Source organism: Humulus lupulus, chromosome 6 (assembly GCF_963169125.1).
Source record: "Humulus lupulus chromosome 6, drHumLupu1.1, whole genome shotgun sequence".
Taxonomy (NCBI): domain Eukaryota; kingdom Viridiplantae; phylum Streptophyta; class Magnoliopsida; order Rosales; family Cannabaceae; genus Humulus; species Humulus lupulus.
The window spans coordinates 118075527-118147615 of record NC_084798.1 but is presented as its reverse complement, the minus strand read 5'-3'; the positions used below and the strand labels follow the sequence as shown (position 1 = coordinate 118147615).

Sequence of the window (72089 nt, the reverse complement as noted above, 5' to 3'; positions counted from 1 at the left end):
CATGGAAGCCGAGTATATAGCGGCTTGTGAAGTAGCTAAGGAGGTTGTGTGGCTCAAAAAGTTCTATTCCGATCTGGAAGTTGTACCAGATGTGGATAAGCCACTGGTCCTATACTGTGACAACAGTGGGGCAGTAGCTAACTCAAAGGAACTGCGGAGTCACAAGAGGGGAAAGCACATCGAGAGGAAGTATCACTTGCTAAGAGAGATAGTTCATGGAGGAGATGTTGCAGTTATGAAGATAACTTCAGAGCATAATCTTGCAGATCCTTTCACAAAGACTTTATCCATAAAATCTTTTAAGGAGCATGTAAGAAACATGGGAATGAGAGAGATGCATCATTTGCTTTAGGGCAAGTGGGAGATTGTTGGAAATGTGCCCTGAAAGCATATGTAGTAGACATTGTTTTATGAAATAAATAAATAAATTGAATTTGTTATGTGTTGACGGTCAGAACTCGTCAACTAAGTTAGTCAAAAAAATTGCAAAGTAAAGATTACCAAAAGAAAAGCTTAAGGAATCTAAGTATCAACTCCAAGAACAATTACAGAAGAACAATGGTGAAATTCATTTTTATTTACTATGGTGCCCTTGCTACCGTAAATTTTCTAACCCTCTTCAAAGAAGAAGAGGGGTTCCCTTTATAGGGAGCTCTAATGGCCCCTGATACATTGTGGTCCATGGGACCAATCTATGCACAAGTACACTATCAGGAAAGTGGTATCAGATGTAGTGGTGTCGGCTCTGGTACACCGTCAGAGTTCATGGGAGCACCTAAGCTTTTGTACCCAGTCATGACTCCACTACTCGCCTTGTACGGGTGTCAGAGACGTGGTGGTGGTGTAGCCACTCCTCGTACTATTCCCAACCGCCACTATTTTTCGGGTACAGGTGTCAGGCCTGTCCCATGATCCTTGCAAGCATGTACATACCCCTTTAGAGGTACCTGGTTTGTATTCTTTTTGTCTATTGTGGGCCACCTCGAACACTGGCATCATGCACGCGAGGCCTTTGGACGAGACCCATTGGGGCGAGGTCACCATATATGTGTAGCCCTTTGGACGAGGCCCTCACGAGATGCCTCTCGCGAGGCGAGGCATCTAGGTGGCACGCCACACGCGAGGCGCTCTTGGTGAGGCGCGGCTTGAAGGGTGCGAGGCCCTCACGAGATGCCTCTTGTGAGGCGAGGCGTCTAGGTGGCACGCCACACGCGAGGCGCTCTTGATGAGGCGCGGCTTGAAGGGTGCGAGGCCCTCACGAGATGCCTCTTGTGAGGTGAGGCATCTAGGTGGCACGCCACATGCGAGGCGCTCTTGGTGAGGCGCAGCTTGAAGCGCGAGGCCCTCGCGAGACGCCCCCCGCGAGGCGGCCGGGCGCGTCAAGACGTTGCACGTGAGACGGTTGTGGGGCGTGCACGCGAGGCGCTGGGGGCTGCTGCTGCGCGAGACAGTCGCGAGGCACTGGGGCTGCTGCTGCGTGAGGCGGTCTATGCGGGGCGTTGGGCGCGCCGAGAGGTGGTGCGCAGCTGGGGCCTCGCGAGACGCCATGCGCCATGAGGTGATGCGAGGCCGTTGCAAGAGGACGGTGGCCCGAGCGTCCCGCGGCTCAAACATGCATTTAGGCCTTTATGGGACCTTAGCGCGCGTCTTGGATCTTTTACGAGCGTGGAATATTGAGCATCCACATTATGCATATATTTTATGGACTATATTATTCTGTGATAATATTATGTAAATATCAGGAAAATTCCTAAGTTCATATATGTGATCTCAAACACGTATTGGTACGGGAGGATTGTGTTTGGGATAAATGAACTTGAATAGTTCGCAATAAAATAAAGTTATGGAATCTTTAGATTAATTACTGCAAGTACGGTCCACTAGTATTATGAATACATGTGATCTAGATCCGGATCACTAGTGTAGTAGGACACTTTAGTGGAGGTGCTTTATATATAGAGAATATATAGAATTGGACCAGATATATTTATTAATACTTAGTTAAATACCGTTTCGAAGTATTAATTAAATATATCAACTGATGTTTAGATGCTTGTACATTTAGTGTTTCTACTTAGGCTCGAGTTCATAAGAGTTCATTTGATGCGGTGTCAAGTGAGGGCACTCGACTATCCTACGCCTTCGAGTTTCAATGACTCGGGCTTTATGGATGTCTTGTACTATAGGGTTCTACCTTAGTGCTCGATGCTTAAGACATTTAGTGTTGCCTTCCAGGCTCAATGTCCTTGAAAGTAACTTTAACTTCATCCCGTGTCCTGGAATCCTAATGACTCAAGACTTTAGGGGGTCATTCGCACTAAGTTATCTGCCCTCCGGGAACATGGTCATCGGTGGGCCAGCTCGGGATTCTAGGTTTGCCCCCTGAGTAAACAGCTCGGGACTTAATCATGTGGAAGTCATGAACTCATTATACCAGGCCCAAGAGGTTGAGTTCCCCACCCTTTGACTAGGTATTTCGTGACACTCGAGTTTTTGCACTCAAGGTCTGGCTCCGAGCTCCAATGACTCGGCCCTCCATTCGCATCTCAAGATCATAGTACTAAGTCACTGCTCCTCGGGCATGGTGTCCTCGGGAGGTAACATCAGACCCTACTCATACTACTTGGGCTTTATTTACTCTTAGGGTTGATTCCTAACTCCGAGTACATGTAACTCAGGTCCCAACTCGCATCCCAAGATCGAGGGACTTGGTTCTTATTTCCAAGGAATGGAATCCACGAAAGGTAACCCTAAGTCCATTCTCATGCTACTTTGGGGAAACTAGTGTCAAGGTCCCACAGAGTATTTTTCTTAAGTCTTAGGCGACTTAGGCTCGTGCCAGAGTACTGACGACTCAGGCTTCCATTCATATCTCAAGGATTGGAATTTTTTTATTACTCCCCGGGTGCGTGCCATCCTTGGGAGAATGCGCTAAATCCAATCTCATGATACTTGGGTCTTTTCGACACTATTTTTTATCAGGCCACTTAGCTATGCAATCTCAAGAAATTAGATGCACTTCACTCGTCAACTAGCTAAGCTCCCCATGTCATGGACTACCTGATACTACTTTTGCTCGAGGCATGTGGGGAACTTGATCAAAGCTCCTCGGGCACAATGTCCATGGGAGGTGTCCCAAGTCTTTGCCCCGGGACCAAGTACAGAGTACTCGGTCTTTTGTTCGCATCTCGAGATTAAGGGACTTTGTCAAAGCTCCTTAGGCGCAATGTCCATGGGAGGTAACGCAAGTCAGTTCTTGCACTGCTAAGATTCTTAGTTTAGTCTCTATATGTCAAGCCTACTCTGCTTGGAACAAGCTTAGTTTCTTAGGTCACTGACTTAAGACTAGTTTCCTAGGTTTTTCTATTCTCGAGGTAGTGACACTAGGCTTACTCCGCTTTTGACAAGTTTAATTTCCTAGGTCAGTTCTCGCGAGGCATGATGCTGTGTGAGGCTGCCCTAACTCCATACCCCTCAAGTGGTCAGAGACTAGTCTATGTTCACTTGTTCAAGCCAACGAGCGGGTGCTCTACGCATAGTACATATAGAACAAAGGACACTAAAAAATATAAGTGGAAACATAAACAAATTTCTTCTTTACCGTGTTTTATCTACACTGTTTCCATTAAATGTGCGCGGAAGCTACAAGGGAGAATACAAAATTTAATAAGGTTTACGACTTATATCACTGGTAATACCAATGAAGATGGTCGGCATTTCAGGCATGGGGTATCAATTCCCCCTTTCAGCCGGGCTAATTTGTATGTCCCCAGACATACAACGCTCTCAACTTGGTATGGGCCCTCCTAGTTAGGTTTCAGCACTCCCGCACCAAGGGCTCGGGTGGCTAAGAAGACTCTTCACAACACTAGATCTCTGACCCTAAACTTTCTATCCTTCACTTTAGAGTTGAAATACTTGGCCACTTTCTGCTAGTAGGACACTACTCGAAGCTGAAAAACTTCATGGAGCTCCTCCACGAGGTCAAGGGACTCTCAGAGTAAGGTGTGGTTTGTGGTCGGGTCATACATTTCCCGCTGATGTGTGGAGATCGCTGCCTCAACTGGGAGCATGGCCTCATTCCCATAGGCCATTGAGAATGGAGAATGGCTAGTGGAGGTCCTAGAAGTGATGCGATAGCTCCATAATGCCCTAGGTAGCTCCTCGGGCCAAGTGTCTTTCGCCTGTTCAAGCCTTTTCTTCAAGGTGGCTTTGAGCGACTTGTTGACTGCTTCCACCTGTCTGTTTTCCTATTGGTGGGCGATGGAGCAAAAGCTTTTCATAACCTCGTGTCACTGGCAGAAGTCCATGAACACCTCGTTGTCAAACTGCAGACCGTTGTTGGAGACTATCTTTCTATGGAGCCCGTAACGGCAAACGATGTTCTTGATGATGAACTCTAGAGCCTTCTTGGACGTGATAGTAGCCAGTGGCTCAGCCTCGACCCACTTCGTGAAGTAGTCAACCGCCACTATTGCATACTTCACTCCTCTTTTTCCCATGGGGCAGTGACCTGATAAGGTCAATGCCCCAGACTACAAAGGGCCAAGGACTTGTCATCTAAGTGAGCTCGTTCGGAGGAGCTCAAGGTATGTTGGAAAAACGTTGGCACTTTCCACACTTCTTGACATAGTCAATTGCATCTCCGTTCATGGTGGGCCAAAAGTACTTGTCTCAAGATCTTCTTGGCGAGGCTCTGCCCCCCAACATGGTCCCCGCAAAAACCCTCATGTACTTCTCAGAGTATCATACTGGCTTCTTGCTTGGACACGCACTGAAATAGGGGCAACAAGTATCCCTACCAGTACAACTTGTTGTCCATGATATTATACCAAGGCTCCTGGTAAAGTAGCTTCCAAGCTACTTTCTTGTCCTATGGTAACTCCCCTGAGGTGAGATATTTCACTATGGGCTCCATCCAACCGTCCTCGGGTTTGATTGCTTCCACCTCCTCAGGATCTAAGATGCTTGGGGAAGATAAGTATTCGATGGGGACTACATTGATCAGTTCATTGTCCTTGGTGGTTGCAAGCTTGGCCAAGGTGTCAGCGTTCGAGTTCTCTGGTGCTCTTGTCGAATTGTGAATTTTTTGAAGCCATGTAGCATCTCTTGGGTCTTTTCTAAGTAAGTGGCCATCTTCGTTCCCCGAACTTGGTACTCCCTAAGTAACTGATTTACTACTAGCTGGGAGTCACTGAAAATCTTGAGGCCCTCAACCTTGAGCTCGAGCGCAACTCAAAGTTTGACAATAAGCGCCTCGCACTCAACTTCATTGTTGGAGGTGTCGAACCCAAATCTTATGGCGTTGTGTGTTGGCTTTTATAGAACAAATCAGAGATTATACGCAGCAGAACAACAATCAAAATTGTTAATTTAAACCCACAAGATTTCTAGATCTACTTCTTCACATACATATATATATTGAATCAAAAATATGAATAGAAAATTACCACAAGTCTTTCCTTGCTGCTATCTTTTTGTACGGCAAAAATCCTTGAGATTCCACACCAGGATCTTCCAAAATGTTCTCAACACTCAAAGAACGAGTGTGGGATCGCTATACAAAAATTAGGAAAAATCTATTTATCAGATGTTCTCAACACATGAGATCTGATAAAGTTTGGACCTAAGTTTGTGAAGAACAGTGACCTATGCTTGTATCATTATTTTATTTCTCTCAGGGAGATTTCATGATAAATTTTCTATCACTGAAAAAAAAAAGGTATCGTTCTGAAAAACTGATCTCCTATATTTAATATATCCAATATATTAAAAATAAAATAATAGTTATTTTAAACAATTTGAGAATAACTAATCAGTTATCAAATTTTGTTTAAATAATAATATTTTAATCATATTACAATATCTCATTATTTATTTAATATTTAAATAACTAAAATTGTGGAACAAAGAAACTTCTAGAAGCTTCTTGTGTGTGTAGCACAGTGAATGTGTATTGTGCTACACGTGTACCACATGCCAAGGAAGGCATGTGATTTTTCCCAATTTTTCTTATTATTTAAATATCGAAAATCCCAAAAATAAATTAATTATATTTTTTAAATCAGATAATTAATTAATTCTCAATTAATTAATTACACATAATTATACAATAATTATGTTTAGTGCATAGAAAAATATTTTACTTATCAAATAAGTCTTTTTGCCCATTTTTGTATTTATCTTTGTCAATGTCTGTTTAAGCCATTTCGGGGACCATGGACCTATAACATTAAGCTCCAATAAATTGAAACTAAATAATTAACCTCTTTAATTATAATATTTAATTTATTAATTCTGATATTTCTCCACTATAAATTCAGAATTGCACTCTTTATGTTATAGATATACTTTTACAGAAATCTTATTTTAAGTCGTCCATTGATATAACCATCTTACAATAGTTCAACCCTCTAATTAATTAGTTCATAAATTAGAATGGAATAATTACCATTTTACCTTTCTAATTTACTTCTTATTCCTTAAGTACCATTAATTCACTAGTGAATAATTAATCTATAATCTAATTATAGATTTGAGCTCAAAATCATTCAGTTCCATAATTAACCCGTAAGGGAACTAATATACAATCCGTTAAGAAAGATTAGATTCTGTATTGTTGATACATGTTCCCAGCCATCCATGATATTAAATCTCCAAAACAAAAGTCATTAGCCTCATTCTATGAAGAGACCTTAACAAATGAATCAAAAGATTTAATAAACATGAACAGGAGTTCATGAACACTTAGGATTTAGGTTGATCTATAAATGATCATCAGTTATGATATGAATTACAAGTCTTTATTATTAAATGGTTTTTGGATAAAGACTTTTATTCATATCGGTCCATGTCATATATAATCATATTATATAAAGCACCTTTACCGAGATGTCTTACCACATTAATAATCCGAATCTAGATTATTCGTATCAACATGATACTCAGCAAACCATACTTACAACCCCAATTAAAGAATTCCATAACTTCAATTTGTTATTGTTGACTAATTTTTATTCATTCATGTGATCTTAATTCTCTCGTATTTCTCTCGTACTAATACAAGATCACATCCTCAATAATGAATATGGAATTTTTCTGATATTTACAAAATTATCCAAACAATAATTTAATAATCTAAATATAACAATAATAAACAATTGTATTTATTTATTCATCGAAATAATAAATGTCTTTTACATGCTTTTAGGACATACTCCTAACAATCTCCCACTTGTACTTAAAGCAAGTAGGGCATTTCTCTCAATCCCATATTACGTACATGACCCCCGAATTTCTTGGCAGGAAGCGTCTTCGTAAACGGGTCTGCCAGGTTGTGTTCTGATGCGATTTTTAGAATCGACACATCTCCTCTATGTACGATTTCTCTGACTAAGTGGTATTTGCGCCCTATATGCTTTCCCCTCTTGTGGCTTCTTGGTTCTTTAGAATTAGCCACTGCTCCACTGTTGTCACAGTAAAGAACAAGTGGTTTCTCCACTTCTGGTACAACTTCCAGATCGGAGTAGAACTTTTGAGCCACTCAGCCTCCTTAGCTGCTTCACAAGCCTCTATATACTCAGCTTCCATGGTGGAGCCTGCAATGCTGGTTTGCTTAATGCTTCTCCAGACAACTGCTCCACCACCAAGAGTGAATACTGACCCAGAAGTAGACTTTCTACTATCTTTGTCTGATTGAAAATCTGAGTCAGTGTAACCAGTGGGGTTCAGGTCTCCACTTGAATATACAAGCATATAATCTCTAGTATTTCTAAGATACTTGAGAATATTCTTCACTGCAATCCAATGACTCATTCCAGGATTGTATAGATAACGGCTGACTATCCCTACTGCATAGCAAATGTCAGGTCTTGTACACAACATGGCGTATATCAGAGTGCCTACTGCTGAGGCACAGGGATACGGTCTCATGTCATCCTCTTCTTGGAGGTGTTTTTGGACACTACTCCTTGGAAAGGAATATTCCAGAACGGGTTGGCATATCACCCTTTTTGAAGTTTTGCATATTAAAGCGTTTTAGCAACTTATTAATATAAGTTGCTTGAGACAGTGCCAAAGTTTTTGTTCTGTCTATCTCTAAGAATCTTAATGCCCAGAACATACTTGGCTTCTCCCAAATCTTACATTTGGAATTGTTCAGCTAACAGTTCTTTACCCTTGATAATGATGTTACATCATTTCCAATCAGTAATATATCATCAACGTAAAGAACGAGGAATACTACTATACCATCTTTGATTTGTTTATAGACACAAGGTTCGTCAACATTTTGTTCAAAAACAAATGTTTTGCTTGTGTCATCAAATCTAAGATTCCAAGATCTAGAAGCTTGTTTGAGTCCATTAATGGACTTAAGAAGCTTGCAAACCTTTTGCTTTTGACATTTTTAATTTGAACCCTTCTGCTTGAGACATGTAAATGGTTTCATCAAGGTAGCCATTCAGAAAAGCTGTTTTGACATCCATTTGCCCGATCTCGTAATCCATGCACGCATCTATGGTCAAGAGTATACAAATGGATTTTAGCATGGCTACAGGAGAAAAGGTTTCTTCATAGTCAACCCCTTCTTTCTGTGTGTAACCTTTTGGCTACAGGCCTTGCTTTGAAAGTCTCTACCTTCCCATCCACTCCTCTTTTCTTCTTGAATATCCACTTGCAACCAATGGGTTTGATATTCTCAGGTGGATCTTCAAGAACCCAGAAAAAATTGGAATACATCGATTCCATTTCTTGGTTCGTGGCTTCTTGCCATTTTTCCTTGCTAGAATCATTCATTGCATCTTTAAATGTCAATGGATCATCTTTGTTTGTGTCAGACACAAGCATTTGAACTTCGTATTCATAGCGTGTGGGTTGCTTACTAACCCTCCCACTACGACGAGGTTCTCTACTATTCTAACTAGTACTAGCAGTTTCCTCTTACTGTTTTTCATTTGTTATTGCTGGTGACTTTGCAACTTCATTCGAGACCATCTCCTCCAGTACAACCTTACTGCGAGGTTTGTGCTTATTAACATAGCCATATTCAAGAAAAGTTGCATTTTTCAATACAAATGTTTTATCTTCTTTTGGACTATAGAAAAATCCACCTCTAGTCTCTTTGGAATATCCCACAAACATGCACACTTCAGAGCGTGATTCCAACTTCCCAGTCTACCTTTTAAGCACGTGTGCAGGACACCCCCAAATTCGAAAATGGTGTAAACTAGGTTTATGTAGAGTCCAAGAACTTTACTTAGCTAGTTAGATAGTAGTATAACAGTAATAGTAGTAGTATTTTTATGACTGTGGACTTTGGTTCAGACCGGGATTTATTTGGACACTCATAGTAACACTTGTAGATTTTCTAAGTTTAACCTATAGTTTAAGAATATTAGTTTTAACCTAAGTTTTGATTAATATGACTGATATTGATGGTGATATTTATTATATTATAAGGTTTAGATAGACCCAATAAGAAAGTAACACTTGTCATGTGTATGTTTAATGATAATTAAGTATTTTTGAGGAATAAGTTTATTAAGAGTAATATTTGAATATCCTAGGGTCTGTCAGCAGCTTTGAAAACGTTAGAGGACTTAGTCAAGGTTGTTTACTCAATTAAAATTAAGCTAAAATTGTGTAATTTCGTGTTTAAATATTCAGCGTATGCCGATATATCGCAGCTATAGGGGCGATATATCGCAGTACGGGGATACGAAAAACACGTAACTTCGCACGAGCACCTTGACGAGCCTCGGGCATGCTGGCCCAGGCGATATATCACCTACAAGGGGCGATATATCTTCTCCTTCAGTGTATTTTGAATTTTTTTGAAAACATTCTCATTTTAAATCTTTAACCTCTTGATAAGTCTAGCATCTTTCTAAACGAGTCTTCAGCCTCTGCTGAACGATAATTCAAATATTTTTCACTTAAAAAGCCATTATTTTTATTCAAGTTAAATGAAGATCTTTTCATTCTTGAACTCTATAAATAGGACCTAGTACCCAGCCATTTATTCATTCATCAAGCTAAGTTCAGAGGCTGCAAGTTGCTAGGTTATTTTGAGAGTATAAACACTTGGGTTGGGAATTATAAGCTTAATCATTATAAGCTTACCAAACACTTGGGAAATAAGGTTTATAGCACATTTTGGTTCAAGGTTTAGACTGGTCATAAAAGCATTCAAGGTATTCCAAACTCTAGTTCATTTTGGTATTGTTTTCTTTAAGTTCTTATAGTTTTCTACTCAGCACCCTAACTTTATTCTATATTCTTGGATAGGAAATCTAAGATCTTGAACATAAGGTTTTTGGTAAGTATATTCTTGATGGTATAGTTCGTCCATTCTTTTCATCTCATTCTCTTTAGTATACTCACCCTTTCATTCATGGTTTTTAGGAGTGTTCCAAAGTCCCAAATTTGTTATCATATCCCAGTATTTTTGGTAAGGAAAATAGGATAGGATTCTATATGTTATGTTATGTGTTATCTTATAATATATGTGTTATGATTAACCTATGATTTATGTGATGTTATGTATGTTTGTAGACTTGGGCATATGACCTGTATAACTAACAAGCCCCAATAAATTTATGGGCATATGACTTGCTTAGCTAGCAAGCCCCACAAATCTAATGGGCATATGACTTGTTTGTTTATGGGACCCCAAGTAATAATGGCCATTATAGTATGTATGTGACATATGTTTATGATATGTTTTATGTTGCATTATGAATTTTATGTATATGGTTTACGTGTTAGGTTTTCCTTGCTGGGCATTAGGCTCACTCCTTTATGTTTATATGTGTAGGAAAATAGCTTTGGTGGCGGGAAAGGTTCTTGGAAGCTTGAGAATGTGTATGGAGGCGGAATGGATTCAAAGGACCGAGAGTTCGATTCGAGGATGAAGTTTCTTTAATTATGGTTTATATGTATTTTTCCGCATTATACTATGTAATAAATTTTATTTACAATTATGTTATGTTTTTCTTTTAAAACAATGGGATCCCATACCCTACTTTAAGTTTTATGTAGTTTAACATTTGTTTTTACAAGTATTTAATGAAGTAATGATTATTTCACTTGTAAGTTTTATTAAGGATTAGTGTCTATGTATAGTTATCGTTAATGGTCCAAAGTCTAGAGTAGTTGGGTCATTACAGTTTACAACTATTCCATTATTCTATGGGTGTCATTTGGATAGACTTAGATGGAACAACATTCAATATGTCTAGAACACATTGAATCGCATGGCCCCACAATGACAGTGGTAATGATGAGAAACTCATCATTGATCTAACCATATCTAATAACGTTCTATTCCGTCTTTCTGAAACGCCATTTTGCTGTGGCATTTCAGGTGCTGTGAGTTGGGATTGAATTTCATGCTCACGTAGATGGTCCTTGAATTCAAATTCCAAGTACTCTCCTCCTCAATCAGATCGAATTGTTTTTAGTGATTTACCTAATTGCTTTTCAGCACCTGCTTGAAATTCTTTGAACTTTCCAAAAGTTTCAGATTTTCTTTGCATCAAGGTAAGCATATCTTGAATAATCGTCAATGAAAGTGACGAAATATTCATAATCTCATCTTGCTTGTACATTAAGTGGACCATAAGCATCCATATGTACTAGCTAAAGTGGTTCTGTGGCTCTTGAACCTTTAGCAGAGAAAGGTCTCTTGGTCATTTTGCCTTCTAGACATGATTCACAAACATGGAGAGATCCAATAAATAGTTCTCTTAAAGAAGCATCCTTTACAAGCCTATTTATTCTGTCTATACCAATATGGCCCAATCTCAAGTGCTACAGATATGTTTCACTATCAGAATCGGTTTAATAGATCTAGGATTAGCTGTTTTAAATAATTCAGAATAATAAAAAATTTGTCATTCATTGTAAGTATGCAAATTTTGTTTATCCCAAAGCATTTGCATAACAAGTAAATAGATAATTTCTTTAAATAATAACTACTTAATTAATAAAGAAATAAATGTTATGCAAAAATAGAAATAAGTTTCTAAACATTAATAATCAAAATATCTAATGATAAACTAAACTTCTAGACTGTAGTTTTCTTTGTTTAAAGAAATCTAAAATTTCTAAAACAAAATAAAGAAATTTAAATTGTTCAACTAACAATAAAATTTCTAAATAAAACTACTCTCCAACTCGTCCAGCTCTTTACTCGCTATCAAAATCCTCATCAGTCTCTTCCTCCTTTTCAGGGTTCTGATTCTGTGAAAGGAAAAACAAAAGAAAAATATATTAGTGTCATATATTTTTTAATCTACTATCCAAAAATTTGAATTTGATATTCATCGTATTTGAATCTATTATTCAAAGTTAAAAAATATATGCAAATCTTATTTACTTTTTTCGTTTGATATAAACGATGACACTCAGCAAAGACTTCCTTTGTCATTGCTCGCCACATCTCATGTGCTGAGTCATAGTGTATATATTTTTCCTTTGTTTCGTCAGGCATGGTTGAAAGCATGCAATAACGTGCCAACCAATCGGATTTCATCCAATTTGCATATTTTTCTTCTGCTTCATAGCTAGTAGCCAGAGGTGGTTCTGTTGGAGGTTTTTCACAAACTGTTGACATCATCTTTTTATAAGAAAAAATGGTCAACATGCCTCGAAACCAGTGTTGCATATTTTCAGGTTCAAAAACCAAGGATTTGAGAAAAACATCGGTCTGTAATTCACCAATAGACATTTTTGCTAGGAATAAATAAATAAATACAAATATTATTATTATATTTAGAAAAATAAATATCAAAGTTTCAGAAATTAAACGTGATGCATGAGGACAATTAAAACACATAAAATATAGCTTAATTTCCACGATAAAACTTTCTAACAATTAAAGTGCCGCCTTAGGGTCGGTCAAATTAATCTTAAAGAATTTATAAGATATTCTTATCTTTATTGTTTAAAACTTAAAATAACTCATTATTTTTTCTTTTAAACATTAAAGTACTGCTTAGTTTGGTCAAGTTATGATTATCCACTGCAAAAGCTTAATCATAACTTTGTGAGTGTAACCCATTATTTCAGAGTTAATGACTTAACTTAGGACATGTCGCCTTAGGGTCGGTCAAACCTAAAATACATCATTAGTTCCTATCTTTGTATGAAATATAACCTTGCTATTGACATGTCTAGATACCCTCCTTAGGGGGACGAAAACAAAGCCGTCGCGAGGCGCTATTCATATCTTACGGTGTTGTATTAATAATGGAGACCATGGGTTATGTTGAGTTATCAACCCTCTCCCACTCACTATTTTGAAATAAGTGTTTTTAACCTAATTAATTCCAAATTAATTATAGATTCTTTAAACATTATGAACATAATTAAAATTGGAAAGAAAGTGAGTTTCTAGGTCCATATCCAATTTTAAATTACCAATTATGTTCATCTAAACTTTACTAAAAAACAATTTTAAAATAAAGTCTGTTTAAAGAAATTAATTCATAAAGACTTAAAACCGGTGTGATATTTTACCAAGTTTTCAAAGAATAAAACTAAGTAATTTATATGCAATTGGTTTCGCAAAACAACTCATATAAACATATAGGACAATCATAATAATCATGTTTCTACCAATGAGATGCATGATAATGACTGTGCGGGTTTTTCTTATGTATGGCACAAAATTCATGAACAATTATCACTCACATGAAAACAATTATTTAAATAAATAAACAATAAATTTTGAACCGGGTGCTTTTGGGTATTTCTAATTTTACAACTTCTTTATAAAATTAAAATAAAATTACCTTGATCTCCATCGGGCTTCTTTACTTTACTTTCGGTAGGATATGTGTCGTTGGTCCAGAATAATAATAAGAAAACAAATTTCTAATTGTGGATGCCAAAAATTAAACACTGGTAAAGAACCCACATCTCGTGTCTAAGGTCCCTGGAACGTCCAAAGAAACCATGTTTGAAGTCCCTTTGATCCCTCAAAGTAGTGCCCAAATCAACCTTGCTCCAAATGACCACTTCGCCTCGGACACCCGCTAGCGTCTCACGCGCCCCTGGTGCCCCGAGCGCCGCTGGCGCCCCGCGCGCCCCTGGTGCACCGCATGCCCCGCACGCCTCGCGACACCACCAGGAGACAAGCGTCTCATGGCCTCCAAGATGCCACACCGTGGTCCTCGTGGTGGCCTCGTCTCACACACCAGCCTCATCCTTAGGGGGTATCGCGAGACATGGCCTCCACTAAGTGCCCCTCGTCCTTAGGGGCCTCACAAGAGGTAAAATCAAGGACCTCTTTAGCACACGATTAAGCTCAGAAAGGGCTCACCATGATTCTACATGAAGCCAGAAGAGATACAGAACGAGCCTACAGACCAAGAAAAGTTAGAGTATGGATGATACGGTGTCCACGCTAGACAGGTAGTGGCAGTACAAGAATGGTACATGGTCAGGACTCCCTCAGCACGCTTATGAGATTTGTACCCAACAAGTAATGGAGGCATAATATGGTACCAAGATAGGAGTACTTTTGCAGACCCATGACACATACTATTGCAAACCACCACTCTTCCAACACCACTACCCCTGAGATCACTCTCCTGACAGTGTACTTGCGTACCATCTAGTCCCCTGGACCACAATTTATCAGGGACCATTAGATCCCACTATAAAAGGAACCACATTTCCACATGGAAGGGGGTTGGAGAAAACAATGTAGCATCATACCATAAGAAATACAAGTTCTTTTCACCATTTTCTTTCTGCAACTATTCTCTAAGTTTCTCTTTAGATTTTTGAAGTTTTTCATCGATAAGCTCTATACTTTAATTTTTCCAACTTAACTTCGTTGATGAGTTCTCACCGTCAACATCTTGGCGCCGTCTGTGGGAATAATAGGTATCAAGTCTCTGTTCTTCCGTCAATTCCGATAAGAAAAAGATGCCACGACGTTCGAAACGATTGAGAGAGGCGTGAGAGGTGGAGGTCCATCTTGATGGAGATCAGCTAAAGGCATCTATGAAGGATCCTCCTCCACCTGCAAACGTGGAGGCCCTAAAGGAGCCTGAGGTACACGGAGATGAAAGGGAGGCCTCATCCCCGGCAGTCCCACCTGAGGAGGATCATCCAAGGCCAGCGGCTGCCCCAGCGAAGGGTGCCAGTGAGTTCCTGCCTCCAAGGCCGCCGCAGGTGCCAAACTCTGGTCGGCAGGATCCAGGCCCATCGACGCGCAAGCCTGAGAAGCACCCTTGGGTCCACTCCATGAGCTCGAGTTCTAAGTCTTGATTCTACGAAGACGAGATACGGGAACTTCACCGCAAGAATCAGAGGCTAGAAACCACCCTATAAAACATGCAAGAGGTGCTAAATGGCCTTTTGCAAGGGAGATCAAACGTAACACTCCCTAAGCGGAAAGAGAGAGGCCAGGAGGGGGTAAAAACCACCATCCCAATAGACGATGGAAGGACCTGACTCTCCACTAGTAACACACCCCAGACAAAGCAGCACGAATGTCCCAGACCACCGAAGCAGCCCCAAGGGCCAGAGCCGAAGACCAACGCTGCCCTTCGTAACAATGTCGAGGTCACCTCAAGGAGAACACCCTCAGATTTACGAAAAGAACTCAACAAAAAGAGGGCAGGTAAAAGGACCACGCCTCCTATGGTGCCCCGGGAAGGCAAAGGAAAGGGGGATCCTAACCCATCCACGCTGAGACACTCCTTGAACAAGAGGAGACAAGACCTGGACACAGAAATGAGGAGCATACGAAGCAAAATCATCACCGCCTCTGGAGGACAAGCCTTTGAGGATGAGTTCGACCATGAATCGCCCTTCATCAAGGAGATCCAAGCCATCCGGTTTCCGTCCAAGTTCAAGGAGCCCCATATGACCCCATATGAAGGAAGCACAGATCCTAAAATATCATATGGATGCATTTAACGACCTAATGAAGCTAAGGGGGATTAGTAGCGGGGCCAGATGTCATTGCTTCGCTGTCACATTGAAAGGACCTGCGTACAAATGGTTCAAAAGACTTAGACCAGGGTCCATTAGATCTTGGCAACATTTTTCTGATGAATTTCTCTAGCAACACCACGCCCTGCAGGACTACACGATGTCGGACACCAGCCTCACCAACGTGAAGCAAGGAGAAAACGAGAGTCTAAAGAGCTATATTCATAGGTTCAATATGGAGGCGGCCAAAGTAGGGAGCTTGACCCATAGAGAGATGAAAATGGCCATCACATTCAGAGTACGCCCGAGAAGCAAGTTATGGGATAACATGCTCAAGAGGGAGGTCACAGACTTGGATGACTTCTACAAGCGGGCGCAGAAATATATTCGCGTGGAAGATGGTCACGAAAGCCTCAAGGCCGGAAAAGGCCAGTCGCCACCAAAACCCTCAATCCGAGAAAGCCAAAGTGCTGCAAAGAAGAAGAGGGTCTATGAGGGAACGAGAGATGATCGACCCCGGAAGCATCAACGCTCTGATGAGCGCAGACAGGGCCTCTACACCTTTTATACTGACCTCACCCATGCGAGAGAGCATATTTTTGTTACGAATAAAAACCAGGTCCCTTTCAGAAGGCCCCCGCCAATGAAAAAAGACCGGTCCAAAAGAGACCCCAACAAATATTGCTAGTATCACAAAGATATCGGCCACACCACCGCGGAATGCAACCATTTGAAGGTGGAAATTGAGGAGCTCATCCACAGGGGACATTTGGGCAGATATGTCCGCAAGGAGAACCAAAGGCTGGAAGAAGGAGCATCCTCACTGCGGGCGCGAGAGGTGGCCCCAGAAGTACAAGGAGAGGTCAGGACCATCTTTGGAGGACCAGGATTCGGGGGTGAATCAAGGAAGGGACGAGATAGATATGCCAGGGAGGCCAGACGAAGTCCACCATCGTGCATCTTAAGTCTAGAGCAATGCCCCCCAAAGAGTTTTAAGGGTGAAAATGACTCAATAACCTTCACTGAGGAAGACGCTCGGGGTGTACATTTCCCCCATAATGACCCCTTAATGTTGACTGTCCAGCTTGCTAACATGAGGGTGCATCAGGTCCTAGTGGATAACGGAAGCTCTGTGGACATCTTATATCACCCAGCACTAGAGAATACGGGACTAAACATCCGGCACCTAAAGCCTTGCAGTACCTCTTTGTATGGATTTACGGGAGATTCAATACAGCCCCTAGGGGCGATCGAGTTATCCCTCACTATGGGAGAACAACCCAGACAAACCACCATAATGGAAAACTTTTTTGTGGTAGATTGCACCTCAGCCTTCAATGCGGTATTAGGGAGACCTTCCCTAAGAGAATTGAAGGTGATAACTTTTGTATACCATTTAGCTATGAAATTCCCAACTCCCGGGGGAATAGCATGCATGAAATGAGAGCAAAAGGAAGCGAGGGAACGCTATAACACATCCCTCTACATGGCCACAAAGCCATCAATGCCTATGGCAATGGTTGTGCATGAAGGCGCGAACCCACACGAGTTAGACCCACGAGTCGTAGGAGAACCCAGAGCTGAACCAGTAGAGGAGTTGGAGGAAGTCATGGTCATGAATGAGCTGTTAAGAAAGTTTAAGGTAGGAAAAAACCTTATGGGTGACGTGAAGGAGAAGCTAGTAGAATTCTTGAAAGCTAACCTTGACGTATTCGCCTGGAGTCATGAGGATATGGTAGGAATAGACCCAGCGGTCATGTGTCACCACCTGAACATCGACCTAAAAGCAAGGCCTGTCAGGTAGAAAAGGAGAGCGCTGGACCCAGAAAGATACGCTGCCCTAAAAGAGGAGGTTGACAAGTTGAAGGCAAATGAGTTCATCTGAGAGGCATTTTACCCACTATGGGTATCGAACCCAGTGCTAGTCCCGAAGCCCAACAAAAAATGGAGGACTTGTGTGGATTTTACTAGCCTCAATAAGGCCTACCCTAAGGACAGCTTCCTGCTTCCTAGGATAGACCAATTAGTAGACGCCACAGCAGGGTACGAACTACTTAGCTTCATGGATGAATATTCTGGGTACAACCAAATACCCATGAACCCGGCCGATGAAGAGCACACTTCATTCATAGCGGACAAGGGGTTGTATTGTTACAAGGTGATGCCCTTTGGTTTAAAGAACGTAGGTGCTACTTATCAAAGGCTGGTGAACAAAATGTTTGCAAATCAAATAGGAAGGAATATGGAAGTGTACACGAACGATATGCTGGTGAAGACAAAGAAGGCGGGAGAGCTCACCAATGATCTCATGGAAATGTTCGACACCCTTCGAAAGTTTAAAATGAAGCTAAACCCACTCAAATGCACCTTCAGAGTTTTGTCAGGAAAGTTCCTAGGTTTTATGATGAATTCCCGAGGTATCGAGGCTAACCCTGAAAATATCCAGGCCTTGCTGGAAATGAGCCCACCACAGAGCAAGAAGGAGGTGCAGTGCTTAACAGAGAGAGTAGCCGCCCTCAGTAGGTTCATCTCCAGGTCTACTAACAAATGCCTCCCTTTCTTCAACATCCTAAAAGGGAACAAAAAGTTCGCTTGGGACGATGAGTGCCAGGATGCCTTCACCAAACTAAAGGAACACCTTGGAAAACCACCCCTTGTGGCCAAGCCAGAAAAAGGGGAGAAGTTGTATTTGTATCTAGCTGTGCAGAGCATGCTATAAGCGCCGCCTTGGTCAAAGGGGAAAAGAAGCACCAGCAACCCGTGTACTATGTGAGCAAACGATTAATAGACGCAGAAGCTCGGTACACAGAAATAGAGAAATTAGCATATGCCTTGATAGTGGCTTCTCGAAAGTTGAGACCCTATTTTCATGCACATGCTGTAGAAGTGCTCACAAACACCCCCTGCGTCAAGTCTTGCACAAGTCGGAGACTTTGAGAAGGTTGTTAAAATGGTCGATTGAATTGAGTCAATTCAACATCACTTACACCCCAAGGACCTCAATCAACAGGTAGGTATTTGCAGATTTTATAGTCGAGTTTGCATACCAACCCCATGAGGAGGGAGAAATAGGAGAGAATGAACCAGTGCATGAGGAGGAAAAACACCTTAAAGAATGGAGCCTCCATGTAGATGGGGCGTCTAACAAAGGGGGAGCCGGTGCTGGCATAGTGATGACAGGACCTGAAGGGCACAAGATGTATTGTGCCTTGAGATTCGGATTCGAAGCTTCCAATAATGAGGCAGAATATGAGGCGATGTTGGCCAACCTGCGGCCAGCTAAGGAGTTAAAGGTAACCCACTTACATGTCTTTAGTGACTCACAGCTGGTAGTGTTTTAGGTGAAAGGTGAATACCAAGCTAGAGGTCCAAAAATGGTCGCATATCTCACCAAAGTGAAGGAGTCGTTTGAGTCCTTACCGGTCGAATACCTCCCCAGGCCAAGCATAGCAGAGGAAAGAATCAATATGGTCAATAGCACTGAGGAATCATGGTTTGCACTCATCGTGAGGTACTTAAATGATGGGACCTTGAATTTGGACAAAAAATATGCCTGTAAATTGACTTATAAGGCTGCTCAATACACCTTAGTAGATGGAACCTTATATAAGAGAGGATTCTCTACCCCGCTCTTGCGGTGTGTAGACAAGGAAGAGGCTTTAACAATTTTGCAAGAGATACACGAAGGGGGATGTGGAAATCATGCTGGGGGGCAGTCCATAGCAAAAAAGGCCATCTGCCAGGGGTATTATTGGCCAACCATGGAGAAGGACGCGAGCGACTTCGCGAGAAGATGTGACAAGTGCCAGCGACATGTGAATTACTCCTGATAGTCACCAAATGAGCTGGTGAGCATGACCAATCCGTGGCCCTTCGTTGTGTGGGGAATTGACCTGATTGGAGCACTGCCAGCAGGAAGAGGAGGAGCTAAATACGCGGTGGTAGCATTCAACTATTTCACTAGGTGGGTGGAAGCGGAGCCTTAAGTCAACATAACGGCTAAGCAAATCACCACCTTTGTCAACAAGTATATTGTCTGCAGATTTGGAGTACCTTACAAAATTATCTCCGACAATGGAACACATTTTGAAGGAGGAATGTTTGAGGAATACTGCCAGGAAAAAGGAATCAAGAGGAGTTTCTCCGCAATAGTACATCCACAATCCAATGGACAAGTAGAGGCCATCAACAAGATCCTGAAAAGGAACTTGAAAACAAAGTTGGAAAAGTTGAAAGGGGCCTAGGTCGAGGAACTCCCCAATGTACTCTGGGCCTACAGGACCACTCCTCATTCCACCACTAGGGAGACACCTTTCTCCTTGGCCTATGGCTGCGAGGCTGTCCTTCCGATAGAAATGAAGATTAACTTCATCCGCACGCAAGCATATGATGACCAGGCTTATATCACAGCATTGGTTGGGAACTTGGACCTGGTGGAAGCCAAGAGAGAAAGTGTAACGACCCAATTTCGCTAATAAGGCTTAAGGGCCTTGATTAGCGTGCCAGGAGGGCAGATTGGGATTTATGTGGGATTTTATGAGTTAATGCATGGTTATGATTTAAAGCATGTTATTTGACTATTTGTTTAAACTGAGATGCATGGCTGTGTTTATTAGTATGCATGTAGGCCCGGATTGTGTTAGAAGGGCATAATTGTAATTTTGGCCATGTTGGGCATAACTGTATTAATATGTGATGATTGTTGAGACCACAGTGGTATGTGGGTATATCCGTGATTGGTAACTTTCGGCGCGAGGCGATCCTAGAGCTAGATAGCGGGGAAAGTCACAACGGGGCATTATAATTGACTTTGGGCAAGTCAAGGAGTATTTTGATATTGGGTTATGAAAATAAATAATTGGAGATATATTTGAGGTTAGGATGTCTAGGCGGGAATACTGGGGGATTTTACCATTTTTGCCTCGGGGACATTTTGGTACCCCGAACCTTGAGGTAACCAGCTTAAGTTATAAAAACAAAACAAATAAACCATTTGGAGACTTAGAGAAACCGACCCAGCCTCCACCCTCTCCTCTTCTTCTTTCTCTCCTCCTTCTTTCATGAAATCCATAGAAATCTTAGGAGAAATCAAGCTTGAATTTCTGAATATTGATGGTGGGATTTGGAGGTTTAGCTCAAGAGTTAATCAAGAACAAATCAGGGTAAAGGTAAGCAAGTAATTCTTTTTCTCAAGTTAAATTTCTGAGATTTTGTTGGGTTGTGAATGTTTATGGAATTTTGATATTCAAGGTGGAGTTTGAGGCTTGAAACTTTGAAGATAGGTCATGGGATCCTTTGGGAAATGATTCTACAACTGAGGTAAGGTTTAAATTAAAGTTTGATGGTTGAAATTGAGAATTTCCATGGTTGGTTTTGAGTTTTAGGTTTGAAATTTCAGAAATTTGGAATTTGGGATTTGGTGAGTGTTAAGGTGGATTTTTGGTGGAATTGTGTTGTTTAAACCATCCTAATGTTGTGATTATTAATTGGTTTTGAATTGGGAGCTTTGGGATGGCTTAAGGTGAGGTTTTAAGCTTGAAAATGGTGGGTTTTTCTGGGTTCTTGGAGGGCCGCGGCCCTTGAAGGCTAAGGCGTGCTGAGGATGGAGGGCGGGCCGCGGCATGGTCCTTGTAGGGTCGCGGCCCTTACCTGTTTCTGGGCATTTTGTGGCCCTGTTTGGGGGCCATGCCGCGGCATGGTTGGGCCATGCCGCGGCGCTTAAGGAATTTTGGGATTTTGAGAATTAAGGCTTGAGAATTTAACCGCGGGTGCTCGGGATTGAATCTTTTTATATTTTTGGTGAAGTTCAATGTTCCGGGGACTAGAACTTGGTTTAGAAACTCATTTGAGATTTATCTTATTGGTATCCATTATCTTGGTTGTGACTAGGTGTTAAGCTAAAGCTCGGGGAGTGGATCGTGCTCGGGGGCCGTCTCTTTTCTATTTAAAGTATTTGGAATTAAGGTAAGAAAACCGTAACACCCGAGATTAGGGCATGGCCCCAGGTTGTATTAGGTGCAAATGTTTAACCTTAAATGAATCATGATGTGTGTGAATGATTATTTCGAATGTACTATATGTGTGATTATGATGAAATGAACGGCAAGGGCCGAGTACGGCGTAGGCCGGGGCGGCCGTGGGCCGAAAGTAACACCTAGCACATGGGATGCTATAGTCAGGGCGGGGCCCGGTGGATACATGTGTTATGCTATATTCAGGGTGGGACCCAAGGGATACATGAGTTATCCTCGCGGTGAGAACCGATACCCCAGGCTTCGGTAAGGCTCTGGGGCGGCATGGCCGTGTTTGCTTAGTCTAATGGTTGACTTGTTTATCTGTGGGCTATCTGATATGATTAACTATATATATTTGCATATGTTATGTTCTGCATGAGTTTTCTTGCTGGGCTTCGGCTCACGGGTGCTCCGTGTTGCAGGTAGGGCAAAGACTGAGTCAACCAACCATGAGTACGGAGAGCGTGAAGCGACGCGTACATGTTTGGCCTGCCCGACTGCTTTGGTTGGGGGTTTATTCGAAAATGGCTGTAATAATCTATGATTTTATGATTAAACAGCAGTAAACTTATTTCAATATGTAAATAGTTTTCAAACCTTATTTTGGGATCCCAAGTGTTTAATACTAGAAGCTTTTTATGAAACGTCGCATTTTCAAAGATTACAGCCCTAACTTTCAATTAGTCACACTTTTGTTTCAAAACCTCGGTTAGCGAGTTCATTGCACACTGTTTGCCTTAAAACTCACTTAGTAACGGCTCTAAGGAAGTAGGGCGTTACAGAAAGGGCACAACTGAGGTTAGCCACATATTACCAATGAGCAGCAAGGTACTACAACTCAAGGGTGTGAGAGAGAATGTTCAGGGTAGGAGACTTGGTACTGAGGAAAGTACTCCCCAACACGCGAGACCCGGGGGCGAGGGTACTAGGGGCGAATCGGGAGGGACCCTACCAGGTCGCTTAGTGCATACCACCAAACACCTACAAACTGGCCCGCATGGATAACACTGTTATACCTCAGGCATGGAATGCGGAACACCTCAAGAAATACTACCAGTGAGACTTCTGCACCCAGTGCAAAGAAGACATATGTTTAGTTTGTTCCTTGTTATGCTAACTTAGTGAGTAAGAATCAAAGAGGCTACCTGGGTAACCTCCAAATTAGATGTAACCATTTCATGTATGTCATTGTAACCCGCACACTATGAATGAAACTTTTCACAACTTCACGTGTTATTCTTCTTCTCTATGGCATCTGCCAAAGTGCTTGCTGAAATAAATTTCACCAAGCACTTGGGGGGGTAGGACAGGAGAAAAAATATACAGCAAAGAAGGGGAACCTAAAAAGGAACCCCTATTAGGAAGATCCTAAAGGGACCCCTGATATCAAAAGGATCCTAAAAGGACCCCTCTATCAGGACGAACCTAAAAAGGACCCCCTATCAGGAGGATCCTAAAAGGACCCTCTTATCAGGAGGATCCTAAAAAGACCCCTTATATCAGGACCCTAAGCGAGGCCCTTATATATATATATAAAAAAATTGTGATGAACCCTTATAAACAGGAAGAAGACCTTGCAAGGCAACACTTGAGTTCACAAGGATTAGCTACCCTTGTGAACATCAAGGAGGCCAAAAGGTCCTACAAGAAAAGCTTTCAAATAAAGGAAGATGCTCCCACGAGAGGAAAGGCCTCAGGAAGAGCACCCACCAATAAGCCTAGAGCGACCACCAAGTCGTCTAGCCAAAAAGGGTCCTAAAAGAGACCCTTGCAAAAATAGTACTATGAATAATGACGAGAAGGACGCTTCTCGCAAGAAATAATAAGCGCGCGCAAAAATATATAAAAGGATAACTAGAACCCAAGGGGTCAATATATCCTTATAAGAACAATCAAGAGGCACCAAAGAGGGACCTATTGAACCCCTTCGCATGGGCTCCAAAGGACCTCAAGCCTGATAAATAAAAAAGAGAACCTATCGAACCCCATCATGTGGGCTCAAAAGGACCTCGAACACAGAGGAATAAAGATGAACGATCACATATGTATATATAAAAAAAGAGTTTTGATAACATAACAAGACACGGAGAAATTACAAGAAAAATAGGGCTCAAACAAGCATACACCCACATTAGAATAACTAGTAGAAATCGCAAAATGATAATCTTAAGGCCCCCTGCCACGGGCGTTCCACTCAGTCGCCCGGGCAACGACGTGCTTGCCAAAGGAGGAGAAATCGAAGTTAGGATTCTGCCTCCATACTCCATACAGGGCGCACTCTATGGAACTATACTCAAAAGCCGCCTTGTTCGCCTCCATAGCCACCTTGTCCACCTCTAAGGAAGTGACCCTCCCCTGCAATGCTGCGATAGTAGCCTTAGTACCCTCAAGTTTGGTCTCTAAGCCAGTGACCCTTTCCTGCAGCATCGTGGCCTTGGCAATCGCCCTCTTATTCTTTTTTTATGAGGAAGAAGCCTTCGCCAAGGCCTTCTCTAGCTTAAGTCTGGTTTCAGCAAGCTCCCTCTCGAGCTCCTGGACTGTAAGACGGTCCCTCTCAGCATTCGACATGGAGAGGTCTTGAGCCAAGTCAGCAAATCGCTGAGCCACTGTATAGGTCCGCAGAAGAAAAATAACAATAACGATGATAAGCAACAAAAAAAAAAAGAGATAAGGCCGATATAAGATGCATGAACTCACCCAAGCGGCAGAACGCACAAGAGTCTCCCCGAGCTCCGACATAGCAAAACTCCCAAGATCACTCCAATCAGCCTCAAGAAGGCCCGTGGCGATCTGGACATACCGTCGCCCATAAGAGGCTGCCATGCGGCCCACCCAGGGCACCCCTTCTGAGCCAAGGGCGCTTGGCTAAGTAAGGACAGATGACTCGCTCACCGAAGGAGGAGGGGACGCAGGAAGATCAGAAAAATGAGCCCCCGATGGACCAGGAGGCGCAGGAAGATCGGAAAAATGAGCCCCTGATGGACCAGGAGGAGGCGCAGTAAGATCGGAAAAGTGAGCCCCCGATGGACCAAGGTCAAGGGAAGCCTGAGGAAAAGCATCGAAGCCCTCAGAATAAGGACAGACAAAACATCTCGGCATGGTCTGTTGATCCTGGGAGTGGGAAGCCATGTCACAGTCTGTAGGGGCTAAAGGAGGGCACCCCTTGGGAGACGAAGACGGTTGGTGGGGTTTCCCATGTCCAAGGGAGACCCCCTCTGGCACACGCTCAGCCTCACCCCCGTCCGAGTGATGTTCAGCCGAAGCAGCCTTCTTCTTCTTTGATCCAGAAATACTCCACAACAACCCGGGATCCAAAACCAGGGACAGCTTGTGAAGCTTGAGTTTGTCCACGGTGAAGAGGTATGTAGCCATTTTTTCGGCAGGGTTAGCCTCGAGGAATGCATCCACCGCATTCACCTCCGACCCAACAACTCCAAGAGTGGCGAAATGCTCTGCACAATCCACACAGTTAACGACACAAACATAAGTTCTAAAATAGTATGTTAAAAAAAAAAGAGGGGCTTGAAGTACTTACTAGGAGCAGAGCGAAAGTGTTCACAGACAGAGAGGGGACCCTTCACAAAGAAAAAGTCCTGCTTCCAGGACCCTGGGTTGGATACAGCGCCCTCTATCAAGGAGACCGAAGTATTGGCTTTTTGTAGGAAATAAAATCCCTTGGACTTAGTTGAGGGCATGAGATTGTACATGAAATGCACCTTTTGGGTTGTAGGAGCATGCTGGAAACGATCCATATACGAGATGAAGAGGCAACTCAAGGTCAGCTAGTTGTTGGGTGCCAGCTGGAGTGGAGCAAGGTCAAAATAATTGAGAACCATGACAAAAAATGGGTGTAATGGGATTGTACCACCCGCTTTCAAGATATGCTCGCTCATAGCCACGTAACCCAGATTTGGGCAGTCAACCCGGCACGTGTTCGAAGGAATGTATAATGTGTAGTCTGGGGCAACACGGTAGTTCTCCACTATTGCCAACAGCTTATTTTCAGACACATGGGACACTAGAGTGGATGCCAACAGGGGGCCAGTGTCGTGATCATCGGTCACCTTCCGTCGCCCTCTCTTCGGCATATCTGCAAAACCAAAAGAAAAAGGTGAGGTGGAAACAGGGCACTTTACCCTCCATTTTTTCTTTCTAGCAAGAGTCTTCCACCAAGGCACCGGTTGTGAGAGCGCTAAACTAGGGTAGATCGAGAATAAGGGTTGCGGAGAAGACAGGATGGCCCCATGACAATCAGCAGGGGAAAACGGGTTAGGAGGCTCAGGCGGGAGATTTCCCTCCATAAACTCCAAGTCCATCTGCAAATCTAAAAGGGTCACCCTAAGGTTCGCTACATGGTCATTAAGGTCAAGGGGGAAAGGTACTCTATCTCCCCTCAACACCGAGTCTATTTCACTCTCTACCACCTAAATTTTACGCCTAAGTTCATCCATATGCTCAAGATGACGAATGCGGGCCTGCCTTAAGGTGTCGTAGTCATGGTGAAGATTGTCCTCAGGGGACTCCGAGTCTGAAGACAAGTCAACAAACTCGACCCCCGGAGGAGCGTCGAATGGACCTTCGCATGCCATGAGACCTCGTCCCAAAATCAAAAAGGGTTCACGTATAAATGAGAGGATTGCTACAAAACACAAAGGAATGGGCTCAGAACCTCTAGGTACAAGCACTCTAAATAACCCACTATGGGGTATGAATAAGGGCGTACAGCTGGGTTAACTCACGATAAGCTCAGGCCAAAATACCCTCTCCCGAGTGCTGCTAATTTGGACCCAATAAACATAAGGGAGAAAGAAATTATACCTCAAGCAAGTAAAATTGGGTGCCATCGTGATCAAAAGGAGGTTGGGGGCCGAAAGCACTGTCACGTTCAAACAGATGCAAGTGGCCGAAAGTACGCGTCTGGAAAAACAAAGGAAAAGGGCATTTTAGTCCTCAAATTCTTGCATGGATATAGACATACAAAAAATGAACTCAAATATATAAAAGGGGGGGGGGGGGGGAGAAGGGAAAAGATAACAAAAATGAGGTTGTGGGGGACTGAACCCCTCACCTCTTGAAAGGAGCAAAGATCCCAAAACCACTAAGCTGAAGAGGTAAGGTGTAAATAATAGGCTAGGCATGAAGGCCTATTTATAAGAATCAAAGAGAAAAGTCTACAAGAGAGCCTGAAGACTCTCTCATAGACTGGGGGGCAAGTGTGGATGCTAAAAATTCAACACCGGTAAAGAACCCACATCTCGTGTCTAAGGTCCCTGGAAGGTCCAAAGCAACCATGTCTGAAGTGCCTTTGATCCCTCAAAGTAGTGCCCAAATCAACCCTCCTTCAAATGACCACTTTGCCTCGGACACCCGCTAGCATCTCGCGCGCCCCAGGCGCCAAGCAACTGTCTCGCACGCCGCTGGTGCCTCGCATGCCCCAGGCACCCCGTGCGCCCCGCTCGTCTCGTGACACCACCAGGAGACAAGCGTCTCGTGGCCCCAGAGATGCCACACGCAACAGCCACACCATGGTCCTCATGGTGGCCTCGTCTCGCACACCAGCCTCTCCTTAAGGGGCATCGTGAGACATGGCCTCCACTAAGTTCTCGTCCTTAGGGGCCTCACAAGAGGTAAAATCAAGGACCTCTTTAGCACACGATTAAGCTTAGAAAAGGCCTCACCACAATTCGACATGAAGCCAGAAGAGATACGGAATGAACCTACAGACCAAGAAGAGTTAGAGTACGGATGATACGGTGTCCACGCTAGACAGGTAGTGGAAGTACAAGAATGGTACATGGTCAGGACTCCCTCAGCACGCTTATGAGATCCGTACCCAACAAGTAGTGGAGGCATAATATGGTACCAAGACAGGAGTACTCTTGCATACCCCTGACGCGTACTAGAGCAAACCACCACTCTTCCAACACCACTACCCCTGAGACACTCTCCTAACAGTGTACTTGCATACCATCTAGTCCCCTAGACCACAATGTATCAGGGGCCATTAGAGCCCACTATAAAAGGACCCACACTTCCACATGGAAGGGGGTTGGAGAAAACACTGTAGCATCATACTATAAGAAATACAAGTTCTTTTCACCATTTTCTTTCTGCAACTATTCTCTAAGTTTCTTTCAACACTAATTATCTTTATTAATTAAAACAAAACTTTTAAATAATCATTATATTATTTTCCTTTTTAATTAAAACAACTTTTAATTAAAAACTTATATAAATTTAATTAAAATCTATTGTTTAGAAAAATAAATTTTTAAATAATATATTCAAAAAAGTTTGTTAGGATAACAAATTTATCTCAATATTTAAATATCAAATTTCTAACAAATATGATATTTAACATTTAAAAAAAATTAAAAATAACAGATTAATTTCAAAAAAATAAAAAAATTCTGGACCAGTAAGACGGGGACACGTGGCACCATTTGGTGCTGTTGGGGCCCACTTGTACGGTCCGTACGACGTCCCTAGCAGCGGCTCGGAGGGTGGCCTCGAAGGAACGGTGGCTGAATTCTAAATCCCGGACTCCGTTTTGACTTTGTGTGATTGGAATTACAATTTTATGGTGTCAAAAACCAAATAAAATTACATAAATCCTATGCCCTTTAATGGCTTACACAATGATCTAATCATAAACAAATCCTAACCCATAAACACCATACAATTAACGATTCAACATTCCCATGCATTCAATCATAATAAGCCATCCATTCATTCATCAAAAATAAATAAATGCATAAAACTAAACCCACACAGATTCAATATATATATGTGTGTGAACCTGGCTCTGGTACAATTTGTTGGATTTTATAGATCAAATCAAAGATTATATGTAGCGGAACAACAATCAAAATTGTTAATGTAACCCCACAAGATTTCTAGATCTACTACTTCACATACATATATATATATTGAATCAAAAATATGAATAGAAAATTACCTCAAGTCCTTCCTTGCTGCTATCTTTTTGTACGGCAAAAATCCTTGAGATTCCATACCAGGATCTTCCAAAATGTTCTCAACACATGAGATCTGATAAAGCTTGGACCTAAGTTTGTGAAGAACAGTGACCTATGCTTGTATCATTGTTCTATTTCTCTCAGGGAGATTTCACGATATATTTTCTATCACTGAAAAAAAAATAGTATCGTTCTAAAAAAACTGATCTCCTATATTTAATATATCCAATATATTAAAAATAAAATAATAGTTATTTTAAACAAATTGAAAATAACTAATCAAATCAGATTTTGTTTAAATAATAATATTTTAATCATATTACAATACCTCATTATTTATTTAATATTTAAATAACTAAAATTGTGGAACAAAGAAACTTCTAGAAGCTTCTTGTGTGTGTAGCACAGTGAATGTGCATTGTGCTACACGTGTACCATATGCCAAGGAAGGCATGTGATTTTTCCCAATTTTCCTTATTATTTAAATACCAAAAATCCCAAAAATAAATTAATTCAAAATTAATTATAGTTTTGTTAAATCCAATAATTAATTAATTCTTGTTATCCAAAAAGCAGGTGTGGATGACGTGCCAGACATTTTTAACACGTGGCTGACACCTGGCAGAGGTTCTGTTCGACCATCGACCAGGGAGATTCCCCTGACATAACATTTGGACTTTATATACGACCAGCTTGGTCGTATACTTCATATATTTTGAGATGATCTTGTGCAATTGTAATCATATCCGAGATTATCTCCCATGATTCCTGATGATCCGATTATTTAGGAAAGAATATCTGTAACTAATTCATGTAATCCTCCTTGAGCCTATAAATAGAGAGAAATAGCTCAAGGAATGGACTTTTGGCTGATTTGAGTTGATGCTTTACAATAGAACTATAGCTATTATCTTTTGATTGTATTATTTATCCCTCTAAGGCTTGTGAAACTCGAAGAACCCTAGTTCTTTGATCACTTCTTTGAGAATCAATATCAATAATAGCTTAAGTGGACGTAGGTCATTACCAATTCGTGGGGCCAAACCACTATAATTTGTTGTGTCATTTATTGTTCTTTCCATTAGATCTATTTCAATACTTTCTATCACATCAAGCATTTGACTCTGTGTCAGTTGACCAAAATGAGGGTCAACATTCTGGTGCTTTCATTGAGAGCTTGAGACGAAGCGGTTGAAGTACTAATGGCAAAGACAACCAGGAAGACTGGGCAGGCTGCTGACACTGCACCATCTCAACCTCCTCCTCCGAACATGGCTGAGAATGAGCCACACTTGGAGTTTGATGATGAGGAACTGGACTCTGAAACGCTGAGAAATACTTTGGGAGTATTGCAAGATGAATTGGCCAATCTGAGGGCCAGTCAAGTAGGTGCTGCGGAGACCATGGCGCGACAGCAGCAAGAAATAGAGCGCCAGTGCCAAGAGCTGAGTGAAAGACAGGCGGAGATGGATCGTTGTCAGAGGGAGGCCATGGCAACCCTCGAAACAGCCCTCGAATTGGCTAGGAATCAGGCTGCACCTGCCTCGCAGCCTGATCAACCCTCAAATGGGCCACCTCAAAAGGGTCCCAATCCTAGCCCTCCAATCCAGCCAACAAGCCCTCAAAGGCCGAAGCACCCGCCAATGCCTCAGGATGATGTCCCACCTAGGGACACTGAGACATAGCCTCCATCCCAGGCTGGTCGAGGCAATCCCCCACATCCGAGGCAGAATAGGGCTAGGCAGCAGCCCCGCAGCCCTAGGCGCCCGAGGGGTGAAGAGATGCGTCCACCGAGCAAGGGGCAGCGTCCTTCTGGCAACAGGAGGAACTCAAAAACAGGCTCTGCGTTCAGGGGCCCCCCACGACATGATAATGCATGGGGACCTACCGACCAGCGCAGGCCTCCCCCTAACGCTCGAGAAGTTCTAGCCCAAGGCAACCGAGGAGACAATCTGTCCCACCATAGCCAATCGAGGTTCAGAGATGGCCATGGCTACAATGAGGCCGACTCAGGCAGAGGGAATGTTGGTCGGAGGAATGAGGAAAGAGGTGGAGGCAGAAGCCCACCACCTAGAGAAGACCAACAAGCAATACGTAATGCTGGGGGGCAGCCCGGACAAAACAACGTCTTTAGCCGGCTTGGAGCTAGCGAGCAACGGCGAAGAGACGACAATCTAAGGGATGTACTCAACGACCACCGAGAACGGCATGACGAGTACATTCCCCCGGCACCAGAGGCCCCGGCAATTCCTGAAGCCGTTCAGGCCCAAATAGATGCCCTGAACCAAGCAGTGCAACAGCTGGTCAGGGGAAGAACGTCTCACATCGAGTATGACAGGAGAAGGGGCACTCCCTTCGTCCAGAGATTTACTGTGGCAGAGACTCCCAGTAAGTTTAAAATGCCCACACTTCCAAACTTTGACGGGTATGGTGACCCGGTATCTCATGTCAACAAATTTGAGATACAAATGGACATTCAGAAGGTATCTGAAGATGCTCGGTGCAGGATCTTTCCTGCAACACTTTCTGATGCTGCACAGGAGTGGTTCTTTAAGTTCCCTCCTGCAAGTATTGTATCTTGGGAGATGTTCGTAAAGGATTTTTACGGACAATTCTATGCGGGTCGTGTGCACCCAACTGAGGCAAACCAGCTGGTCGAGATACGCCAGCAAGAAGGAGAACCACTAAAAGACTACGTTCAGCAGTTCATGCGAGCAGCGGCTGGGGTCAAAACAGTGGGAGACGAGGCTAAATGATGGCCATAACTGCAGGAGTTAGGCACCGTACGCCTCATTGGAGTAGCCTTAGGAAGCATGGGGTTAAAACAACCCAAGAATTTTTGGATCGAGCTGATCGATACATCAAGCTCGAGGATGCAATTGCCAACGAGGGAAAGACCCCAAATAAAGATAAGGGGACTGAAGACCCCGCCAAAGCCGCCAATGGGTCAAAGCCCAACGGCAACGGTAAAGGCAATGGGAATGGAAACCGCAAGAATGGGGGGAAGAGGCCCCATAATGAACCCTCTACCTCCGAGAGTAAGTGCGCTAAGGGAAATCGTTATGAGCCAAGGTTCACCAACTACACTGCCTTTGTCGAGTCTCGAGCAGAGGTGTATCAGGCCACAAGTTCCAATGTGCCTTACAAAACGAACGCTGCCATTCGAAAAGATATTTCAAAAAGAGATACGACCAAGTTCTGTCATTTTCACAATGACTACGGACATGATACGAACGAGTGTAACCAGCTGAAGGATGAAATTGAGTTCCTTATTAGACAAGGACACTTGAGGAGATACGTGCGGGCTGTGGGAGCTTCCCAACGAGAGGCTCCAGGTGGCAACGAGCAGGCGCTTACACGCCAACGCTCGCCACCTTTATAGCCTGACCCTGTGGCTGACACCTTACTCACCATCTGCGGAGGCCCGCACCTTGCGAGAAACAGCAGAAAGGCAAGGGAACGATACGCTCGGACCCTACGTCACGACCAGGACATCGAGATGATGACTGTGGAGGATTGGGCATCAAAGAAGGCTCAAACAGAGGATGGTGCAATAACCTTCTCTGATTGCGATGCCCAGCATGTCCGGTTCCCACATTCCGATTCGCTGGTCGTGGATGTTCAGATTGCCAACATGATGGTGAAAAGAGTACTGGTCGATACAGGAAGTTCAGTTAACATCCTGTATAAATCTTCGCTGGAACTGATGAAGTTGTCCGTCAAGGACTTGGAGTCCTGCAACCAAACAATTTACGGTTTCTCTGGTGAGGGACTCGCTCCAACAGGGTCAATCAGGCTTCCAGTAACAGCAGGTACTGCGCTTGCCACCAGGACATTACTCACTACTTTCATAGTAGTTGATTGTCCTTCGGCCTACAATGCTGTAATTGGAAGGCCCATACTGGTCGACCCTTCGGGCCATCACCTCTATATGGCACCTGGCCATGAAATTCCCAACAGATGCATAGGTAGGACACGTATTGGGAAACCAGAGGGAAGCAAGGGAGTGCTACAATGCCTCAATCACTAAGGCCAAGAAGGGTATGTCGAGGAGTGCTCCCCCGGAAAAGTTGCAGATGGCCATTGATGTACAAGCCCAATCAGGTGATGAAGTCACCAAATAGGGTGTTTCCCAAAGTGAGGATAGAGACTTAGATCCTTGCTTTGGGGATTTTGAAGAAGATGTAGGACCTTGAGGAGGTCCAGCTTGACGAAGAGTTTCCGACCAGAGTTGTAAAGGTCGGCAAAAATTTAGAAGCAACAACAAAATATGCACTGGTGGAATTTTTGAAGAAGAACCAGTAAGTTTTCGCCTGGTCACATAAGGACATGGCTGGGATAGATCCTGCAGTCATCAGCCATGTCCTGAACATCGACAAAAGCTTCCCACCCGTGCAACAGAAAAGAAGGCTGCTCGATAAAGACAGATCAAAAGCCTTGAAGGAGGAAGTTGAAAAACTAAAGGAGAATGGGTTCATCAGGGTGGCGTTTTATCCATCATGGGTCTCTAATCCAGTACTGGTTTCCAAGCTGAATGACAAATGGCGGACCTGTGTGGATTTAACATACCTTAATAAAGCATGCCTTAAAGATTGCTTCCCACTCCCAAGGATCGACCAGCTGGTCGATGCAACTGCAAGCCATGAGATTCTCTCCTTCATGGATGCATACTCAGGGTACAATTAGATTAGTATGCATCCCCTTGACGAGGATCACACTAGCTTTCGGACTGATACAAGGCTATACTGTTACAAAGTAATGCCCTTCGGATTGAAAAACGCTGGTGCGACTTACCAGCGACTAGTTAACCACATGTTTAAGGAGTTGATCGGGGTAAACATGGAGGTGTACGTTGATGACATGCTGGTAAAGTCAAAAAAGGCAAAAGGACATGTGAAGGATTTACAAGAGTGTTTCAATGTTCTGAGCAAATATCAAATGAAGCTAAATCCTCTCAAGTATTCCTTCAGAGTAGGATCAGGGAAGTTCTTGGGGTTCATCGTTAATTTGAGAGGAATCGAGGCTAATCCCGAAAAGATCAAGGCCCTAATCGATATGAAATCGCCAGTAAAGATCAAAGATGTGCAAAGTTTGACTGGAAGAATTGCCACACTCAGTTGATTTATTTCAAAATCGACAGATAAGTGTGTCCCTTTCTTTAATCTACTTAGGGGCAGCAAGAAGTTCGAGTGGACTGAAGACTGTGAAGAGGTTTTCCAAGCCTTAAAAGCCCACATGGCGCAGCCTCCTGTCTTATCGAAGCCTGTAGATGGGGAAACTTTGTTCATATACCTGGCGATCACCGAATATGCTGCTAGTGCGGTGTTAGTAAGAGAAGAAGAAGGCGTACAAAAGGCGATGTATTATGTGAGCAAGAGGTTAATCGGGGCCGAATTGAGATATCCTCCCATTGAAAGATTAGCCTATTGCCTAATTTTTGCCTCAAGGAAGTTACATCCTTACTTCCAAGCCCATCCAATCACGGTCTTGACTGACCAGCCCCTTCGGCAAGTTTTGCAAAATCCAGAGGCTGCTGGTCGTTTGTTGAAATGGGCAGTCGAACTCGGGCAATTCGATATAACATACTCACCGCGAGCAGCAATAAAAGGACAAGTCTTGGCTGATTTCATTGCCGAATTTACTGAACTCCCAGACAGCGAGCAGGGTGAAAAGCCTAGTGCGCCTGAGCCTCAAGTTGAAGCTCCTTCGTGGAAGCTATTCACAGATGGATCATCCAACGAATCTCACGCTGGAGCAGGAGTGATATTGATAACGCCAGAAGGGCATCAATTTCACTGCGCAATTAGGTTTGATTTCACCGCTTCAAATAACGAAGTCGAGTATGAAGCCCTACTCGCTGGGTTAAGGATAGCCAAAGACATGAACATTCAAGTGCTGGATATTTATAGTGATTCACAGCTGGTAGTGAATCAGGTCTTAGGGGAGTATCAAGCACGAGGCCTAAAAATGGTGGCCTATCTGAACAAAACAAAAGATATGTTGGCGCAATTTGAAAAATATACCCTCCAGCAAATACCTCGAGATCAGAATTCAAACGCAGATGCCTTAGCCAAACTCGTGAGTGCAAAGGATGCTGACACTTTAAATATAGTGTCAGTCGAGCGGCTACACGCGCCAAGCATACGAGTAGAAGAAAAAAATATGGAGGTCCGGTTAGCAGATACATGGATGGCCCCATACTTGGAGTATCTCACGAGCAGTATACTACCAGCAGATAGAAACAAAGCCAGGACCCTTCAGAGACAGGCTGTTAGGTATATCCTGGTCGATGGTGTTCTTTACCGAAGAGGATACTCAATGCCACTACTCAGGTGTGTTACACCAGAAAAGGCTAAAGAGCTGATGAAGGAGGTACATGAAGGCTTCTGTGGAGACCATGCTGGGGGGCAGAGCTTATCAAAGAAGATTCTAAGGCAGGGTTATTTCTGGCCAACCATGAACGAAGACTCGATGGAGTTTGTGCAAAAATGTGATAAGTGTCAGAGGTTTTCCAAGATCCCACGGGCAGCTCCTAATGAGTTAAAGCAGATGCAAAGCCCATGGCCCTTCACAGTATGGGGTATAGATTTAATCGGGTCCTTATCGACAGGAAAAGGTGGGGTGAAATACGCAGTTGTGGTGGTCGACTACTTCACCAAATGGGCCGAGGCCGAGCCACTCGCAACCATAACGACAAAAAAAGTACTTGATTTTGTCATCAAGAACATTGTTTGTTGATACGATTGCCAAGAAAGATTGTCTCAGACAATGGCACCCAGTTTGATAGTGACATGTTCACAGACTTCTGCGAAAGGCATGGCATCATCAAGAGTTTTTCTTCAGTTGCTCATCTGCAAACAAACGGGAAATTCGAAGCAGTAAATAAGACATTGAAGGATACTCTGAAGAAAAGGCTCGAAGAAGCTAAAGGAGCATGGCCAGAACAGCTGCCTAAAGTCCTCTAGTCGTATAGAACTTCTCACCAAACAGCAACAGGTCATACCCCATTTTCCTTAGCATACGGGTATGAAGCTATGTTGCCAGTCGAGTTAGATCCGCCCTCACATCGAAGAATCACATAGGACCAAGACCAAAATAGCCAACTGTTGATGGAGTCCCTAGACTTGATTGAGGAGAAACGAGAGAAAGCCCAACTCCGAGTAGCTGCGTACTAGCAAAAAGTTGCTCGATATTTTAACTCCAAAGTAAAAGAGAGAAAGTTCAACATCGAACACTTAGTACTTCGAAGAGTTTTCTTAAACACCCACGACCAAGCTGCTGGAGTACTCGGACAAAACTGGGAAGGACCTTACCAGATTGAAGAAGTCCTTCATCCAGGCACTTACAAACTTGCATGTTTAAATGGAGATCTCGTTCTGCGTTATTGGAATGGAGAACACTTGCGCAAGTATTATCAGTAAACAGTCCTTCTTAAAGGACTGGCTTGTATTAATTTTTACTTTTTACAAGTTTTGAAAAAAGGTTAGTCATGTTATATGGCTAATCGCTTATAAGTGTAAGATCTTTCAAAGATCACTCGTAAAGACATATTTAATCCATTTAAATATGAGAATTATAAGGGACTGTGCGCAGCCAGTCATTCTTGCCAAAATTTGTAATTTTTTTTACAAGTATTTGTTCATTACGTGTGTTGTTTTGCTGTATTAGAAGTTTTGCATTTTATACCGAGCAATAATATTCCTACAGGTTGTGGTCAAGGCAAGTGACCAAGGACCTAAAGCTCTTCAGTCACTTGGGGGGCATATAAGGTACATAGAAAGCAAAGCATACCAAGAGGTATGTAAACACATGAACAAAATAAGTGAAAGCATGCTACGGTACTTAGAGTATTTTTCAAAAAATATATTTTGTTAAATCAAGCCAAAGTACTATGCTAGGTTCGGTCATGCGAACAAATGTTATAATAAAGCAAAAATATTATAATGTCAAAGGAATCCTTTTACACCGTGAGCAGTACTGCTCGGATGTAAATGTTAAATTAAAAGGAAAAGTTTCCCATGTAGCAATAAAAAAGTAAACATTGTCTTAACATCATGACCTGTGGGTCATGCAAGGAAAAGAAAAGAAAATAAGTTAAAAATAGGCTAAGGATCAGCGGGAGGATCCTGGGGAGCATTTTGGTCAACTGCGTCTTCTGCAGCTTCCCCTCCATCCATCCCCGTGGCTAGCGAAATCTCTGGGGAGGCAGGAACTATGGCCCTTTCTTCGGCAGCCAGTCGGGCAGCACAGCGAGCCAATTCAGCTGTCCTGGCATCCTCTGGAAGGTAGCCGAAATTGGCACTTTGATTGTGTTTCAGAAGTCGTAGAAACATCGAAGTGTCGCATTCTTGTACCTCTCCAGGTCCTTGGCGTTCGTGAGCCTGAGTTGCTCCACTTGGCTCTTGAGGACGCCGATGCTCCTGTCCTTCGCAAGATTTTCCTCCTGGAGCTTCTTGACTTCGCGCCAGTGGATTCGGCTGGCCCCCTGGTACTCATCTCTCTGCTTTCTGGCATTTTCCAAAGAAGCCTGTTTCTCCACCAGGTCCGCTGCCAAAGAATCCTTCTGCTGGGTCACCACCTCCAGCTCTCCCACGTGCCTTGCCTCCACGGCTTGAATCTCCTCCATTAGCTTCGCCTCCCTAGCACGGGACTGCTCGACGCTTGCACCCGCGCGGGCGTGAGCAGCCGTCATGGTCAGCATTGCCTACAATCAAAGAATAAGAGTTAGACTAACTTCAAAAAGGAAAATCAAGACCATGATCACAAAAGAGAAGGAAGATTACTTACACTGACTACTTCATTGAGGGCTCTATTGAGGATCTGGTCGACCCCCATTGTCTCTACGTCAGCCATGGCCTCTTTGCAGCGGTCATGCTTAAGGATGTGAGAAAGGCGATCCTTGGCTGACCTTAGGGAGCGGCCCGATAGTTTAGCCCCAAGGGGAACATCCTCATCATGTTGGGCCTGTTCGGTAGGGGCCGGAGGTGAAGGAGTCGTGGCAGCAGGAGCAGGAGGAGGCAGAATTTCCTTCTCAACAGGAGCAGGAGGCTGAGCAGATGTTTGGCCAGAGGGCCCATCCTTCGAAGGATCGATGGCTCGATTCTTCTTGGCCGAAGGCACCTGATTGGACTCACCGTCATGTTTCCTGGTCAATTTCCTCTTTCGGACTAACGGAACCTCTTCCTCCTCCTGAGTGCTGTATAGATCAAAAACGTTTGCAGAAGCCATTTCTGTAAAAGAGGTAAACATGCAGACAGTAAGCCAAAAATAGATGACAAGTTATGTTGCATCAGAAAAGAAATAAAGAAAATTACAGAGTCAAATACCCGAGCTATTACTACTGGTCGCTATACTATTGACTCTACTAGTCATACACTCACTCTCGGGCATGAAGAAGTCTGGCCCTAGGTTTGGAGCATATGTAAAATTGCCGTTCCCATCGAATAAATGACAGGGAATTGGCAAGTTATCTAAGAGTGAAATAACAATACCGTTTTCGTCAAAGGACTCGTCTAAGTCTATGACAAGCTTGACTGCCTTTTGTTTTCCCTTTCCTTGGGGGGCAGAAGACCTTTCTGCTAGGGGAGTGCCAACGGTTTCCCTGATTGTAACCCCAGTCGATCTCCGTCGAGGGGAGACGCTGGTGGTTGCTGCTCGGGATTTTCCTCGGCAGTGGCACTTCCTGTCGCGGGTTCCCTCACATCCTGGTGAGGGGCCTTCACCCACACTAGTCGGCCTCGTCACCTAATTATCTTTGGTGTTCTGATGAGCCTTCTTTAGCTTGGGAGTAGGGTTATCGTCAACCTTACCTTTGCCACGAAAATGTGGCATAGATGGGGTTCTAGCTCCAACTGTGTGCTTGGGGGGCACGCCAGTTGGGGGATCTCGCGCCAACTCAGTCGGATGCTTGGGAGGCACACCGACTGGATCGACAAGTGGCATTCCAACTGTGTTCACATGTGGAACACTAGCTTGATGCCTAGATGGTACTTCGCCAGAGTAGCCCTCATGGCGTTAACCATCTTCTGCAAGGCAGCGATGTTACCCTCTTGGGTGTCTATCTTCTTCTACTGAGTGACCACTTGGTCACGGAGTGCCACCACTTCTTGTGTCTCCTCCATGTCCATGGGATGAGGATATTCCTCCTCATAGTACACATTGTCCCCTCCATGGTCCATGTCGTCGTATTCAGCATTTTTGTCGTAGTCTCCCACCATGTCAGATAGGTCTTGCAATGGCACGTGACTGGTTTCTCGTCCCTCAGCTACGGTGTAAGGTGTGGTATCATGTGGTGCATGCCTTCGAGTGGTTACCATGATTGTTCTTCAAGCTCTCAATGAACGCATCAAAATGTTGACTGTCTTTTTCGCTATCAACTTAATCCGAAAGGTTAAAGGAAATACTAGGGAAGAACACAAGGATTTTATGTAGTTCAGACTATAAAAGAGCCCTAGTCCACGAGTCTCTATTATTTAGTGAGCTTGGAGCTTGTAATAGCTAGCTTCAATGGTGGCTCTCGGGCAGTGTGTATATTGCACTGAGTTACAGAGTTTCTCTTTCTAAAAAGCCCAACCCCTTACAAGTAGATAATCCATCCCTATTTATAGGGGTTGGGATCATTAATGTTGATCATCTATCATTAATATAAATTTTCCCCACTTTGGCGTGTTAATTCCAAATTAATACATACAGGCATGTACTAAATAGAGACTATCGCCCAAGCAAATTGCACGGGGCCCATTTCAGAAAGTCGCATACAAACTTGGTAGGGTGTGGCGCACGTTCCCTATTTATGGGGAACGTATCTCTAACTTGGTAGGGTGTGGCGCACGTTTGCCCATGTTAGGCGGTGTTATGGGAAAGGCCAATTTTCGAGCGTATGAAGTCGACACCACCAATCGAGGCTCACCAAAAGCTGTCACACGATCGCCTGGTGGTTCACAATTGCAGTGACTGGCACCTGGCGACTACCCCAGGTCCGAGGACCGGAATCATAGACCTGGGGGATGAGTGAGTGAAGAGAGCTCCTCTGGACGTGGCCACACCTTGAGAGATCCTTGCCCTGAGGACGGGCCTCGGGGCGTGACCTCACTTAGAGGCATCCACGACTTATCTACTGTCCCAGGAGGTGGCTTCACCCAGAGGCACCCTTGCCTCGAGGATAGACCTCGGGGTGTGGTCTCCCTCGGAGATGTCCATGACTCGTCCGAACTGGGCTACCTGGAGGGGTCGCACTCCGAGAACCTCATGACTTACCTCGTCACTAATCACTTTTAATTGCCACGTGTCAGGAGGTGAAAATATGGACAAAAGCTAGGGACATGATTTACAATAATGGAATCCATACTTTCCTAACAGATCGAATATTGGTTTCCTTAAGGGTTAATTCTGGAACTGAATAGTTATTGAGCTCAAATCTATAATTTGATTGTAGATTAATTATTCGCTAGTTAATTAATGGTACTTAAGGAACAAGAGATAATTAGAATGGTAAAACTGTAATTTTAACCAGCTCTAATTAATGAACCAATAATTGGATGATAGAATTACATTTATTGATTATATCAATGGACTACAAAGAAAATTCTGTAAATATAATTCTATAAATAATTAGAGTGCAATTCGATATTTATAGTGGAGTAACTATGGAATTAATAGATAAGATTATTATATTGAAGAGTTTAATTAATAATCTGGTTTATTGGAGCTTCGTATTATAGGTCCATGGTCCCCAGGTCACTTCTGTCCGACAAAGTCAAGGGTAGATGTCATAAGGAAGATTCGTAGAGATAATGACTAAATTTCAAAGGAATCAATTTTCAGGGGCAAGGAAACAATTATGTGATAATTATAGGCAAATGATTAATTGTGAATTAATTAATTATTTAACTGTATAGTTTTTATTTTAAAAAATTATATGTTAAAGTAAATATTAATCATGTTTGGATTAATATAGAGAGAGAGATTAATAATTATTTTATTATAAGATATTTATAAATAGATATTTATTTATTTATTTAAAACTAATATTGTAAGATAAATTTAATTTTGAATTAAGTGATATGTAGTTTGGGATAAATATATTATCTTAAATATTAATTAAATAAATAAATGAGAAAATTATGGAGAGCCACTAAGTGGTGCCACCCAGGGATATTTTTTATCGTTGTGATTTGAATTTTGAATTTCAAATTAATTTTTTTATTTAATTATTATTTTTTAAATATGATTTAAATTAAATAAGTTGTAACTTATCAATTTTATCTTAAATAAAATAAAGATTAATTAAATTAGTTAATTATCTTTAAACACTTGAAAGAAGTGATACTTTTAGAAGAAGTTTAATAAGTTGTTTTTTACTATCAGACTATCTCAAGAAAGAAACGATCGAATTTCCTAAACCTGAAATTCTAGAAAATTCTATAGCCTCTTTCTTCTCAATACTCTCTAGATCTCATGTCTTGAGTGCATCTAGAGAGTCTAAATCAACATTTGAATCCTACGTGTCCACACACGTCCTTGTGTGTTTGAGTATTGTCTTGGAAGGCTAAGGTGTGAGCTTTCAGAAAGGATAGGAAGATCGTTGATTTATATGGAAAGATTTAAGGACACTTGATAGACTACAAGAGGTAATCTCTATTCATTTTATGTGTTATTTAATATATCTTTATATGAATGATATTGACTGGTATTAATAATTTTTTAAAGTATCCTATTCCAATGCGTATTCTGATGTTTTCATATTTAATACCAACACCTTTTTGCCGCTTGAACGGGATCGACAGCACGATCTCTGTGGACATTGGGTGTCAAACATTTGTTTGTGGTCCAGAGCACCTCTCTAGCTGATACCTGGCAACTACCCTTCTCCCCCGGAAGAGGTTCTCTAACACTTGGGTGATTTGGACACGGCTTGAGATTCCTTTGGAGAATTACTTCCCGACTAGGTTCTCAAGAAGTGATAACCTTGGATGATATGCTCCTCCCGTAGTGGTGGTGATGACAAGAAACTAGAGTTAAGCTCCCATGGAGCTTTAAACAGCCTCTTAATTAATGCCACGTGTCAACTGGTGAAAACACGGACAACATACTTCACTTTATATCTTATGGCTCACATTCTTTTTTTTATCATCTCTTTCCTCACTCTTTTTTAATACTTTATCTCCTCCTCACTCTTTCTCATTATTTTCTCTCTCATCACTTTCTCTTTCTTCACTCCCTCACCCCTCACCCCTCACTTTCTTTTCCTTCATTGTCTCACTTCACTTTAACTACTCTACTTCTCATTTCCCCCTTTTTCTCTCATGTCTCTTAATTTCTCATCTATACCTCTCTTTTTTCACTTTTTAGTGCTTTTTATTTATAACAATTTCATTTCTCATATTATTTGATACTCAACAAAATTTTCAAAATTATTTTTATAAATATTATTTTTACTTTTATTCTTATGCTTTTAAAAAGTAAAGTAAAAGTTTCCATACATTTTTTTATATTTTTAAAAACAAAAAAAAAATAAAGTCATAATTTTGCAAAAGAAAAAAAAATACTTTTACTTGTAAAAAACAAAAAAGAAAAAATGTTACCAATTGAAACCATAATTATTTACTTATTTGAAAATATTCAACCTGTGATTATTACCTTCATGGCCTCACCCTAAGAAGCTATGTAGCTATTATTATTGTTTTCCTCTTGCTTATAAAATCTTGGGAAATTTGCAGCATAACCCCTTATATAGTTGTATTTGTTGCACTTAAATACTTAAGTAAATTTTTTTGCAGCATAACTCCCTACTGTCAATGTTTTGGTTCAGTCGTCACTTCTTGGCGTTAATTGTGTTCCTCGAACATGCGGTCACACTAGATTAGATAAAAAAAAAAATTAAGTGAATTTCGCAGCATAACACCCTATGTAGTTATATTTGTTGCATATAAATGCCTAAATAAAGTTTTTGATAGCATAACTCCATTTAATTATTTCAAAAATTGAAATATTTTATTAATTTCAAATTTAATTTTTATTTTATTTTAAATTGAAAAAGATTAAATTTAAAATAAAGTTAATAAAAATTATTTCAACTTTTGAATCAATTACAAGAATAGTTTCAATTTCTACAAATTTATATGGAGACAAGTAGCCGCACCAAATTGGATAAAAATTTGAATTTAAAATGGTTAATTAAAACCTAAAAAAAGTTTAAAAAATAATTAAGTTTTTCAAATAATTATGTAAAAAAGAAATACTTATGCATTTAAGTGCAACAAGTATAAATACATAGAAAGTTATACCGCTAATTTGACTTTAAATATTTATCCAATTTAGTGCGGCCACGTGTCTCTAGAACATAGTTAACGACCAGATAATGATCACTGTACCAAAACATTAACAGTAGGGAATTATGCTGCCAAAATTTTTACTTAGGCATTCAAGTGCAACAAAAACAACTACATAAAGAGTTATGTCGCAAATTTCCCTAAAATCTTTCAATACTACCAGCTATATTATCATGACACATGTAATAAGGGACTGAATTTTGTTCGTTAGGGATACATTCCGTTCACCTTAAAATAGTCGAATTAATTATTATATTGATCAGATAATTATTAATTATTAGAAGTATAAATTCTTCAATATATGTCCATAGTATGTTAAATCTTGATCTAAGTATATAAAACTAAGATGAGATAAATAAATAAAAGAAAATGTAAAAGTGAATAAAGATGAGACAAAAAGCAAAAAAAAATTAGAGAAATGAAATTGCACTCTTCCCACTCTTCCCACTCTTCCCAATTATATTCATGCTTCTATTATATTGTAGTAATCATTAAGATAGGTAGAAATTTTTTCCACAACTTTTTTGCGTAATAGAAATCCCTGTACTACATCAATCATTGAAAAATGCGCCACTTTGTCCTAATTTTAAACCGTTTGGAAAAAAAAAATTAAGGCTAAGTAATATTAATAAAAAAAATGAAAAAAGTAAAGGGCCTGGGTAGGTCACTGTATATGGTTCTTGAGAAATTTCCTAAAAATTATTAAGAAGCAAAGGAAAGACATGGGCAGATCAATGTATATGTTTCTTTTAACTTACTTTCTAACAGTTTTCTTTTTTATTTCAAAAAAAAATGAAGAAGTTGTGTTGCAAGGATTTGGTGCGGTTAGATGCACAGTACGTTTAGGGATTGAGGTTTCTGAACCATGCTGAGTTTATTAAATGGATAAACTGTAGAAAAATTGGAGGTCCCTATCTTCCTCATTAAGACCAATGAAGGAAATTCGAACAGAAAAGTTCTATTAAGATGACATGAATTGCCTACTCAAATTTATAAAATGATTCAGCTGGATTTTAAAAAAATAAAAATCTTTCCATGCTTGATAGAATAATTTCAACTTAGTATCACAAAATCTGTTTGGTCATCACCAAGTATAGCATTCTGTCAAAGAACTTTATTTTAAAGAAACAATAAAGCATCCTATCCTCTGTGACTACAAACTAAAAGGAAACTAGAAAGGCATTTTCACATTACCTATTAAAAATAATGACATACCAGAAAGAAAGAAAAGCAGCCTCTAAGTAGCTTCACTGACTTGCTCAAAACGCAGGATCTAAAGCAGAGGAGATCTTGAAGTAAAAGCTCTAGGATACTGAAAACGGAGATGACCCTTTGGTTCATTTGATATGGAACATCAAACCTGCAAATGCTTGATGGCTGTATGAACATCCTTATCCCCTCTACCACTGCAATTGAGTACAACTTTGGTTCCATCTGGGAGAGTTGGGCACAACTTTTCCAAGTAAGCAAGTGCATGAGAAGTCTCCAAAGCTGGGATAATGCCCTCTAGCCGAGATAGCCTTTTAAAAGCTGCACAAACGAGGGAATTATGTTAAACAAGGAAATGTTGATAGGAATAGAGGATTTGACTTGGACTGAGAGAAGTTATACATCAAAATAAATAAAAAATGGTAGCAATAGGTAGAACGCCATGGGTGTTTCTGGGACATGGACTGACTAGTAAATGATAAAAGCACAATAGTTAGTTCTTTGTTATCCAAATTGGAAGTAAGCTTCGAAATGTAATAAAAGGCCAACTAGGGACAATGAGCATCAATGATAATGTTGCATATGTCGAAAAGCATTTAGTTCCTATAGCAAAATAATGTTCTGGGATCCTACATTCATACCTTCCAATGCTTCATCATCGGTAACACTATGGTATTCAGCACGTCCAATATCCTTGAGAAAACTGTGCTCAGGTCCAACCCCAGGGTAATCCAAGCTAAATGCAACACATGAATTTAGTTAAAAGTAAAAAATGTGTAAGTCACACAAAATTAAGTATTGACAAGAATTCCATTAAATTGTCATACCCTGCGCTAATAGAATGAGGCTCAATTATCTGTCCATCATCATCCTGTAGTAGGTAGCTCATAGCACCATGCAACACACCAATTTCGCCTTTGGTCAATGTTGCAGCATGCTTACCACTGTCCAATCCAAAACCAGCCGCCTCAACACCAATCAACCTAACTACCTTGTCTTCAACAAACTCATGGAATAGTCCCATAGCGTTTGAACCGCCACCAACACATGCTACCAGCACATCAGGTTTTCCACCCCATTTCTCTAGTGCTTGTTTTCTTGTTTCTCTACCAATCACTTTATGGAACTCCCTGACCATCATGGGATACGGATGAGGCCCAGCAACAGAGCCCAAAATATAGTGGGTTGTCTCCACATTAGTCACCCAGTCCCTTATAGCTTCTGATGTAGCATCCTTCAATGTGGCTGTCCCAGAATGGACTGCCCTCACCTATATGAAGAGAAACATAGTTCTCAAAAAACGCTCTATAAACAAAGAGAAAAAAAACAGAAGCAGTGATTCGTTTAAATATTCATCCACTAGTACAAATGGAAGGTGTGTTGTCCTTTAAATTTAAGTTCATCATTACAGAGGAAGGAACATCAGGCAGAAACAAAATCTGAAAAGGAGGAAATTGCTGATAAAGACTAAAGATCCATTACATTTGTTATTAAAGTCAAGTAGAAGACAACTGCCTTCATATTTTTCCTATCAGGATATGAGAAAAAGCAAAATATTCTTACTTTCAACACCAGAAAAATTAGGTCTCCAGAAAACAAACCTCAGCCCCAAGAAGCCGCATTCTGAAAACATTAAGTGATTGTCTTTCCATATCTTGGGCACCCATATAGATGATGCATTCCAAGCCAAACCGAGCACATACAGTGGCAGTGGCAACTCCATGCTGACCAGCACCAGTCTCAGCAATGATACGTTTCTTGCCCAGACGCTTGGCAAGCAAAGCTTGGGCTACGGCGTTATTGATTTTATGAGCACCAGTGTGATTGAGATCTTCCCTCTTCAGATAAATATGAGGTCCTTTCCCATCAGCACGCCTGTAATGCTCAGTCAACCGCTCTGCGAAATAGAGAGGACTCTCCCGGCCAACATAGTCCTTCAAAATCCCATTCAATTCTCTCTACAACATCAAGAAAATTAATCTGAAAAGTTATTTAATCATGATAAATTACATATACAGTATAGTTATTCAGATTCAAAGGCAACTCACAACAGGGGCCACCTTAGTAAATAGCTAAAATGCTTATGGAACATCTAACTATAGATGCATATACATATTATAACTGTGGAAGTGTGGATGGCCTCTCCCCAACTAACCCCACATGGGATAGTTGGGGATTTTTGCAGCTACTAGGATTCGAGCTTGATGTCTGCAAAAGTTAGACTTTCACAAGCCCATCCTTGCCACCAACAATGCCCCCAAGGAAATGCTCACGGAACATATGGAAATCGAATGGAAAACTCACAAACAGCATACTAATATATTATGAAAACACACAAAACCGAAAGAACAATATGATTAATCGAAATGCTCAAACTGATACAATTCAGTGAAAGTCACTATTATAAAATCCACGATTTCAAGACAAGCCTCATTTTAAACTAAAAGTACAACCTTTCCCAGCAAGCTAAAGCAAATTACAAAATCTTCATTCTTTTTGTCTTTTATTTTTTTAAAAAAATCATGTGAATTACAACAAAACAAATTTCAGAAAACTAAACCAAAATCATGGATTACTTCCACCCATTTCTTTCACTATCTTAATCTTCATTTCCCCCCAAAACTAATATTTTACCCAAATTATATTATATATAAATATGCAACACATTCAAATTCAGTTCTAGCAACACACCAAGATGAAATAGAAAACAAAAGCAAAGAAGGGATTGTGAATACGAACCTCAAAGTCTTCGTCGCCAGCGAGGGATTGAAAGGCGGTTTCGAGCTCGGTGAGCGCGTACATGAGAGTTTCAGGGACGTACTTGCCACCATACTTACCGAAACGCCCAAAGGAATCGGGTCGGGGAAGATCTAGAGTCGGAGGGAGGTCCTGCATTACTGGGTCGTGGATGAGGGTGCAGGAGATGGAGGTCCTGGTGGCACGGGAAGTAATTTTACGAAACTTGAAGGACAATTGGGAAACGGAGGTCGAAGATGAAGATGAAGACGAAGAAAAAGGGAGTTTGGGAAGCTTTGGGGGATTGCAAATGGCGGAAGAAGAACACGTTGAGGCTGCCATTGTTTGCTGCTTTTCACCTTAGAGAGAGAGTACTTTTATGTAAGTTTTTAGTTGATTGCTAAAATAATGTAAATTCATGCTTTTTGGAGGGTTTATACGTATATATTCATAAGCATTTTTTTATTCATTGAGAAAAAAATATATAAAAATGCTAGTGGATATTAGAGAAGTAACGTCGATTATTTTCATTTTATGCCAACTGGATCGTAGTGGGACCCACTTTCGATTCTGTCTTTCTCAAAAAGCCTAAAACAAAATTAGTAAATGGATTTGTTTCCACCTGCAATTGCAAAGGCAAATTTCACTAGTTTGTATGCATCATATTGGATGTTAATTAAAAAATATGTTAGATATATTAAGTATTTTAAAATAATATCATTTTTTAGTATTCTACTAAAAATACTCTCATTTTTTTCCTTATTCTCTCTTCTCACATCTTTCTTCCCCCTATCTCTCTTTCGGTTCACTCTCTCTCATCTCACGGCACCACCAACACCACCGCCACACTAAATATTACATTTTGAACAGATCTGAGAATGGTTTTTGAGTTTTTTTTGCGATTTTGTTTCAGAACTAAAACTCTGAAATCTATATAAAATCGACTTTGCTCGATGGTGCTCGATGCCAGCTCGATGGAACATTCAAAATCAAGATTTTCATGAAAAAAATGACTTTGCTCGATGGTGGTTAGATGATGGTTTGATGGTGCTCGATGCCAGCTCGATGGACTCAATGCAATTCTTGCACGAGACATAATTTTTCACTCGTGTGTCCGTTTGGAGTGATTTTTTTTATTTTGGGTATTTTTTAAGATCTACACATTTGACATGCTCATATGCATATTTGTGAAGTGTAACACTTGAAAAGATACAAAAATCCAAACATACCTCATTTAAGACATGTTTTAGTATGTTTTCAAGTTTTAAACTTCACAAATGTGAATATGAGCATATAAAACGTGTAGAGCTTAAAAAAATACCCAAAATAAAAAACAAATCACCACAAACGGACATCTGAGTGAAAAATTATGTTTCTTGCAAGAATCGCATCGAGTCCATCAAGCTGGCATCGAGCACCATTGAACCACCATCGAGCAAAGTCATATTTTACATGAAAATCTTGATTTTGAAGGCCCCATCGAGCTAGCATTGAGAACTATCGAGCAATGTCGATTTTCTATAGATTTCAGAGTTTTATATCTGAAAAAAATCACAAAAAAAACCCAAAAATCATGCATAGATCTGTTTGAAATGCAGTATTTAGTGTGGTGGTGGTGTTGGTGGTGCTGCGAGGTGAGAGAGAGTAAACTGAGAGAGAGAGAGAGAGAGAGAGAGAGGGGAAGAGAAAAGTGAGAAGAGAGAAGGGAGAAGAATGTATTTTTGGTAGAGTGCCAAAAAGTAGCATTATTTTGAAATCTTTAATATGTCTAGCATATATTTTAATTAACACCCAATATGAAGCATAGAATGTAAATTTGGGAAACTTCACTTTGTATGCATCATATTGGGTGCTAATTAAAAAATATGCTAGGTATATTAAGTATTTTAAAATAATGCCACTTTATGGCACTCTACCAAAAATACTCATATCTCTTCCATCTTCTCTCTTCTCACATCTTTCTTCCCCCTATCTCTCTTTCGATTCATTCTCTCTCACCTCACAGCACCATCAATGTAGCGTCCCAAATTTACTAATAAGGCTTTAGGCCCTGATTAGTATGCCTGGAGGGCAATAAGTGATTTATTATGTGAATATGTGATTAGAAATGCATGTTAGGTGAATTAAATATGCATGTGGGACCCATTTGGTTATTAGGGGCATGTTTGTAATTTTATTCGTTGAGGGCATAAATGCAATATTTGTGATGCACGATCCGAGACAGTCCTAGGGAGCGGTTTAGCTAGAAAGTCACAACGGGGTCAAATACCCGACTCGGGAGGAGCCTAGGGGTATTTTGGGAACATAAAATGTGTTCGGGATCTATGGAGTAACGGGTAGTGGTTTGGTAATGATTTGGACATGTCGGGATTAATGGGGATTTATAAGACTACTCGGGGACTTAACGGGGTATGGCAAATGACTAAATTGCCCTTGGGTTACCTAAGAGGTTAGGATAAGTCTAAGGGGCAATTGGGTCTTTTGCTAAGGGATAGGTGTATGTCTTTGGCTGCCAGGGTTAGAAGGAAAGAAATAAATAGAAGGAAAAACTCATTTTTGCTTCCCTTTCTCTCTCCACCGATTCTCTCTCTCTCTCTCCCTTTGGTGTCTTGAAACTTTGAAGAAATTTGGGGGTCTTGAGTTGAAGGATTGAGGGTGTTATCCCCATTTCCTGCATGGGCTCGGGGCCGTCGGCCAGGCCCATTATCAGGGGCCATGTAGGCACGCGGGCCCGGCCCAAGGCCTCTTGGTATGGAGAGTGTCCAAGGGGAAGGATATGGACCGGGGATTCATGTATGGGCCCGTTGGAGGGATCCGGAATGTCCCTCCGGGTCCGTCCTCCGCGACGATAGTCCGGGCGGTGTACAGAGCGTTCGGACCACCGCGGCCTACGCGTCCCGATCCCGGACCCTGATACGGTCCGGGCCTGTGGTAAACGAAGCGGGACGAAGGTAAACGGACCCGGATCACCTCACCCCCGGTTGAAGGGGCCAAGCGTCCAGGACCCTGAAGCCGCCTCACTCCACGTGGGCGTTGTCCCCACTTTTCACCTGCAGAAAAAGGCCACCTCGGGATTGCACGCCAATGTGTCAGGTCTGCGCAGCCAAGTACTCTGACTGGTCTTGTCTCCTGAATCGGCCTCGTGACTCGAAGTGATCAAACCAAAAGCGCTGTTTTGTCGGGCGAGACGTAGCTCTAAGGTCAACCTGTTGGGCCTTAGCTGGCTTGGAATTCATGTATTTTGTACCTTTTGTATTGGGCCTCCACTAGGAAGGCCACATATATCCTTTTCTCCGATGGGCCTAGGTCGGACCCGGCCCAGACCCAGTGTTCCGACAAGCCTATAAGTATAAGCTACAGAACACTGTAAAAGGGGTCTCTCCTTTCACCAAAAAAGACAGGAACTCTGTCAAAACATAGAGGAAAAACTCCATTGTAAAAGGTTCTTCAAGCTCTAATAAGATAGACTCGTGGACTAAGGCTAATTAACGCCCCAACCACGTAAAAACCCCAAGTTAATCTTCTGCTTTCATTATACGTACTAGTAAATATTAGTTATTAATAGAGTTGCCGAAAATCTCGATTAACAGAGGGCTTGAAGTGTGTAGGAATTGCTCAGGCCAAAATTAATACAGAGTTAAGGATCTAAGTTTGAATTCTGTTTAATTTTCCTTTGTTTTGTTGGAGTTTGAGGGGTTAGAACTTAGATAATTGAACTTGGGTTGTAGTAGGACTTTGGTTGGTTTCTTTAAGTTTATGTACTGTTGTTAGTTTGGTATAAGTGGTTTGGGGCTGAATTTTGGGTTTAGGTATTGATTTGGGTTGATTTTTGAGGTGTTGGCTCGTAGAATTGCATGGGAATTTTTGGGTTTCGGGCTTGCGTCGCAGCCTGCTTGAGTTTATAGGCTAGTGGAGCTTCGATGAAATTTCCCAGGCGTCGCAGCGCAAGTTTGGGCGCCGCGGCCCAAGTCTGTCAGATGAGAGGCATTTTGCCTCTGTTTTGGGGCGCGCCGCGGTGCTTAAGGGAGAGTGGGCCACGACCCAAAAGTTGAATTTTGGCAAATTGAGAGTTTTTAGCTCGGGAACTTGAACGTTAAGGCTCGGGAAGGTTTCTACTACCCAGTTTGGTAGAAATCAAGGTCCTGGAGGTTAGAGTTGTGTCTCGAAACTATTTAATGAGTTGGAACTTGATAGTTTATTTTATTCATACGTTGTGACTAGGAGTTCTCTTCAAGGCTCGGGTTAGAGGATTGTGCTCGTGATCGCGGTGCTCGGGTAGCTTGGGACACAGGGAAGAAAACTACTGTACCCATAGAGCAGGGCAAGGCCCTATAGTTTGTGTTGCAAGGCACGACCCTATGTGATTATGTTGCAGGGGCGTAGCCCCATTGATTATGTTTATTTATGTTTAATGTTATCCAGATTTCCGGATAGCGTTTAGATTGATGTCCTCGGGGAAGAAGAATTATCGATGTCTTTCACGGTAGGTGACCAGAGCTCGCGGATGGACAGAAAGGCTTCGCCTCTCCTGTTTAGTGTCCGGATTACTCTTCCAAGCAAACACAACACGGAAACTCGTCAACTCTCCCGGACTCCCGAAGGGGTATCCTTCGGGGAAGCCCCTTCCAGGAGAAGCTCTTCGAGTGGTCTCCGCGGAAACAGTTCCGTGCCTCGCACGGAACAAAACCAAACGGTCGAGTCCTGGAGGAGGCATATTTGGAATGATATCCGCCTGACACAGGATCCCGCCTGACACGCCCGTCAGGTCAAAGCCGCACACATCCCAGCACGCCTAAGGTTACCTTTTCGCCTACTGTTCCGCTGACAACTTGGAAAAGACGGCTGACTTTGTGTGTTCCCCATACTTTCACGTAAATATACCCACATAGAGTTTTGTAGCCATGCTACTACATTAATTGTATCCCCTATTTATGGCTGGTGTAATTAAGACTCATATACGTAGAGAAAAACCCTAATCCGATACCCTAGCTATAAAGACCCCTTCATTTTACAAGAAGGAGGACGGCCAACAAATCACATAGCAAGAACTCTGCTAAAATCTCTCTAGCTTCTTCTTCTTCAAGAGAACCCGAGAGAAACATTGTGAGTGTGTGAATTTCTTGTACACCAGCCATCTTACTGTAATCCTTTCCAAGTATAATAACATCGACTCGTGGACTAGGGCTCGTTAACGCCTGAACCACGTAAAAACACTGTTTGTTTGGTTACATCTTAGTATTTCTACAGTTCTTATCTTTTTATTATTCTGTTTGTATTCGTTTCCGAAAAACTCGGTAAACATTTAAAGTATTTGTTAAATTATGCTATGTGTGCATATTTGTGAATGAATGGCAAGGGTCGGGAACGGCAAAGGTCGAGAACGGCGTTGACCGAATACGGCAAGGGGCCAGGAGCAGCGTTAAGCACGCGGAGTGCGAGTTGCCAGGGTGAGACCCCTAAAGGATTCTTGGGATATCCTCATGGTGTAGACCGCAAACCCAGGGCCTGGTAATGCGCCTAGGACGGCATGGCCGTATGTGTTTAGCCTGTTGGGAGTTTTGTTATGTGTTGAATGATGGTTATGCATATGTTAATTTCTTGTGTGGAGTTTTCTTGCCGGGCTTCGGCTCACGGGTGCTCTATGGTGCAGGTAAGGGCAAGAGGAAGATTGACCAACCATGAGTATGGAGAGCGTGAAGCGACATGTACATGTTTGGCCTGCCTGGCTGCCACGGCCAGGGGTATTTTTGGGAGATGTCTTGTATTAAACCGAATTTTGTCGCTTAGTCAACTTTAATTATATTTTGAGTTGTAAATATTTCTAACAGTATTTTGGGATCCCAAATGTTAATCGCTTTACAATTTTCAATGAATGGTTACATTTTCAAATTGTGTGAATTTTATTATAGTTTAGCTACACTTTTAATCTAAAACCTCGGTTAGCGAGTTAATTCCACGTTTTAAACTCACCTAGTAACGGCTCTAAGGTAGTAGGGTGTTACAACCAACACCACCACCACACTAAATACTGCATTTCGAACAGATCTGAGAATGGTTTTTGAGTTTTCTTTTGCAATTTTTTTCAGATCAAAAATTCTGAAATTTACAGAAAATTGACTTTACTCGATGGTGGTTCAATGGTGCTCGATGCCAGCTCGATGGGGCCTTCAAAATCAAGATTTTCATGAAAAAAATTGACTTTGCTTGATGGTGGTTCGATGGTGCTTGATGTCAGCTCGATGGACTTGTTGTGATTTTTGCAAGAGACATAATTTTTCACTCGAGTGTCCGTTTGGGGTGATTTTTTTTTTAATTTTGGTATTTTTCAAGATCTACATGTTTGACATGCTCATATGCACATTTTTGAAGTGTAACACTTGAAAAAAAATACAAAAATCCAAACATACCTCATGTTTACGACATGTTTTGGTATGTTTGCAAGTTTTAAACTTCACAAATGTGAATATGAGCATGTCAAACGTGTAGATCTTGAAAAAATACTCAAAATAAAAAACACAGTCACCGTAAATGGACACCCGAGTGAAAAATTATGTCTCTTGCAAGAATCGCATCAAGTCCATCAAGCTGGCATCGAGCACCATCGAGCAAAGTCGTTTTTTTCATGAAAATCTTGATTTTGAAGGCCCCATCGAGCTGGCATCGAGCACCATCAAACCACTATCGAGCAATGTCGATTTTATGCAGATTTTAGAGTTTTAAATCTAAAAAAATATCACAAAAAAAATCTAAAAAATCATGCCCAAATCTATTCGAAATACAGTATTTAGTGTGGTGATGGTGTTGGTGGTGTCGTGAGGTGAGAGAGAGTGAACCGAGAGAGAAAATGAAGAGAAAAGTGAGATGAGAGAAGAGAGGAGGGTAATTTTGGTAGAGTGCCAAAAGTAGTATTATTTTGAAATCTTTAATATGTCTAGCATATATTTTAATTAACACCCAATATTAAGTATAGAATGTGAAATTTCCCTTGCAAAATACGTAAATGGTTGGTGAGTACTTAATGCATTTATGGCTTATACTATTATATCAATAATAATAATAATAATAATAAAACGTCTAAAATGGTAAATTTATTAAAAGGTAAAAAGGAAAATTATCATTCTATTACATTAATTCATGGCTTCTCAGGTAATCACCCCAAATGACAACAAATTTCAATTACAATGTGCTTACCAAATGCACTAATAAAATGGGTTTAGATCTCAAAGTGATAATTACATATAAATTTTTAATATAATGTTTTGCAAGACAGTTAATAATTACATAATAAAATATAACATTATGTATTAATTATTATTTAAAAATGATAATATTTAGTAATTACATCTACGATCATGAGAATTGGAACATGTAATTGGAGTACTTCAATTGACTACAATTACATAATTATTGTGTAATTGCCTATTATTTTATACGCATGTGTATACAGAATGTTTGATCCTTAATTTTGCACTGTAAATTATTCAAAATTTACACACTTCTATAACTACAATTTACTAAGTGATATAAAAAAAATTAAAACTATAACTTCCTACGGGTCCAAACACACAAGGAGGAATACTATTACTTCCCTTTTCAGGGGAGTATTTGAGAATTTCCATATGTTTTAATAAGGTGCGGGAATGTTTTCAAGATAAAACAAAATTTAATTTCAAAGAGAAAAATACATTTTACACGTATGGATAAATTCTTATATATCTTATAGTTTTATTAATTTCAAAATAATTGCCGTAATTGCATAGCTGTTTAAATTGGTCTATAATTGGCAACAGATTGTCTTTTAAATTTATACTTATATTTCTTTTTTTGGACGAAATATTTATTCTATCTTTTTATATTATAAACATAATTGTACACCCATAACTATAATTATTTAAAACTGGCACTATAATATAATATAAATAATTTTATTTGGAGTATTACTATGAAGCAACTTATGGTCCAACACCACTTAATGTAGCATACTGCTATTAGTATAATTCAATAGAAAATTTTAAGTTTTTTGTAACGATCCAAAATTACTAATAAGGCTTAAGGGCCTTAATTAGTGTGCTGGGATGACATAACTGAATTATGTGTAATTTAAATGGTTAAATGCATGATTATGTGAAAAACATGCTTATATGATTATATGGATATATGAGATGCATGATTTTGAGTATTAATATGCATGTAAGCCCTGATTAGGTTATAAGGGTATATTCGTAATTTTTGCCCAATGAGGGCATAAATGTAAATATTTGTGATAAATTGTTGAGACCACATTATTATGTGGATATATCTGCAGCTTGTGACTCAAGGCGATCCTAGTGAGCGGTTTAGCGAAAAAGTCACAATGGAAATTTATACCCGGCTTGGGGGAGCTCGGGGGTATTTCTGGGAAATATATTGGAGATTATTTGATATTGAGGAAAGTAATTGGTAATTAGTTAGGTGTTGGGATTTAAGCAGTAATTATTAGGAACACTCGGGAAATTAGCGGGAATTGGGAGCAATGACCAAAATGCCCTTAGAAGGACTTAAAGGTTTAGTTATAAGTGGGAGGGAAATATGGTCATTTGACTTTAAAGGTGTTGATTGTGTTTTTAGCCAACGACGTGAGAACTTCAATAACGACAAGCCTTTAAGAGAATGTAAACGACAACATACAGTTTAATCAATGAAAGTAAATAACACAAGAGATTTTATAGTGGTTCAGCCTCGATCAGTCGGTAATAGCCTAATCCACTTAGAGATTTTATTACTTTATTCACACTCAAGATCAGATGAACCAGTGTCAACTGAGTTTCTTAAGTGTAAATATTCCAGAATACAAAAAAGGGATTCTCTCAAGGAAAACACACTTTCTCTCTCTAGAACACAGACTAATTCTCAATTTTCCAAAAGTCCTTTTACGATCCCATCAACCCTCTATTTATAGGCTTGGGATCCTCAACTGATATCCCCTTCAGATAGGGATATTTTATTATTCATCTTATATTTAAATTACAAGAAATATTTAAAATACAACAGATTCCTCAATTTGAGTGAGGAATGAGAGATTCCCGCGGTGCCCAGACCGATTCTTACTGAAGTAGTTTCCGGGAATTTGACGTAGTCTAGTTTGTTTGTTGATGATTATCGCCTTCTGACCAAATTCCGAGCCACATGCATTGGCTCTCCTCGGACATGGTCCGAGCCAACCTCTTTGAGCATACCTCGGACTAAGGTCCGAGCCAAGTAATTTGGCTCCTCGGACTAGGGTCCGATCGGACCTATTTTTGCCTTCTCCTCGGACTAGGGTCCGAGGCAATCACCCTTGCCTCTCCTCGGACTTGGTCCGAGCCAACCATCTTGGAAGCTCACCTCGGACATGTCCGAGCCAAACATCTTGGAAGCTCACCTCGGATAGGTCCGAGCCAAGCACTTGAAAGCTCACCTCAGATAGGTCCGAGCCAAGCATTTGGTTCCTCCAAATAAGGTCCGATCGGACCTTTTGTGGCCTCTCCTTGGCCAAAATCTAAGTCCATCCCTTGGTATGCATGGGACCTCTCCTCGGACTTGGTCCGAGGCAACCACCTAGGAAGCTCACCTCGGACATGGTCCGAGCCAAGCATCTAGGGGCTCCTCAAGCTAAGGTCCGATCGGACCTGCTGCTTATTTCCCTTGATCCAAAGTCCAAACCCATCTTTTAAGCTCCTTGGACTTGGGTTTGAACCAAACACTTAGGCTCCTCGGACTGGGGTCCGAGCCAAGCACACCTTAGCCCAAGTATTCTCCTCGGGTGTATTTGACTTGACTATGGCATCTCTCAAGCAGTCCAAATTTTTCACTGATGCATTGGGCTACTGCTAAGCCAGATCACCAAACTAATCCATGCCACGTGTCAATTTTACTGCCACATCATCCTTTTCAAATTTTGGGATAACAAAAGGGATAAGTTATATTCATCTTTTAGGATTTAGTGGAATTGTTAGAAAGAAATGGAAATTGAAAGAAGAAAGAAAGAAGAGAAAACTGAACATTTAGACTTACTCTCTTCTCCCCCAATCGGGTTGGTCATCCTTCACCACCTCTTGAGGAATTTTGAAGATTTAACTTAGGAAAACTTGGGTTGGAGCTTGGGGCTAGAGACCTTGGTGAAGCTAGAGGTTTTAGCAGGGATTTTTCACTTAATTGAGGTAAGGTTTCAAGGTTTTATTCTTGAGTTTCTGGTTCTATGTTAGAAATGATTTCTGAAACTTGATTTTGATGGAAGTTAGGAGAATTAAGCTTTGGGAATTAAGGAGTTAAAAGCTGGAAAGGTTTGGAGGATAACCTAAAGTCGAATTCCCCACTTAAGGTAAGAAATTCTGAGCTTGGACACTTGAATTTTGGGCTATTCTGGTTCTCTTCTGTTGGGTTTTTGAGCTTCAAGCTCAAACATGGTTTTTTTCTTTATTTTGGGGTGCATGTGGCTAAGTTCTATATGGTTGGGTTGTGTGGGGTGAGATATAGATGTTGGTAGGCTTGTTTTGGGGTATGATTAAGGTTTGGAGAAGTTTGGTTCGAGGAAATTCGAAGAAGACAAATCTGAGAAGTTGAGTGTTGTAACTAGCGTTGTAGCGCTAGCCTTTGGGCGTTACAGCGCTAGGCCTGGGCTGTTTAGGCGTTTTGGCTCTGTTTGAAGTGCTATAGCGCCCTCCTTGTGGCGCTATAGCGCTACCCTATTTCCAAAAGAGGGTTTTTGGCCCGGGGGCTCGAGGTTTGATTCCACCACCCCGTTTGGTGGAATTAGGGCTTCCCGAGGGCTCGGGATTAGTCCCGAGGCTAGGTTTTGGAATTGAAGTTTGGTGATGATACTAATTTATGGCTGTGACTAGGTGTACGCTAGGGCTCGGATGAGATCGTGCTTAAGGGTCGATTTCATTAATCAAGCTATCGGAATCTAATGGTAAGAAACTGCACCCGGTTATGTGTTAATGTTGGGACTAAGAGCTCCCTATATTTGTATGTGATGTCATGAGATGGTATTATGCCATGGGACATGTGATAAACGACATAAGAGTGTTAGAATCAATATTTGCGCACAGGGCGCGGCTCGGCCACTGGTAGCTGAGGACAGCTTAATATTCACTGAGCTCGATTTAAGCGGGCCGGAGTTAGTGGGATAAACAAGGGATGCGACCTAAGGGCGTCGACCCTGGTTATTATATGAATTGGTTATTGTTGTTAATTTGATGAACTTGGTATGCTGAATGCCTGATTATGTGAATTGTTGAATATATGACTATGCTTTATGAGTTATCTGGTTGAATGATTGATGATTATGCTCTGTTATCTAGTTTCTTGTTGGGCATCGGCTCACGGGTGCTTCGTGGTGCAGGTAAAGACAATAGTAAGGTGGACCAGTCCTGAGTTGGAGAGCTTTAGGGGTTGAATGTACATAGTCAGCTGATCGGCCGCCATGGCCGAGGAGTGATACAGGACGAGAGAAGCCTAAATGTCTGTTTTGCCTTAGAGTGGCCAGTACATGTGTTATAACCTGGAATTTTTGTAAACTGTCTTTTAAACTCTATTTCTTTTGGGATCCCATGTATAAGATGTTAAATTATAAGAAATATAACTTTTGTAACTAAAATCTTTTAACCCTAGTTCAATTATAGTTTCAGTAACACGTTTCTAACTAAATGACTTGATTAGCAAGTCTTGCACCTTTATAAACACACAGTATAACGGTCTTGGCTATCTAGGGCATTGCATTTTTATACTTAATAGGAGGTCCTAATTAACAAAACAATGCCAATTGTTGCTACTATAACCAAAATTCCATTGACATAATTTCTACCATTTCTGTAACGTCTCAAATTCACTAATAAGACTCAGTGTCTTGGTAAGGGGCAACGAGGGCAATAATTGGATTAATTATGTGTTTATGTGATATGTGCATATTATTATGTGAATTATGTGAGTTATATTATGATATGACTTTTAGGATTAATGCCCTAAAAGCATGTAAAGACATTTTATTGAATTAAATAAAAGAATAATTTTATTATATTTGAATTTTATAATTATTGTTTAAATTAATTATATGATAATATCAAGAAAATTCATTGTTCATTCATGAGAATATGATCTTATATTAGTACGAGAGAATTAAGATCATATATAATGAAAAAAATATTTAGTAACATATTAAAGTATGAAATCTTTAATGAATGGTTACTAGTGTGGTATACTAAGGATACGTGATGCAAGTGATCTAGATTCGAATTACTGAATTTATAAAACTAAACACTATAACAATAAAATAGAACAATGGAGAACTCAAAACTAACTATTAATTCAATAAATTAAGAATTAGGGTGTTTAACGCCCAAAACGTCCATCCACTAAGCGATGGTTGTAGTATAGATCGGGCGGTCGATTCCACAAGGAGGCCAGGAATTAAAGTTAATTAATAAATAAAGTTTAGAGATAAATAATATGAGGAAAATAGAACAAGTGATATTTTTGTTATTTTTGAGATTCAAAGATTAGAAATAGAGATAGACTAAAGTGTGATGTGACCATAGGTAACAAGTAGGGTGGATCAATAATCACCAATATGCATACTTGTTTATTTGGATCTTTGATTCACAAAAATTACACAAATGGATAGTCACATCCCAACTATTCATTTGGAAGATTTAACATTGAAGCATAAATATATTTCACAAAAATGTATTCAAGTGATTACTATTCTTTACCATGGAAGGATGAGATAAATCTTATGAGAAGTCTAAAAATGACATTATACCATTGGCAATAATGCAATAAAAGATTGGACATAAAACCTAACACAAATATTACTTTTACTATTTATAAAATACATAGAAAGAGCATGACTAATTCTATATAGATTTAGCAAAAGTAAATATAGATGGATGAGATGGAGAAAATGATTAAAATATTATCTATATTATTTTCACTAATTTGATAATACATAGAAAGTGCTTGACAAAATCTATATACTATTAGTGAACATAAATAAAGATAACAAGATGAAGAAATAGAGATGAAAGAAAATAAATCACTCAAATATATAAACTTTAAGCATATGGTGAATAAAAAATATCAAACAAAGTCATAGTGCATATACGATCATCCTAACCTTCTTAAGAATGTTAGCCTATTATGCTAAACATTCTCATGCAATTCTAGAGAGAAAATATGATAAATGAGACTAAAATTTGGTAGAGTTTTGCTACCTAAAAATTACATACTAATTGTGAAATAAGAGTCCCTGTTATAGAGGGAGAAAATGACTAAAAAGAAATTAAAAAACAAAATGGAGTTTACAAAATAAATCTGAAATATTAATAATAAAATATGATTTTGAAAAATCAAATCTTATTATTAATATTAAGCTAGCTATTTTGGTGAATATTAATTTTGCCCTTTTTCTAAAACACCGCAAAATGTGAGCTTTAAAGCTCAAAATAGGAGGTTCAAGGCCCAAAGTGCACAAAATATTGGGCTAAAGGTGGCTGGTGGAAGCTGGTGGGTTTGACCCATTCCCAGCCAATAGAAACATGCCATGTGGAGCTCAAAATCTAGGGAAATGCTTAGTTTGACTGGGTCAACGTAGGTGGAGCTGGGGCTTGCTGTGTGGGTCAGGCAGGCAGATCAGGTTGGGGCTCCATGCGGGTCACGCAGGTCACTCGCGGGTCAAGGAGCTGTGTTGCTGGACGTGTGTCGCATGGGAGAAGACGCCACTTGGCACTGTAGGTGGAAGGAGAGAAGAGGTGGACTGGGCTTGGGGTCTTTTGGGCCTTGCTCTTGGACTCCAATAATGCCATTTTTCAATTGATTTTCAAATTTAACTCTTTATTTCTTTTTTTTTCTTTATGCCAAAATGCAACTTTAATTCCTACAAAATAACAATAAATTAAATTATAATCAAATATTTTCATTTATAAAATAAATGATATTAATTACATGAAAATATCAATTAAACTTTATTTATTTTTACCATTAAAATCAATAAATATGAATGTTATCCATAAAATTAGCATTGATGATGTGGCAAGTAATCCCTGGACACGTGGCTGACACCTGGAAACATCTGCTAGAGTATCGACCAGAGGACACATTAGAAGCAGTGTAAGCCTGTCTTACCCGCGACCAGTCTGGTCGATGGTTCCATGTACAAGGCGACATTTATGGGAAGATCTTTATGAATCCCGAATTAATCTCATACAATCTTTTGGGTATCCGATTATTCAGGAAAGAATATCTGTAACAATCTTTTGTAATCCCCCTTGAGCCTATAAATAGCAAGAGATAGCTCAAGGGAGGGGACTTTTGGCTTTTGAATCACTTGAGACTATAGTAATTCTCCTAGTAAACTTGTATCGTTCTTCATAGATTAGTGAAACTCATTGAACCCCAGTTCTTTGATCACTCTTCTGATTTTTATATCAATATCATTCTAAGTGGACGTAGGTCATTACCAGATCCTGGGGCCGAACCACTATAAATTACTGTATCTTATTTACTTTTGTCATTACGTTCTTCTCATCTCTTTCATTCATATCAAGCATATTTTGACTCCGTGTCAGTTGGCCAAATCTTGGGTCAACATTCTGGTGCTTTCATTGAGAGCTTGATTTATCGTCGTTGAGAAAACTAATGGAGAAAGCTGGAAGGAAAAATGGACAGGCGGCCGCCGCTGCACCGTCAAACCCGCCACCTCCTCCTCCTCCTCCTCCTCCTCCTGCGAGCATGGCGGAGGATGAGCCACAACTGGACTTTGAAGAGGAGGAAATGGAAGATGCAACGCTGAAGAGTACCCTGGGCGCATTGCATGAAGAGCTGGCTAGTCTGAGAGCCAGTCAGGAGACTGCCGCTGAAGTTATGGCGCGGTAGCAGCAGGAGATCGAACGGCAGCGCACAGAATTGAGCGAAAGGCAGGCGGAGGTGGACCGCCGCCAGAACGAAGCCATGGCAGCCCTTGAAGAAGCCTTGCTATTGGCCAGGAATCAGACTGCACCTGCCTCGCAGCCTGATCAACCGTGAATGGGCCACCCCAGAGGGGTCCTAATCCGAGCCCACCGATCCAGCCTTCGAGTCCGCAAAGGCCCGAGCAGCCTCAGATGCCCCATGACGATGTCCCACAGGATCCTGAGGCACACCCACCATCCCAAGCTGCTCGGGGTCACCCCCCGCAACAGAGGCAGAATAGGGCCGAGCATCAGCCTCGCAGCCCTAGACGTCGTAGGGATGATGGGCCGAACCTACCGAACAGAGGTCAGTACCCTCCTGGCAACAGGAGAGATTTAGAGTTAGGCTCTACGGTCCGGGGCCCCCCACGGCACGATGATGCACGGGGACACCACGACCAGCGCAGGCCATCCTCTAACGCTCGGGGTGGTTCAGCTAGGAACGGACCTCAAGGGAACAGTCGATCTCACCATAGCCAGTCGAGGTTCAGAGATGGCCACGGATACAATGAGGCCGACTCAGGCAAAGGAAATGCCGGTGGGAGGAATGGAGAAAGAGGTAAAGGCAGAAGCCAGGTACCTCAAGATGACCAACTAAATGGACAAGACGCTGGGGGGCAGCCCAGACAGAATAATGTCTTCAACCGGCTCGGGGGTAGCGAGCAGCAGAGAAGAGAAGAGGACCTGAGAAATGTACTCAATGATCACCGCGAGAGGCACGGCGAGAACGTTCCCCCAAAAACAGAGGCCACCGCGATTCCTACCGCAGTGCAAGCCCAGATAGACGCACTCAACCAGGCTGTGCAGCAGCTGGTCGGAGGAAGGATGTCTTACATCGACCACGATAGGAGAAAAGGCACTCCTTTCGTACAAAGGATAGCTAACGCTGAAACTCCCAGCAAATTCAAGATACCTACGTTTCCAAACTTCGACGGCTATGGAGACCCAGTCTCGCATGTCAATAAGTTTGAAATTCAGATGGACATTCAGAAAGTGTCCGAAGACGCTCGGTGTAGGATCTTCCCTGCAACACTTTCTGAAGCTGCGCAGGAGTGGTTCTTTAAGTTCCCTCCCGCAAGCATTGTTTCTTGGGAAATGTTCGTACGGGAGTTCTACGGACAATTTTATGCTGGTCGTGTGCACCCAACCGAAGCAAACTAGCTAGTCGAAATTCTCCAGCAGGACGGGGAGTCAGTGAAGGATTACGTCCAGCGCTTTATGCGAGCGGCGGCTGGAGCAAAAACAGTAGGAGACGAAGGCAAGATGATGGCCATTACCGCAGGGGTTAAACGATGCTCTCCCCTCTGGAAACCAAAGAGAAGCCAGGGAGTGCTACAACGCCTCGATCACGAAGGCGAAAAGCGGAACACCGAGGAGCACTGCCCCAGATAGATTGAAGATGGCAGTTGATGCGCAAGCCCAATTAGGTGATGAAGTCACCAAATAGGGTGTTGCCCAAAGTGAGGATGGAGATTTGGATCCTCGCTTTGGGGATTTTGAAGAAAATGTTGGACCCGTCGAGGACTTGGAGGAGGTCCAACTCGACAAAGAAGACCCAACCAGAGTCATAAAGGTTGGGAAAAACTTAGAGCCTACCACGAAGCACGCACTGGTGGAATTCTTGCGAGAGAACCAGGAAGTTTTTGCCTGGTCGCATAAAGACATGGTTGGGATAGATCCTGCAATAATCATCCATGTCCTGAATATAGACAAGACCTTTCCACCCGTGCAACAAAAAAGAAGGCTGCTCGATAAAGACAGATCACGAGCCTTAAAAGAAGAAGTGGAAAGGCTAAAGGAGAATGGATTCATAAGGGTGGCTTTTTATCCGTCGTGGGTCTCCAATCCGGTGCTAGTCCCCAAGCCTAACGGCAAGTGGCGGACCTGTGTGGATTTTACAGACCTCAATAAAGCCTGCCCAAAAGACTGCTTCCCACTCCCAAGGATCGACCAACTAGTCGATGCTACTGCAGGGCACGAGATCCTCTCATTCATGGATGCATATTCAGGCTATAACCAGATTAGCATGCATCCCCCAGATGAGGATCACACCAGCTTTCGAACCGATACGGGCTTGTATTGCTACAGAGTATTGCCCTTCGGACTGAAAAACGCAGGTGCGACTTACCAACGGCTGGTCAACCACATGTTCAAAGAACAAATTGGAGTAAACATGGAGGTATATGTGGATGACATGCTGGTAAAGTCTAAGAAAGCAGAAGGGCATGTGAGGGATTTACAAGAGTGATTTAATGTGTTAAACAAGTACCAAATGAGATTAAATCCCCTTAAGTGTTCCTTTGGAGTCGGATCAGGGAAGATTTTGGGGTTTATCGTAAATTCAAGGGGAATCGAGGCCAACCCCGACAAGATAAAAGCCCTGATCGACATGAAGTCGCCAGAAAGGATCAAAGATGTGCAAAGTTTAACTGGAAGAATCGCAGCCCTAAGTAGATTCATTTCAAAATCAACAGACAAGTGCGTCCCATTCTTCAATCTACTTAGGGGGAATAAAAAATTTGAGTGGACAGAACACTGCGAGCAAGCATTCCAGGTGCTGAAAGCTCATATGGCACAGCCCCCCATCTTATCAAAGCCGATCGAAGGAGAAACTTTGTTTATTTATCTAGCGATTACTGAAGTTGCTGCCAGCGCGGTGCTAGTGCGAGAGGAAGAGGGTGCACAAAAAGCAGTCTACTACGTCAGCAAGAGACTGATCGGGGCAGAATTGAGATATCCACCAATCGAGAGGTTAGCATATTACTTGATCCTTGCCTCTAGAAAGCTACGCCCCTACTTCCAAGCTCATCCTATCACGGTTCTAACTGATCAGCCCCTTCGGCAAGTCCTCCAAAAACCCGAGGCGGCTGGGCGATTGCTAAAATGGGCAGTCGAGTTAGGGCAGTTCGACATAACCTATTCACCGCGAGCAACAGTAAAAGGACAAGTCTTAGCCGATCTTATTGCGGAGTTCACCGAACTCCCAGATAGCGAGCAGTGCGAACAGCTTGAAGAGCCCGAGCCTCAAGACAAAACTCCTTCGTGGAAGATATTCACGGATGGTTCATCCAACGAATCCCACGCTGGAGCGGGAGTGATATTGATAACGCCGGAAGGGCATCGATTTCACTACGCCATCAGGTTCGGCTTCACTGCATCAAACAATGAAGCAGAATACGAAGCACTCCTTGCTGGATTGAGAATGGCAAAGGATATGAGCATAAAGACGCTTGATATCTACAGTGATTCACAGCTGGTGGTGAATCAGGTCCTTGGAGAATATCAAGCGCGAGGTTTGATAATGGTAGCCTACTTAAATAAAGCGAAAAACTTGCTCGCACAGTTCACGAAGTACACCCTCCAGCAGATCCCGCGAGATCAGAATTCAAACGCGGATGCCTTAGCCAAACTCGCGAGCGCAAAGGATGCTGATACTTTGAACATTGTGCCAGTTGAAAGACTGAGTAAGCTGAGCATACAAGCAACTGAGTCCAGTATGGAGATTCGAATGGAAGATACATGGATGGCGCCTTACTTGGAGTATCTGACAAATGGTACGCTCCCAACAGATAGAAACAAAGCCAGAACTCTGCAAAGACGAGCTGCTAGGTACATACTGGTCGATGGTGTTATGTACCGAAGAGGATTCTCAATGCCACTACTCAGGTGTGTTACACCAGAAAAGGCTAAGGGACTTATGAAGGAGGTGCATGAAGGCTTCTGCGGGGATCACGCTGGGGGGCAGAGTTTGGCAAAAAAGATTCTAAGGCAAGGCTACTTCTGGCCAACGATGAACGAGGATTCGATGGAGTATGTACGAAGATGTGATAAATGTCAAAGGTTCTCCAAGATTCCACGGGCAGCTCCAAATGAACTGAAACAGATGCAGAGCCCGTGGCCTTTTGCAGTATGGGGGATAGATTTGATTGGATCCCTGCCCACAGAAAAAGGCGGAGTAAAGTACGCAGTTGTGGCAGTTGATTACTTCACCAAATGGGCCGAAGCTGAACCACTCGCAACCATCACGACCAAGAAAGTTCTTGACTTCGTCATCAAGAACATTGTATGCAGATATGGTTTGCCCAGGAAGATAGTTTCAGACAACGGGACCCAATTTGACAGCGACTTATTCATAGATTTCTGCGAGAGGCATGGAGTTATTAAAAGCTTTTCTTCAGTTGCACACCCCCAAGCAAACGGGCAGGTCGAAGCCGTAAACAAGACTCTTAAAGACACCCTAAAGAAAAGACTTGAAGAAGCTAAAGGAGCGTGGCCAGAACAGTTGCCTGAAGTCCTCTGGTCGTATAGAACGTCTCACCGTACAACAATAGGACATACTCCATTTTCCCTAGCCTATGGGTATGAAGCCATGTTACCTGTCGAGTTAGATCCTCCCTCGCATCGGCGTTTGACTTACGACCAAGATCAGAATAGCCAGCTAATGATGGAGTCCCTAGACTCAATCGATGAGATACGAGAGAAATCTCAACTCCGAGTTGCTGCATACCAGCAAAAAGTCGCCCGGTACTTTAACTCCAAAGTTAAAGAAAGAAAATTCAACGTCGGAGATTTGGTGCTACGACGAGTTTTCTTAAATACCTGCGACCCTACTGCTGGAGTGCTCGGACCTAATTGGGAGGGACCTTACCAGATTGAAGAAGTCCTTCAACTAGGCACATACAAACTTGCACGCTTAAACGGAGATCTCGTTCCACGTTACTGGAATGGAGAACACCTGCGCAAGTATTATCAATGAACAGTCCTTTTTAAAGAACTGGCTTGTGTTAAAAATTTTCAATTTTTACAAGTTTTGCAAAGAGGGTTAGCCACGCTGTATGGCTAACTGCTCGTATATGTAAGGTTCTATTATAGAATCACTCGTAAAGACATGTTTAGTCCATTTTTAATACGAGATTATAAGGGACTGTGCGCAGCCAGTCATTCTTGCCAACCATTGTGAATTTACATTTACAAGTATTTGTTCATTACGTGTGTTGTTTTGCTGTATTACAAGTATCATTTTTTGCACGAACAGGAATGTTCGAACAGGCCATGGTCAGGGCAAGTGACCAAGGACCTAAAGCTCCTCGATCACTTGGGGGGCATATAAAGCACATCGATAGCAAAGCATACTCGCAAGGTATGTAAACACATGAACAAAATGAGTGAAAGCATGCTACAGTACTTAGAGTATTTTTCAAAATTTATGTTTTGTTAAATCATGCCAAAGTACTATGCTAAGTTCGGTCATTCGGACAAATGTTATAATAAATAAAGATATTATAGCATCAAGATTTAAGCTTTTACACCGCAAGCATCGCTGCTTGGATGTAACTGTTCGAGTAAAAGAAAAAAGGGTTTACTGCCCATGCAGCAAAGTGTAAAAAGAAATTATTGTCTTTACATCACGACCTGTGGGTTGTATAGCCAAAAAAAAAAAGAAAAAATAAATGAGAAAGTTTAAGAGGCATTTGGGGCCGGAGGGTCCTGGGCAGCATCCTAGTTGGTCGCGTCCTCGACAACTTCTTCTTCTTCCACACCAACAATGCTTGGAGAGGCAGGGATCCTCAATCTTGCCTCCTCCTCGGCCAATTGGGCTGTGCAGCGAGCCAGCTCAGCAGTCCTGACTTCCTCCGAAAGGTAGCTGAAGTTAGCACCCTGATTGTGTTTCCAGAAGTTGTAGAAACATCGGAGTGTCGTCCTCTTGTACTTTTCAAGATTTTTGGAGTTTTCAAGCTCCAGCTGCTTCACCTTGCCTTCAAGAGTGACAATAGCCTCGTCCTTGGACTTGAGTGTCTCTCCCAAATGCTTGATCTCGCGAAAATGAGCTTGATTGAACTCTCGATATTCTTGCCTCAACTTCACAGCGGCATCTTTTGCAGCTTCAGCCTCTGACAGTTTGGTCACCGCAGCATCCCTCTCATGAGCCAGTGCCTCCAACTCCTTGGCGTGCCTGGCCTCGGTAGCCGAAAGCTCCTCAGCTGCCTTCACTTGATGCCTCTCAGTGGCCTTTGCCTTGGCCTCCTCAATGGAAGCCTGGAAACGGGTACGAGCAGTGATAGCCGAAAACAAGGCCTGTGAACAAAGGAAAGAGTTAGAGCCTGCCATGAAGAATAAAAGACTAAGGCTTAAAAAAGTGAAGAAGTACTCACACTGGAGATTTCATTCAAGGCCCTGTTCAGATGCTGGTCGGCCCCCAAATTTTCAGCCTCGACCATTGCATCTCTGACCCGGTCCCCTTTGCCAATGCGATCAAGGCGATCCCTGGCTGATCGAAGGGTGCGGCTCATGAGTTTAGCCCCGAGAGCTTCATCGCGAACAATTCCCTCTCTAACGGGCGCAGCCAGAGGATTGGGTGGGGCAGGAGGAGTCTGCTTCTCAGTAGAAGCTGGTGGATGAGTTTGCCCCGTTGGCCCAGGAGTCTGCCCAGTTGGCGCGTCCTTGGGAAGGTCTTCTGTTCGACCCTTCTTGGCTGGATTCGCCAGTTCTCTTTTTGGATCTCCGCTGGAGTTGGGGAGCCTCCTCTTCCTCCTCGGCCTGGTACATGTCGAAGATATTGGGAGTAGCCATATCTGCATGCAAGAAAACACAGGAAACTGATAAGAATAAGAGGCAGATGAAAATATATTATATGCAACAGAAGGAAGGAAACAAAGTGAATACCCGAGCTACAACTACTGGTCGCTACACTATTGACTCTATTAGTCATATACTCATTATCTGGCATGAATAAGTCTGGCCCTAATTTTGGAGTATACGTAAAATTGCCTTCCCCGTCGAACAAATGACAGGGAATTGGAAAACCATTTAAAAGTAAAATTGTGTTACCATTATCATCAGAGGACTCTCCCAAGTCCACAGCTGGCTCTTTGGCCTTTTGTTTCCCCTTGCCTTGGGGAGCAGAAGGCCTTTCTGCGGAAGGATTGCCCGTGGACTCCCTAATAGTAATCCCCGTTGGCCTCCTCCTCCGAGGAGACACGGGAGGTTGCTGCTCGGGAACCCCCTCGGCAGTGGCTTTGTCCACCACGTACCCTCTATTTTCATGGCGAGGAGCCAGGAGGCCAGACCGCCTCAAGTTTTCTTCAGTCACCAGGATCTTGACGCTTTTTTCTGCGTCGGACATCCTGGCCAGAGTGTTAGACCTCAACACCATGTCTGGTGTTGGGGTTGGACGTAACCAAGGGCCTGAAAAACAGAATATGGTTTAAGAAAAATGAAAGGAGACACCTTGAGTAAAAGTATCGACCAGTAAGGAACGGTGCTTACCTCCTCGTGCGAAGGCCAGGTTGTTGCTGGATATGTCCAGGGTGAGGAAATACTCCTTATTATACTGCCCCACGTTCGAGATATGCGTAGTGTCACTCAGGAATGTTCGATTGGTTTCCTGGTGACAAAAGTGGAAGAAACCCGTTCCGTGTTGTTGCGGGTTAGACTTGAGGTCAAAGAGATAGTTGACCTCGTGGGGTGAAGGTTCTGGCCATTTCTTAAGTTTATACAGGATATGGAGTGCGGCCAGCATTCTATATCCGTTTGGAGTTATTTGGAAGGGGGCGACACCGAAATAATTGGCCACCCCCACAAAAAAGGGATGAAGAGGGAGATAAGCTCCCGCCTCAATATGATACCGAGACCAGGCGCTGTTGACACCTCCGGGGAGGTTAGCCCTCTGGTCTGCGGCAGGTTGTATAATGGAAACCCCTGTGAGGGGGAATTTTCTAAAGCAGTTAGCAATCATTCGAAGAGTTACTAAACTGGCTGGGGAAGTATACCACTCGACATCAGGCAAGTTCTGATGGCGAGGGCTGGCCCTAATTTGGATATTAGGGTCAGGAACAAGATTTTCTCGATCGCTGGTCGAGGGAGCCCTTGCCTGCGAATCAGGACGGGCAGGAGAATTTGGGTTATTTTCAGACTCGGGTCTTTTCTTGCCTGAAGATTTGGAACGGGCGATTGAAGAAGAAGGATGGGGTCTGGAAAAGGGATCTCGTGGACGCAGTCAGCTGGTTGATCTTCTCCCTCGAGCAGTTGGGCGAGAAGGTCATCATCAATAGGCCTTTCACCTCCCCACAAATCTGGCATTAAAATCTGCATACAGAAGAATGGGGAGGTGAGGATAGAAAACTTATAAAAGCTTTTTAGAATAACGCTGGTCGAGTATAAAAATTAAGTTTTTATACAACAGCATTCTAACGAAAAGCTAAATCTTTCTACACGAACAGTTTGAAAAACGGATCAAAGGGTGAAAGTAAAAAGTTTTTCTGAAAGAGCTTTTTTAACTCCCCTTAGGGCGGAAAAAATTTATTTTGTCAACTAGCCAAAAGATCGAATTTTCACTTCGATTTTACGTCCTAAAAAGCATGATCCTGGATTTTAAACTAACTCGTAACTCTACTTTGCCTACAAAACATTCTGTCTACAAGTACCTCAAACCAGAAACAGATAATCTCAAACAGTCCAAGAAGCATGCACCACGAAAAATTAGAAGCCTGGGATTTTGAAAACTTACCAAGAAGAGTGATCGTGGAGGTGGAAGAAAGGTCTTCAGAGATCAAGGAGCTCACGGTCTGAGTCTTGGGAGTGCAGGAAAACGGTCTCCGGGGAAGTTTAAAACTCTGGTTTTTAGGGTTTCTTGCAAAAACAGTGGCGTGCGTAAAAAGAAAAAGGAGGCTTCGAAGGTCTTATATAAGTTTGTCTCTGACATTAAAAAGTGTAATCATTAGTTTCCCTTTTTCAAAGTATTGGGAAACAGGATGGCCGTTGAAATCGTTTCTGGGGAACCGAGAGGACATGATTAGACAGAAGTGGGTTACTTTTTTCAAGAACACACGAAGGGTTCTGACACGTCAGGCGGGGTTACCAAAGAGTCGTTCGTCCAAAATTTTATTTACTGCTCATGGTAAATAAACTTGGGGGGCAAATGTTATCCATAAAATTAGCATTGATGACGTGGAAAGTAATCCCTGGACACGTGGCTGACACCTGGAAACATCTGCTAGAGTATCGACCAGAGGACACATTAGAAGCAGTGTAAGCCTGTCTTACCCGCGACCAGTCTGGTCGATGGTTCCATGTACAAGGCGACATTTATGGGAAGATCTTTATGAATCCTGAATTAATCTCATACAATCTTCTGGGTATCTGATTATTCAGGAAAGAATATCTGTAACAATCTTTTGTAATCCCCCTTGAGCCTATAAATAGCAAGAGATAGCTCAAGGGAGGGGACTTTTGGCTTTTGAATCACTTGAGACTATAGTAATTCTCCTAGTAAACTTGTATCGTTCTTCATAGATTAGTGAAACTCATTGAACCCCAGTTCTTTGATCACTCTTCTGATTTTTATATCAATATCATTCTAAGTGGACGTAGGTCATTACCAGATCCTGGGGCCGAACCACTATAAATTACTGTGTCTTATTTACTTTTGTCATTACGTTCTTCTCATCTCTTTCATTCATATCAAGCATATTTTGACTCCGTGTCAGTTGGCCAAATCTTGGGTCAACAATGAATTTTTCACCACTAATCATAGGGTTATTAACCTCATCAACTATCCACCTATGTTTCTCTAATGCGAATTTAAGAACTCTTATTTCTATTGTGATAGTAGATTACAATTATAGATTGTAGTCTTACTAGGACTTATAATTCTCTACAATAAGCAATCTCTTACATCTATGTGGTAAACTAACATATTGTAGGCATTAAACACGTAATCCCTAAGCTACTCAGATCATACAGGTACTCTCGTCCAATATAAATCTACGATTATTTGACTATAGCATAATTATCCTTCACTTCTCAGATCTCAGCTTAAAATCATATAAATCGTGCAATTAGTGGCCAATTAATCACAATCATTAAACATAAGACAAATAATTCACAATATTGATAGGAAAATCATAAAAA

At 41.9% G+C, this 72089-nt stretch overlaps 1 protein-coding gene across 1 annotated transcript; it reads right to left on the bottom strand.

Annotated features, from left to right (window-relative positions):
* Positions 1–44283: 44283 nt before the first annotated feature.
* Positions 44284–47634, bottom strand: LOC133782478 (tryptophan synthase beta chain 1). Its single transcript, XM_062221795.1, has 5 exons — positions 47221–47634; positions 46083–46439; positions 45309–45751; positions 45123–45217; positions 44284–44802 (listed from the first exon to the last, which is right to left on the bottom strand). The coding sequence occupies exons 1-5, from the start codon at positions 47557–47559 to the stop codon at positions 44627–44629; spliced, it is 1410 nt and encodes a 469-aa protein (XP_062077779.1). The 5' UTR covers positions 47560–47634; the 3' UTR covers positions 44284–44626.
* Positions 47635–72089: the final 24455 nt, after the last annotated feature.

What these genes read in the sequence shown, in the direction of transcription:
- LOC133782478 (XM_062221795.1), bottom strand. Translation starts at nt 47,559, where the DNA reads ATGGCAGCCTCAACGTGTTCTTCTTCCGCCATTTGCAATCCCCCAAAG. An exon ending in CCTCATTCTATTAGCGCAGG is followed by an intron (nt 45,218 to 45,308) that starts GTATGACAATTT and finishes TGTTGCATTTAG; the next exon opens with CTTGGATTACCCTGGGGTTG. An exon ending in CGATGATGAAGCATTGGAAG is followed by an intron (nt 44,803 to 45,122) that starts GTATGAATGTAG and finishes TCGTTTGTGCAG; the next exon opens with CTTTTAAAAGGCTATCTCGG.